This window comes from Nicotiana tomentosiformis, chromosome 1, assembly GCF_000390325.3.
Source record: "Nicotiana tomentosiformis chromosome 1, ASM39032v3, whole genome shotgun sequence".
Classification (NCBI taxonomy): domain Eukaryota; kingdom Viridiplantae; phylum Streptophyta; class Magnoliopsida; order Solanales; family Solanaceae; genus Nicotiana; species Nicotiana tomentosiformis.
Window position 1 is genome coordinate 37983364 of NC_090812.1, and position 71908 is coordinate 38055271.

General features: G+C 37.6%; 4 protein-coding genes, 2 long non-coding RNA genes and 1 other non-coding gene across 8 annotated transcripts; 3 read left to right on the forward strand and 4 right to left on the reverse strand.

Moving 5' to 3' along the window:
* The first annotated feature begins 16883 nt into the window (after nt 1-16883).
* LOC104106974 (putative calcium-transporting ATPase 13, plasma membrane-type) lies at nt 16884-20380 on the forward strand. Its single transcript, XM_009615649.4, has 3 exons — nt 16884-17709; nt 17863-18416; nt 18589-20380. Exons 1-3 carry the CDS (start codon nt 16884-16886, stop codon nt 20215-20217), a joined length of 3009 nt encoding a protein of 1002 aa, XP_009613944.1. The 3' UTR covers nt 20218-20380.
* On the reverse strand, nt 17585-22200 carry LOC117279383 (uncharacterized). The gene is made up of 4 exons (XR_011409625.1): nt 21886-22200; nt 19107-20200; nt 18056-18973; nt 17585-17725 (listed from the first exon to the last, which is right to left on the reverse strand). It is a non-coding gene; the product is annotated as an uncharacterized lncRNA (long non-coding RNA).
* A 14455-nt stretch (nt 22201-36655) lies between these two features.
* LOC104106983 (G-type lectin S-receptor-like serine/threonine-protein kinase At1g34300) lies at nt 36656-39355 on the forward strand. The gene has a single exon (XM_009615661.4). The coding sequence runs from the start codon at nt 36747-36749 to the stop codon at nt 39135-39137; it is 2391 nt and encodes a 796-aa protein (XP_009613956.1). The 5' UTR covers nt 36656-36746; the 3' UTR covers nt 39138-39355.
* Nucleotides 39356-39559: 204 nt separating this feature from the next.
* On the reverse strand, nt 39560-44009 carry LOC104106991 (perakine reductase-like). Its single transcript, XM_009615670.4, has 7 exons — nt 43823-44009; nt 42773-42943; nt 41843-42046; nt 41415-41587; nt 41066-41162; nt 40784-40937; nt 39560-39901 (listed from the first exon to the last, which is right to left on the reverse strand). Exons 1-7 carry the CDS (start codon nt 43874-43876, stop codon nt 39720-39722), a joined length of 1035 nt encoding a protein of 344 aa, XP_009613965.1. The 5' UTR covers nt 43877-44009; the 3' UTR covers nt 39560-39719.
* A 13798-nt stretch (nt 44010-57807) lies between these two features.
* On the reverse strand, nt 57808-60387 carry LOC108947694 (uncharacterized). 2 transcript variants are annotated; one of them, XR_011409631.1, is made up of 3 exons: nt 59715-60333; nt 59530-59583; nt 57808-59457 (listed from the first exon to the last, which is right to left on the reverse strand). It is a non-coding gene; the product is annotated as an uncharacterized lncRNA (long non-coding RNA). The 2 variants fall into 2 exon arrangements; XR_001972226.3 differs by having other exon boundaries at nt 59530-60387.
* A 4052-nt stretch (nt 60388-64439) lies between these two features.
* On the forward strand, nt 64440-67217 carry LOC104111120 (ammonium transporter 2 member 4-like). Its single transcript, XM_009620731.4, has 3 exons — nt 64440-65188; nt 65894-66179; nt 66364-67217. The coding sequence occupies exons 1-3, from the start codon at nt 64601-64603 to the stop codon at nt 66918-66920; spliced, it is 1431 nt and encodes a 476-aa protein (XP_009619026.1). The 5' UTR covers nt 64440-64600; the 3' UTR covers nt 66921-67217.
* Nucleotides 67218-67535: 318 nt separating this feature from the next.
* Nucleotides 67536-70344, reverse strand: LOC104111119 (uncharacterized). The gene is made up of 2 exons (XR_011409633.1): nt 70101-70344; nt 67536-67823 (listed from the first exon to the last, which is right to left on the reverse strand). It is a non-coding gene; the product is annotated as an uncharacterized protein (transcript).
* Nucleotides 70345-71908: the final 1564 nt, after the last annotated feature.

Sequence of the window (71908 nt, forward strand, 5' to 3'; positions counted from 1 at the left end):
TTTGACCACGAATTTGGGTAAGGAATTGAGAACAAATTATATATTTGAGTTCGTAATGCTTTGGGTAATGTTTATCTTCAAAACATTTTCGGAATACAGGCACGTGGGCCTGAGGGTGATTTTATCGACTTTCCGAGCGGAGTTGGGAATTGTTGTAAATTGAATTATTGTGAGTATTAGAGTATATTTTTATGGGTTTGCACATTTATTGACTAGTTTGGAGCGTTGGGCATCGGTTTGAATTGTTGGAAAGGCTTGGGAGCCAGCTATGGAACTTCAGAGCGAGGTAAGTCTCCTTTCTAACCTTGTAAGAGGGAATTAACTCCATAGGTGAATTAAATCAATACGTGCTTCTATTTTTGGGGGCTACGTACGCACGAGGTGATGAGAGTCCATGCGTAGCTACTATTATGCTTAAGTCCGGGTAGTCTAGGACCCAAAAGCATGCTATACTTGCGATATTTGTAACCTTATGGTCAATTTAAATTGCTTAAATCATATCGAACTTGGTAAATGAATTTCAAAAATGTTAAACATCATTTTCTTGACCGTTGAAAGAGGATTTGCCATTTCCTTCGACAATTGCTCCTTGATGAATTATTGACTAACTGTTTGAATGTGTTTATCTTTCGAGGAACAGGCCAAACGCCTCGGCAGATTAAATAGATGTATCTATGGTTCGCGTCGTTCGACCCTCCGATAGTGCACATTTTAATATTATGTTGGATCGGGTCGTACGACCTCGACATGATTTGCGCATGACTTAATTGATTGTTTTGGAATTATTGATAATTGATATGGCCTCATTGGCAGGAGATATAGATTGTTAAAAGATGAAAATAATTTTGGAAATCCCCTATTAATAAAAGAATTATTTATCTACTTCATGTTACCGAGTTTACAACTGCCTTATAAAATCCATAATTCATCATATTTTCGGTATATTATTGTTGGCCATAGTAAGCGCCTGAGTCGACCCCTCGTCACTACTTTTTCGAGGTTAGGCGGGATACTTACTGGGTACGCGTTGATTTACGTACTCATACTACACTTGCTGCACATTTTTGTGCATGTGCATATATGTCTAGCAGTCTTGCGGCGCAGAGGTATGGTAAATGCGGAGACTTAGGTGAGCTGCATTTCCATCTACGATTCGCAGCCAACAGAGTCCTCTTTTAGAGTTATTTATGTATTTTTCTGTCTAATTTATATTCTAGACAGGTGTTGTATTTTATTTTATCTTCCTAGTTGATGCTCATGCACTTGTGACACCGGGTTCTGGGATGATTATGGGATATTTAGTATTGAAATTGGAAAACATTATTATTATTCTTAAAGTTGTTTGTTACTAGTTAAATTGAAGCAAATTTATGTTTTCAGAAACACTAAAATGAGAATTTAATTAACTATTTACTGTTGGCTTGCCTGACAGTGGTGTCCGGCGCTATCACGGCCTTTAATAAATTTTGGGTCGTGACAACATGGTATCAGAGCACTAGCTTCACTTAGGTCTCAGAGTCATGAGCAAGTCTAGTAGAATCTTGCGGATCGGTACGGAGATGTATGTACTTATCTTAGAGAGGCTACAGGGTTGTTAGGAGTATTTCCCTTCTTGATTCCTCATCGTGCGATTTGATTCCTTGAGGCTTATGCCTTCGTTTTCTTCCTATTCAATCTTATGCGGCGTGAAGCGCTTGTTATAAATTGGGAATCGAGGAAGTTTAATGGTACTATAGATGTGGTGCATGATGTTACTCCCTGCGTATTTGATTGGGCTATTGTCGTCGCCTTGTGGGAGGCCGCTCTGTCATTTCAGCTCAGTATCAGTACTACCTAAGGCTTTGAGATTTGGCATTGGTTGTTATAACGATTCGTGCATTGCTATCGCACAGTGTTCGTGAAATGGTAGGATACTTGTCTATGCGTCGAGGCAGTGAATGACTTGAAAGTAGGTTTTACTCAATGCTTGATTCAGAGATTCAATATTTAATTACAGCAAAGGAAAGGCAATTGGACTATGAATGTTCGGATTTGGGTTGATGGAGTAACAAGACTTGGTATTTCCGAGTGCGATGGAGTTTTCATTGTGATGCGGTATCGTCGTCCTTATTTGAATGCATTACGATTCGCCGGTGTTATGATCTTCTTTGATTTGGCCTTCGGAGCAGGGTGTTGTGAAATGATGCCGGGAAAGTGGCTGTAAGAGACCGCGATGTGATGTGGTTTAGGACCGAAGTGATGTTCCTAGTATGGATGGCTCGAGAAAGATGATCCTCAGGAAGGTTTAAAGTCGGTAGCGATCGATTGGTTCAAGTGCTACAGAGACGGATTTTTGATTTAAGGCAACAACTGGGCAACGAAGGATGAGGAAGGACATATGGGAGGTGTCTTGTGGTGGTTAAAATTATAGAAGGTTAAGTGTGAGAAACAGAAGTCGAGTAGTTGCTTAAATGAGAGGGTTTGACCAAAGTGGGAGAGTTGCAAGGTAGCATATGGGTTACGTGGTAGGATAATTACACGTCTTGAGGAAAGTTTGGAGTGATTTGGGATTTATGATGGATAGTGACTAGGTCTACGGGCTTAATTTGGAATATTGGCTGCTACATTGAGGAAGATTGGGTGTGATAGGAGGGAGTTGCTTAATATGAAGCAAGATACAACATGACCTTGGATTGGAATGTATTGTCGCACCTTTAGTTGATGTCCACGAGGAGTGAACGGACTTGTACAGCTGGTGAATGAGCACGGGCTAAGGATGGTTTATTGGTTTCATAGTAATTGTACTCGGTGCAGCGTTGTTGGAGGATGTCGGCATGAAATTTCCACAGGAGGGATATCTCCTGTGAGCATATTAGCGGTTGCGTGGTGTTGATGAAGCTTCTAAGAAGAATTTTACTGGTTATCCAGTAAGAGGTCGAATATGTGAATATGGCTAGTGATTCAGAATGTTCATGAAATGTTTAACATAAGGATTTTGAGGAATTTGGCGGGTTGATTGTGCAAGATCATGTTAATAAGAGATAAGGAATCTTGGTGGGTTCCAGGGTTATGCAATGGTAGCTTCAGGCTAAGTGGGGGAGCCCCACCGTCTATGATTGGATTGTGTAATTGTCAACTAGTGTGGTTCTGGTTATCAGTGTATTGAGCAAATGATTTGAGGAATGTGTGCTATATTTGGCCTTATCGATTCATGGTCAGGTTTGGGGAAGACTCGGAGTCTAGGCTTCGTGTGGAAGTGGTGTATAAGGAATGATTCAGTCGGGTGCTTCTTTGAGAAAGCGTTCATGTTCTAGTGGAGCCTTGGAGTTTGATTATATTCGGGACAAGTTAGAGTGGGTGACTCTTAACAACGGTCCTAGTGAATTCAAAAGTTAAAAATATGGTGCCTAAGGATTTCAAGCCCGTAGTATGGTTAAGAACCGAGCTTTTGCAGCGGATTGTAAAAGGTGGCTTTGAGTATTCTGCATTATCTTCGGTCTGCGGTGTGGCATTGAGGAATGGGAAGAAGTAACTTCGGATTCGTGAAAGGAAATATCATAATGTGCATATCAGTTGAAGATGCAAATGTGAGCACAAGGAGGGTATGAGATGGTTTGTGGGTTTTAAGATAATGTGGTCTCGTGAAATGGGGTCACTCAGGACGAGTTCGGATTTGGTTCGTTACATTGGAATTGAGATATTGTTACTATTTCTAAGGAAAGTAGAGAATAAATTGGAAGAAGCGGGGTCGGATAGCAATGGTTGAATCAGCATGATTGTGGCAGTGATCATTTTCTTTAGCGTGAAGTTATACATGTAGTTTGTGGTTATACACTTGGGCTTGAGCGCCGCCACCACTTGGTTGATTTGGGAGGTATTTGATTCGAATGGCTTTATTGTGTAAATGGATCCTGGAAGAGTTATGGCGGCTTAGATTATGACTTAAGGTTTGTATTTTCTGCGGTTTGGGAATTCAGTTACGTGCTGCTATGGTTCTCCTGAAATAAGTTAAGTGAAAGGTTCCAATATGATGAAGTGTTTAATCTATTAGGAGTTCAGGAGTTATGATGAAATTCTTTTACTCTTGCGTATTGGCATGATTAGGTGCAGAGAGTAGCATGGGAATTGGAAGTTGAGGATCAAGGTTGTGGTTCAGTGTTGACAAGGATGTCACGAGCTCAGATGAGCAGGAAAGGAATTTAGATATTTAGAGTAGGCTGGCATTGTCTTCAGCGTCACCTAAGATCAGTGTCTTGTGTAAGAGGCTTTGTGTATTGATTTGCGGATCCTTGATTCGCTTTACAGCATTATTGAGGCCGATAGTATGAATGAATAGACTTGTTACCTGGTGCAGAAGGTCATGAGAGCGTATCCCACGGGAAGACTGTATAAGTGTGACGTGTAGTCACTTGATTGATTGAAGAATTGAAACAAAGTATGAAGATTGTGGTAATATCGCTAATTTGGGAATTTGTGCCTGGAGGGCGCTCGGTTCATTTGGTGGTGGACTGTGAAAGTTTGTTCCGGTTATGATGGTTGTTCTTGTGTGTTATGGGAAAAAGGAGTTATTATGGACCCTTGAAAGGTTATTAGCCTAGTACGGTGCGATCAGAATCGGCTTGAGGTCCATGAAAGGATTTAAATATGAATATGGGCTCTGTATCAGGCCGGATGTGTTCATTTCAGCATAGTGCTCCTTATGGAGGAGTATTCGGACGTTGGATGTCGTTTCGTCGTTGGCTATTTCATGTAATACTATACTGTGTCGTGTGAGTTGTGAAACGGCTTGATAAATTTCACATGCGCTGAGGTTCCGCGTAGCGATGATGTTATGTGAGCAGGATGACTCTCGAGATTCAGATCATATATCACACCTTAGTTGTGCTTGACTTTTGTAGTGTATAGCCCTATCTGTCTCCCCAAGGATGGTATTATGCACTTAGCGTGCTTGTGGACGATATTCGTGTATTTTATAATAATGAGAATTTTAGCTCGATAAGTATCTCCTTATATGGATTCTATGTACGGATCGGGTAGCACGCCGCCACATGTATGTGTTTAGATCGGGTTGCGCGCCGCAACAGTGTGATGTTGAGTACAGTCCCCTATATCTATTTTCGTGAGTTTTGTTTCCCATTTTCCGAGGAAGGTTCATAACACCTTTTCAGTTATCTAATTAGTTATGTGGGTTGAGTAGTCCTTTCTAGAGTTCGTTTTCCTTATGTATCACTTTCGAGTTTGTAGCTTGTTGGCACATTGTGGCATCATATGAGAATTTTGGCAGTATCGGAAGTGTCTCATTGCCTAAGCAGCTTGTACTGGGGGAAACGAGACTTTTGGACCTGGGATTAGTGCGTTCATATTTATATAAGGCATATTGAAGAGTGAATATTGTTATTCAGTCCAGAATGAGGTAATGGCTCTTGTCGGGAGGTTGGAGACTCCAGAAATTGTGATTCGGCAGGTGGTTATGAGTTTCTACACGTCCTTCCGTTGGTGGTAGTATTGTGAGAGTTGAAACGGGACTTATATGCTTCGTGAGACGCGTTGTGGGAATCAGATTCATGGGACTTCGACTATCATTGTCATAGAATGTTATTATGGTCATATGAGTTACCCGGTGCATGGTATGAATTCAGTAAAGGTATGTGATCATGTATTGGTGCATCATGTAGTGATCGAAACGGTGTTCGTATGTTGGAAGCAGACCTGGTAGAGAATTTCAGATGTTAGAATTTGGCTCTAAGGCTTATTTGATCAAACAGAAGGGAAAATCTTCAGATCGGCTCGAGCTAATGTGCTCAACTGAGTTGTGGTAGCACGGGTAGGTGCGCGAGGTGTTAAACAGTGAATTCGGACAACTCCAGAGTAGTTCTTAGCACTTTCGAGGATGAACGCATGTTTAAGTGGGAGAGAATGTAACGACCCGGCCGGTCGTTTTGAGCTCCAGCGCATCGTTTGGTGGTTTGAGGCCTTGTGTAGCTTCACTTCAGGTATTATGACTTATGCACGTGGTCAGAATTGAATTTTGGGAAGTTCGGAGTTGATTTGGAAAGAAAATTCTAATTTCGGAAGCCTTAAGTTGGAGGAATTGACTAAGGTTTGATTTTTGAGCAAACGACCTCGGAATCGGGATTGGAAGGTTTCAACAGGTTCGTATGATGATTTTGGACATGGGCGTATGTCCGGATCAGGTTTTGGATGACCCGGGAGCGTTTCGGCGCCTATTGTGGAAGTTGGCATTTTGGAAGGATTTCGTAAATTTGGGTTGGAGTGCATTTTAATGCTATCGATATCCGTTTGGAATTTTGAGTTTGGGAATAGCTCCGTATGGTGATTCTGGTATTGGGAGTGCGTCTGGAAGTGAATTTGGAGTTCTGTAGGTCATTTCAAGGTCATTTGGCGAAAGTTAGAAATTTGAAGGGTTTTGGAGAGTTTGACCGGGAGTGAACTTTTTGATATCGGGATCGGATTCCGATTCCGATTTTGGGGTCAATTAGTGTTGGCTTACCTGACAGTGGTGTCCGGTGCCATCACGACCTTTAATGGATTTTGGGTCGTGAAAAATACCGATTCATTAGCTCTGCTCAGGCACAAGGTGTTAGTTTTATTGACTTTGGAAGGGGAAACACCTTTGCCATTCCTGGGTATGCAATAGATACTAGTGAAGCTTTAAAGTTGCATTGATCGAGTAATCACTTTGTTTTATATGATAAAGCAGAAAGCTATGAGGGCATAGTGGTAGTTTGTTTTTATTTCAGTGACCCGGACATTGTGACCTGGCAGCAAGCCTTTGATCTAGGTGGAGTTCACCAAGAAATGAAGAGCTCACTCTTTCGGGACAGTGATGAACATAAAGCCACACATCTGCAATGTATTGCAATTAGCTGTGACCAGCAAGCTCTTCCTTTTGGATATTCCGCTGATGGTCAAGCTTCTATATGGCATTGTGATGAGTTCCCTACGTTGCTTTAATGTACAACTAAAGTGACGTGCCTAAGTTATGTGGCTGCTGGGATGACTTTTTCTCTATTGAATGTTTCGCTTTCTCATGGTTGGATAGTTGTGGATCATGATAGTGCCACTGCATTTGAATCAATATCTGATACTACACTGATGGCCACAAAAGATTACATATGGGAATCTTTTTCAATGGTGAAAGCCAACACAAATGCGCATGTTCTCTCATTAGAATTTCCTATCCTGAACCTTGCGAACAAGGTTCTTATTGAGGCCGGGGGTATTGTTATGAACGTAGTTAATATTTGGGAGGGCATGGATGGAAACTTTTAAACTTATTTGTGAGACTCAATTTAGGAACATGTGAGGTATGAGGAATTAATAAATAGCAGTACCTTAGGCCAAAAATAGGAGCCGATTATTGTTGAGTAAAATGTCTGAGTCCTCACATCTCCAATTCTAAGTCTAGCTTCTCATCTCCTTATTTGGATTTGTCCTATCTTACTTAGCTTCTTTATTTTGCATTTCCATTAATGTTTGTTCTATATCTTTAAGCTGTAATTGTTAGTTACTACCATTTAATATAATCTATATTTTGGAGTTATTACATTGGTGCTTTCATCCAGAGTTCTCCAACGGTGGACCAAAAAGTAAAACTCAAGGCTCTCGTTGAAGAATCTGCGAAGGGGTGAAGGATTCATTTTCCAAGGATATAACTGAGATGCGATGTATGTTACAGGAGTTGGTGGGGAAAATGGCTCGGACCGCTCCTCAATCTCTCCCCGGGTTGCATGCGTCCATGAAAGCTACATAGATAAAAATACCTAGATTCAACGGTGATGACCCTGCGACATGGGTATTTCAGGTAAAGCGATATTTCACTCACTATACTATTTTTCCAGATCATAAATTGTTATTGGCTTCCTTATATATGGATGGCGAAGCTTTGGATTAGTATTGTTGGTTAGTTCAAAACAAACAACTTGAGGATTGGGACCATTTCTTGAAAAAATTATTTATTCACTACCAAACTCGGAGTCGGGAAACACCTGACAAGCGTTTAGCCTTTCTTCGAAAGCCTACCATATTGGAGGCTTATCCACCATGGGCTACTGCTATTCCGTCATGGTGCAATATGGCAAACTTTCCCTTGCCTCAATACTGGAATGCGTACTCAGAGAACACCAACCTGAACATTACCCACAAGGTGTTTGCGAAAAAGCCAAATAGGGAAAATAAAATTGTTGTCGATACTAAAACAAAGCTATCAATACCTGAGGAAATCTGCAATTCAGTTTTGGATGAAGACAAAGAGAAAGTCGAACCCCTTTTTCCACAATACTTGGTTGAACCATATGAATGCAACAACAACAATGTGGTGTGCAAGGTGTCCGATGAATTGTCTTATTGGTCTAAAGATGTTATTCCCGAGCCAAATGTTATCCAGGAACCACACAAGGAGCTTACGCTGACAACAGAGACTACTGAGACCCATTTACCTAATGATTCGATGTATCATGTTGCTCCGATTAATGCGGCAAATGATAGTGCTAGTGTCGTTGAAAATAAAGACAAGGATAATAAAGAGATAGTGAATACTACAATCGTAGAGAAGGCTCCATTATGGGTTGTTTCTCCATTCTCTATTTCCAGTAACCTCGGCATGATTGATGATCGATATGGACTTAGGCTAGCTCAAAACTTGGAGGCGATGTTTTGTGTGCTTTTAGCTTGCACTTATGACCAACTTCTAAAAAGAGATATATTTAGTCACTTAAGTGACCTTGGTCATGCTGATCTTGTCTTGCCTTTGCATCCATTTTCACCTGATCATTTCGGATTAGACTTTCCCTTTGATCCTGGATCGAATTTTCTTACCACATACCTTAGAGCTACAAGAAATTGGATAGTGAGTCTTGGTCTTTCTCTTAGCAGAGTTCTGAAGTTGAAGAGTGAATCTTGTGGTAATACCACTCTTGTTCTCGGTAACTATGGGCTTCCTTTTATCTTTATTGAAGGAGAAGGTATAGTAATAACATACGGGGATACAGATAACTCCACAACTATTTTGCTTCAGGGATTTTCTAATTGTTCTCGAAGAGCAGGGCACATTTTGATTGAAAATGAAGCGAGTGAATTATTCTGGGATAGTAGTGACATCTTCATTTTGGCTGGAATCTGATTGCATAAGAATATTTTCCCTTCTTATGATCCAGGTGAGTTTATCTAAAGGAGAGAGAGAAATAATATAGAGGAAGGTTCTAGCAATATTTGTTGATATCCAATTTTGCCCTCATAATTTCTCAAATAATATATATACTTTCAAAACATCATTTTTGCATCATTATTTAGCTTACAAATCTATTCGAGCATTTTCTATAATTTTTCATAATTTGTAGAGCTTTTAAATTGATTTTTTTGTACTTAAATTACTTGAATAATTATTAACTACTCCTTCAAATTATTTTTGTGATGACATAGTTACCTAAAATTATTATTTTGCACCTATAATACATGTTTCAAATATTTTTACTTCATTATATATAATTACATTAGCATTTTTAAGCTATTTGCACAATTTTACAGTAATAGCCTATACCCATCCATATTTGCTTTTCTTTATGTTATTTGTGTCAAAATAGCATTTTTATATTTTTATAACGCTAAATTATTATTTATAATCATTTTAGTGAATAAATAATATTTTATTTATTTATTAATAATTTTTTATAAAGTATTTTTAAATAAATTTTGCATATTTAAATAGTAGCCCAGATTTAAACTAATTTTTCGGACCAAATGACCGAGCACCTTAGCCCAATAAACCACAAGCCCAAACCAGGCGACCCTTGTACCCAACCCGGTCGTGACTCGCTTAATAACCCGCCCCGCTTCCCCGTTTGATCTTGGTCGTTGATCTTAAATGATCAACGACCCATAATTAACCTACCCGTTCTTTTATATTACCCCTTACCCAAACCCTAGCCCATTTCTACCAACCCGCCGCCCCTAAATGCTCAATATCCCCTTCACTCTTCTGAAGAACCCTAGCCGCTTCCCCTTAATTCCCTCTCATAATCCCACTGATAATAGGATTCCCCCATTATTTACTTACCATATCAGTGTTCCTTCATTACTCGGTGTTTCTCCATGGTGTTACATAAGTACTTGCTCTATTTTGTCAAGTGTAAACCTCCGAATCAAGGGAGATTAGCTTCACCCTTAAAAATCTGGACGATATCTCGTCCATATGCATCATGGTGAGGCTATACAGGTTCGATTAGCCAAGATCTTCGGCCAATCTCCAATTTCTGTCAACTAGGGTTTACCTAATTTTTCCATAATCTGACTTTTACTGATTCTGCTTGATATTATTTCCTTATTTATGTGAATTTTTTAGTATTGCCTTGTTTGTTTGCCGGATTTCTACAACTATATAAACCCCTCCCCATTCCCCTTTAGGGGGACCTTAATCGCTAGATTTTCACTAAAAATTAGAGCTATCACTTTATTGTTCTCTCGTTCTCTTGTTCTATACCTTGATTCTTGGCCGGCTGAAAGCCAAGGCCATTGGGATTCGACTTTTCAACCTTTTCTTGGTGCGAGCACTGCCTGGAGTTCCTTTGAAGCCCTTGCGAACTTTAACGCATTGAGATTCTGGGTTCTTGTTCTTTATTGGTACTCAGAAACATTGTGGAATTTGTTCTTTCTTATTGTCCGTTTAACTGGTAAGTCGCTTGGGTTTGCAATTTTGTTCTTATGTGTTTATGATTCGCACATTCTTACCTTTGAAATTCATGGCTTAATGTGTTTTTGGGCTACTTTTGTGTGTAACTTTGATTAGTTTTGCATTTGTTTTGAACCTCTTTAGTATTTAATTTTACCTAATGCTGCCAGTTCTGAGACATGTTTATGCCTAATTTGAATAATTTGAACCCTCTTAAGTGCATTAGCCTACTATGTCAATACCTGAATGCCTACATTTGCTATTTGACATGAGCTTGCTTTCCCACTATGTTCTGAATCTCTGTAATGATAGACTTGCACATGTAATGTGTTCTAATCTATGTTAAGACCTTTTTTATCAACTATGACCTGCTCCCCTGTTGATTTGTCTCACAACATGTCTCTGTTTTGCTTAATCATATATCCTTAGTAACTGTTTGAAACCTTTAGAATGGTTATCTTAGTTTGTGTTTCCATACCATGTTTGATACTTTTCTGCTTCATGATATAAGTTAACATGGCTGTCTTATGATATTGCGATGAATCCTTAGCATAATTTGGACCTTTAAGCTTTAAACCTTTTAAGTTAGTGCCCCACTTAGACTTGTTTGATAATATGCACCTTAGTATGATAATCTGGTTGATCTTATAATCTCAGGGAACTTGATTCTCCTCCAACTCCCAATGTGCTTTTTGCCAATGTGTTATTTTTGCTAAGTGTTGCACCTGCTTCTAAATCTTCTTGACTTTTTTGATTAATTGTTCAGTGTTCTCGACTTTGCTATGTCTGCTTTCTAAACTATAAGTGTATTTCCTCAACTTTTTTCCCTTCACCACTATCCACTCCCTCTCATTTGTTACTTGTGCTATTCTGAACCTATCATTCTTGGCCGGCTAAAAGCCAAGGCCTCCAAGACTCTTACTACTTACCTCCCTAGTGTGAGCACTGCTCGGGGTCCATTTGAGACCCTTATGAACTTTAACACACTAGGATTTGGGGTCTTTTAGTCACTCTCTTTACTACTGAGACCTGAGCTATCTCTGACACTCAGCTCTTTCTTCATACTGTCTACTGAATGTGTAAACTGGTTGGTTTAAGTGATTCAATGTCTGGGTAATATTGGTCAATCTATGGTTGTTTGGTTTGGCTTGAGTTCTACTATGGCTTCTGGGTTGTGCTGATGAATATAGTTCCCTGTTGGGAATCTGGGTATGCTATGTGAGAGTTGTTGAAGGCCCAAGCAATGCTGGGTATTTCCTTTTGGGCCCGTTGTGGCCTACTGTTATTTCTTGTATAATATTTTGTAATTACGTTTATCATTGGGTCTGTAATAACTCTATAATGAACAATTGGGGTGATAGTGAAACTAGGGAACGGGTATACTCTGATATTTGCATGCAAGGGTAGAAAATATGCCCATATGATTCATGTGATTTACTTGTCTACCATCAAAGCACGGGTGTAAATCCTCTATTTATTCTACTGTTATGTGCTACTAGATAGCATACAGGAAATAAATTCCAGTGAACTTTCTTTCAATTTGTATGATTATAGCATATTCATTAGATACCCTGCCTATAGGATCTCACTAGCTTATGTTCTATTTTCACCTAGAAATCATGCCTATAGGACCTTGACTAATCAATTAGCTATTGTTATTGTTATTGCTCTACCTAGATAACCTGCTCATAGAGGTAAAGTGTTATAAAATCAACGTTCGATTGTCAATTGTTAGAGATCTTGCCTATAGGATACTGTCATTCGTTTAATATTGTTTATCCCCTTGTCAAGGCTAGGTTCCCAGAACTATTTTCATTTGCTTAACTATGCCACTATTAGATATCATGTCTGTAGGACAATGTCACCTTTCTAAAATTGGTATCTAAAACCAGCATTAACAGCAAATGGTTTACTGCTTCCTCGTCTAAGCCACTAGAAGCAGTAATGTCATATATGCGCGTTTGAATCCAAGGTCACATAGAAACCATGTATATAGGGCTTAATGATTTCTAATTGGCTTCAGCTCTGAAACTGTCCAATGCTCAATGTGAGAACCTATTTTACGTGCATTTGTTGTCTAAGTGTGGAGCCTAACTTGAGCCTTTAATTGCTCTCATTTGAAGTCCAATTTGTTTTGTATGCCGCCTAGTTTTATCATTTTGAGCAGCCTAAGTTAAGTCTAGAACCACCATAAATAGAGGTCCAATGCCTCCTGGACCATAGGTATGGGACGGGTAGTGCACGCATAGAGCACGACTTAGAATTAAATTAGAGCGTTTAGGTAAACAACTTTAACATAGTAATCGGGTAGCAGGAGGTGATAGTCTGTGCCCGCTGAATAATATGAGTAACTCCCTACCTTAAGGGAGTTGCGAAGTATTATTTATATTGCACGGGGTGATCCTTTAGGCTAAAAAACTTAGGACCCCCTTCTCTTCTTTATTCGTTTAACATCTAATATAGGTTTAATAGTTATATCCTTGTAATCCTTGTTTCTCATTGTGTTAATAAATTCATAAGACCCGTACTTTCTTTGTTTATCTTGCCTGATTATAATCCACATAGTCTTAAGTTCGGTCGGGACCCACAGTTATGGACCTCGAAGAGTGCCTAACACCTTCTCTTTGGGGTAACTCGAGCCCTTACCCGATCTTTGGTGGCGTTAACTAGTCAACCAGAGTTATCTACATAATTGGTTCCCTAACGCACCTCAAAAATCGTTAGGTGGCGACTCTTCTTCTTTTAACACTCTATCTCCCATCCAAAAGAGTTGTCATAACGTCAAGGCCCGCTTTTGCGAGAAAATGGGGCACAACAATATTCAGCCTTGGCCTCCACGACTCCAGAAACCACCTTTCTCCGCCTTCCTATTGGATTTCCTAAACAAAGTCGTGCACTATGTTGAACTGCGGACAAGTACGGAGTGTTGTGCTATGGATTTAGAGATTGACAAATTGAACAATGCTGTTACAGGCCAAATGTTTCCAACAACTGAAGATAATTTGAACGCGATAATTATCCAGCATGATCGTAGGGGAATCGTGAATGGACTAGCAACTGGTGGTGCTCTAATGTGTGACATTCTTGCCGCATTAGCAACTAGATTTAAGCATCACCCAACTGCTTTTGACTCGTATCATCGGATTCATGTTCATGAGGGGCATTCTCTAAATTGTGAACCTCATGCGGCATTGCAGAAACTCAATTCGCCACAAGAATACTGATTTATTATCTCTGCTCAGGCAAAAAGAGTTAGTTTTATTCACTTTGGCAGGGGAAGCACCTTTGCCATTCCTGGGTATGCATTAGATACTGGTGAAGCTTTAAAGTTGCATCGATCGAGTAATCGCTTTGTTTTATATGATAAAGCAAAAAGCTATTAGGGCATAGTGGTAGTTTGTTTTTATTTCAGTGACCCGGAAATTGGGACCTGGCAGCAAGCTTTAGATCCAGGTGGATTTCACCAAGAAACGAAATGCTCCCTCTTTCGGGACAGTGATGAACATACAGCCACACAACTGCAATGTAATGCAATTGGCAGTGCCCAGCAAGCTCTTCCTATTGGATATTCTGCGGATGGTCAAGCTTCTATATGGCATTGTGATGAGTTCCCTACTTTGCTTTCACGTACAACTAAAGTGACGTGCCTAAGTGGTATGGCTGCTGGGATGACTTTTTCTCTATTGAATGTTCCACTTTCTCATGGTTGGATAGTTGTGGATCATGATAGTGCCATTGCATTTGAATCAATATCTGATACTACACTGATGGCCATGAAAGATTACATATGAGAATCCTTTTCAATGGTGCAAGCCAACACAAATGTTCATGTTCTCTCATTAGAATTTCCTATCATGAACCTTGCATACAAGGTTCTTATTGAGGACGGGGGTATTGTTATGAACATAGTTAATATTTGGGAGGGCATGGATAGAAACTTAAAAACTTATTTGTGAGACCCGGGTTAGGAACATGTGAGGTATGAGGAATTAATAAATAGCAGTACCTTAGGCCAAAAATAAGAGCCGATTATTGTTGAGTAAAATGTCTGAGTCCTCTCATCCCCAATTCTAAGTCTAGCTTCTTATCCCCTTCTTTGGATCTCTCCTATCTTACTTAACTTCTGTATTTTGTATTTCCGTTAATGATGTTCTACATCTTTAAGTTGTAATCGTTAGTTACTATTATTTAATATAATCTATATTTTAGAATTGTTACCACTGACGTCTGCAGTTCACCAAACTTGGACTTCACATTAAATGTTTAAAAAAATAACAAAGGAATAAACAGCAAATTCTTCAGCTCATGTATGATTAAGAATATTCCATTGCAATACCTATTCTTTTCCCAATTTTACTCTACTTGTGTGTTCCCTACTAAGAAGAAATATAAGAGAAAGCTTGTAGAAGAAGAATTAAAAGGTAAAATAGATAACTGGTCAATATAAAAAATATAATGGAAAAAAGTTGAAAACAACAAATTTGTTAAAGAAAGACCTAATCGAAGTCTTTTTAGTTCGTTATACTGTATGGTCTACTTTTTATGCCATCGAGTCGTCCAATCTCACTCCCCCCCCCCCCCCCCCGGCCCCCCCCTTTATTTTTTCCTTACAATAATTCTGATTCACTTTTAATTTGACGCTTCTCCTCGCGTACGTAATCTAAAACAAATAGGAGGGAGTATTTATTTAGTTAATATGCTCTATAGCCATACATATATGTATATGTCGTACCTTGTCACATGCATCCTAAATTCATTACTATATACTCCCTCCGTTCCTGTGAACCTATTTTTTTTTTGGTCCGTTCCAAAAATAATGACTCATTTCTAAATTTGGAAATAATTTTGCTTAAACTTACAATTCTACCCTTAATGAGAAGCTTTTATAACCACACAAATACTCTGGGACCCTTTTTAACTTGTTTAGGACCACAAATTCCAAAAGACTTCATTTTTTCTTAAATTCCGTATCCGGTCAAATAGGTTCACATAAATTGGAACGGAGGGAGTATATATTAGGCTAAGTTATGATTGTTTAATTTCGCAAATGTTTTTCTTGACACCAAAATATAGGAGAACGATTTTCTTTTCTTTCCCCTTGTCATGTTCTAAATTTTCGATCCTCATAAATTGAAAGTTAAAAATGTTAGACAGAAAAATGAAGGCCCTTCTTCAATTGAGAAAACACAAAATAGTGGCTGTTCACCGATATTTAGACGTTCACTTCTTTTAAAAAAAAAAAAAAAGTTCCAGCTATATTTAGTAAAACAAAATAATACTTCAAAGAAGACTGACTTCGATCCATGCATGCAATGACGATAACGTCATGACATCATTTCAAGTGACGTTTTAGTACTACTAATGGAAGAAATGGACATACTTTTCTTGAGATAGCGTCTAACAGTATATGAAGTTTTTCCAAAGAACAAACAATAATGCAGATGCCCCATTTATAATCCACCAAGAATTTCACAATTTATAATCCACCAAGAATTTCACCGAAATTAGATAACCTTATGTACGAAGCATCTCGCATTCACGCGGGATCTTCACCACGTATAAAACGGGTGATAGTATAAGCTCACTGATAATCAACGAATAGTAGGATTCAACAATATATATTAGTACAGTACTACTTATTTTTTGAACCAACGAGCTTTGTTTCTAGTAGTTGAAAAGGTTGTTGAAAAACTCTCTTTTTAAAACGCGAGTATAACTAAAAAGCTACCTTGAAAGAAAGAAAAAAACAAAGGCTGAGCATATCTTTAACTAACATCCATTTTCAGATGCACTGCAGAATCCAATGTCTTTTGCTATAACTTGTTAGCATTGTAGAGGAAGATTTTCAGTAAAACAAAAATGCTTGCTTCTTCACGAAGTGAAGTAAATACGTTCTTTATTAAAGAAATTGACTCATCATCTGTTACACATTAACAAACTATTGCATGGAATATGTAACCGTAATTTCTTCACATTTTCCTTTCCTGATCTCTTGCATCGTTTTTAGGAATAACGCGTACGTATCACCTAATAAACTACTGGTAATTCAGTAAGATTACTTGAATGAGAATTCGGAAGTTGAAGGGAAATTACTTGCTTCCTTGGTTATATATGTACTACTAATGCATACAAGTTGCAAAAATTCAATATTTGCCTGCAGTTAAAAGAAAAGAAAAGAAAAGAAAAGCATAGCTATATTTTTGTGTGCTAATCCTCTATGGCTCTCCACTCACCCAAACACAGTGATGCCATAATATTTCTAAGCAATGACAGTTCCCTGGGGAAATTAAAACCCCAGAAGAGGTTGCAGTTGGTTTTTAGAGCCATATATTTTGTGGCTTTCTTGACCAAGAAAAAGATTGGTAGACACACATTAATCCTTTCTCAGTTGTTGCGCAATCCATCTATCGTTATCGAAATTGAAAGCATCAATGATCATAAGGAAGAAGAACTCTTTCATGGCATCAACAAGGAAGCACTTGCCAAGTTGGTCAGAGAGAAAGACTTCAATGGCCTCCTCCAATTTGGAGGGGTGCGGCAAATCGAAGAAATTCTTGGATCAGACCAGAAGTCAGGTTTAAGAATGAACGAGAATGACCTACAACAAAGAAAGAAAACTTTCGGCTCCAACATTTATGAGAAGCCACCAGCCAAGAGTTTCTTGAGTTTTGTACTTGAAGCTTTCAAAGACACAACCATTATCATCCTTCTGGTATGTGCTGTTTTCTCCCTCGGCTTTGGAATTAAACAGCACGGACCCAAGGAAGGATGGTATGATGGCGGAAGCATCATCGTTGCGGTTGTTCTTGTCCTTGCAGTTTCTTCCATCAGCAACTTCAAACAAAGCAGGCAATTTATGAAGCTCTCGGATGAAAGCAAAGATATAAAAGTGGAAGTAGTGAGAGACGGACGCAGACAGGAAGTATCAATCTTTGAAATAGTTGTTGGTGATGTTGTCTGTCTTAAAATTGGCGATCAAATTGCAGCAGATGGACTCTTCTTGGATGGCCACTCGCTGCAAGTAGACGAGTCCAGCATGACAGGTGAATAGAGACAGACCTACGTTGTTTCAGTATAAACCAATAAATATATATGTGAAAAACCCTAATAAGTAGTATAAATATTCAAGTTTTGAACCTATATTTTAAAGAGCTCGGAACTTTTAACTCATTAAATTTAAATTCTAAATCGAGCAGGTGAAAGTGACCACGTTCAAATAAACAAGACACAGAATCCCTTTCTGGTCTGCGGAACAAAGGTAATGGACGGATATGGACACATGCTTGTCACATCAGTGGGTACAAATAATGCATGGGGTCAGATGATGAGCAATATAACAGATGACAAGAATGAGGAAACCCCACTGCAACATCGGCTAAACAAGCTTACCAAGTATATTGGGAGCGTTGGTCTATTGGTGGCTTTTCTTGTTCTACTCACTCTATTGATCCGTTATTTCACAGGACATAGCGAAGATGACAATGGTCATCAGGAGTTCATAGGAAGCAAAACCAAAGCAGGTGATATCATGAATTCTTTGGTTCGCATAATTGCTGCAGCAGTAACCATCATAGTGGTTGCAATTCCAGAAGGTCTGCCATTGGCTGTCACGTTAACTTTGGCATATTCTATGAGAAGAATGATGCTGGATCATGCGATGGTCCGTAAGCTATCTGCATGTGAGACAATGGGATCAGCAACTACCATCTGCACAGACAAAACCGGCACTCTCACCTTAAACCAGATGCAGGTAACCAAAGGCGGATGCAGCCTTGTCAATTGAACCCACTAACTTAAATACGGAGCATAAATACTTGCAACAAATATTAAATTCTAAATCCATAATTTTAAAACTGCAATGCATTCGATAGTAAGAACTTAAAAGCTGAACTCATCAAAGCAAAATTCTGGTTTTGCCTCAGGTAACTGAATTTTGCTTAGGAACAGATATGATTATGACGACATCACAGATAGCACCTGAAGTTCTTGAATTGCTACAAGAGGCTGCTGGTTTGAATACTACAGGTGAAGTTTACACGACACCTTCTGGTCCTCCAGAAATCTCTGGTGGCCCAACTGAGAAAGCGATTCTATCATGGGCCATGACCAGTTTACTAGTGAACTTTAATGAATTAAATCGAGAGCATCGAATCGCCCATGTTGAAGTTTTCAATTCACAAAAGAAAAGAAGTGGGCTATTGGTAATAAAAAATAGTACAGGGAAAGTTTATACACATTGGAAGGGTGCTGCAGAGATGATTCTAGCTATGTGCTCCACTTATTATGTCAAAGGTGGAATAATTGCACCTATAGATCATGAAGAAAGAAAAGAACTTGAGTTGAAGATCAAATATATGGCAAGCAAGAGCTTGCGATGTATTGCATTTGCTTGCAAAGAAAGCAATCCACAAAGTCAAATTCTTGAAGAAACCGAACTAACCTTATTGGGTCTGGTGGGTCTAAAGGACCCATGTAGGCCTGGCGTAAAAGAGGCAGTAGAATCCTGCAGGGCTGCTGGTGTTAGCATTAAAATGATTACTGGGGACAATGTGTTCACAGCCAAATCAATAGCTTTTGAATGTGGAATTCTCCAACCAGGTGAAGACTTGAATATTGCAGTAATTGAAGGATCGACATTCAGGAATTACTCACAAGAAGAGAGAATGGAGATTGTTGAAAGAATACGCGTGATGGCAAGATCATCACCGTTTGACAAGCTTTTGATGGTTGAATGCTTGAAGCAGAAAGGCCATGTTGTAGCAGTAACAGGTGATGGAACAAATGATGCTCCTGCGTTAAAAGCAGCAGACGTTGGACTTTCCATGGGAATCCAAGGCACAGAAGTCGCAAAGGAGAGCTCCGATATAGTTATCTTGGACGACAATTTCGATACAGTGGTCACGGTCTTGAAGTGGGGTAGGTGCGTATATAATAACATTCAAAAGTTTATTCAGTTTCAGCTCACAGTAAATGTTGCTGCTCTTGTTATTAACTTTGTTGCTGCTGCATCATCTGGAGAAGTCCCTCTAACTGCAGTCCAACTTCTATGGGTTAATCTCATAATGGATACTCTTGGGGCCTTAGCTTTGGCAACTGAGCGACCCAGTAATGAACAAATGAACAAGAAACCAGTTGGGCGAACTGAACCTTTGATAACTGCTGTGATGTGGAGGAATATCATTGCTCAAGCCTTATACCAGGTAACAGTGCTATTGATCCTGCAGTTCAAAGGAAGAGCCATCTTTCATGTGAATAAGAAGGTAAAAGACACCTTGATCTTCAACACTTTCGTCTTCTGTCAAATCTTCAATGAGTTCAATGCCAGGAAGTTGGAGAAGAAAAACATATTCCATGGAATACTGAAGAACAGACTGTTTATTGGGATAGTGGGAATGACAATACTTCTCCAGGTAATTATGGTTGAATTCCTGAGGAGGTTTGCCAATACTGAAAGGCTGAACTGGAGGCAATGGGCCGTATGCATGGGTATTTCTTCACTTTCATGGCCTATTGGTTGGATTATGAAGTGCATTCCTGTATCCAACAAGTGAAAAGTTCAATCACTAAAGGTGCAGCTAAAGACACAAGAATAGCCAAATAGTACTTGGCTCTTCTCCTTTTTTCTTTCTCATCCATTTAGAACTTTGTTCTTTTATTGCCTCTCCTAAATATGTCTCACTGCTTTTTACAGTATATTGAAGTAAAGTTTACTCCTTCAAGGCCCCACATATGCATCATATGAGTGTTATACCAGTGCAGATGTTAAAATGGTATCGTCGTCATACAATTAAATTAGATTAAAAATCATCACATCTAACAAGAAGGCAAAAGTAACACATACATTTTTTACATGAAGACACAAGTAACACATACATAGAGGCGTAATTAGAATTTCAAGAGAATTGTGATCATAAAACAGTAACTTTTCATAACACTTTGCGTGTTTGACTGGGATCGGTCTAGTGAAATCTTGATTGTTCCATATTTATGTTCCTCCCAGTGGAAGATGCAGCTTTCCGGCAACGGGTTCATCCGAACCCAATATTGTTGACGCACGGTGTAAATAAATATGTTAAACCTCATTAAGAAATTCAATAAATATTAGATCTGAACACATAATTCTAAAAGTACTGTGAGTCTTAAAAACCTTAATTAAATACCGAACCAATAAAGTTTAAATCATGAATTCGTCTTTGGTTCCTTCAACAATGAGTTCATCAATGACTTGCATCCCAACTCTATAGAGTCTTGCCAAATTATTTCGGTGATTTGCTTATTGCTATCAGACATATCATGTTATCACCTAGGTAAACTCCAGCTAACTCCTTATGGTATAACCATTTCAGAATAGACCAAACACCTTCTTGTATGTCAATATGTATATTTCTTAACCGCTGTCAAGGAAAACAAAATAAAACAAGTATCAGCTTGCATGCCGGCCCCTCCCTTCTCATTTAAACAGTCGATAAGCAGACAGTTCTGGGCGACACCACATAGATGAAGGCTTCCATACTCATAGATAGATCTATAATTTTAAATTTGTGTGTGCGGAATGCGGATTACCAATACTTCAATTATTACTTTTTTTCTAATGGTAACAAGTGCAAACTTAGCCAGTTCAGCCATAAAAAAAAATTACTTTTTTCCAAAATCAATGGCTGGCCATAAAATTTCTAATTTTCATTTAATCATGAATTTTGAAATTTTTTCGAAAATTTGAAAAACTCCAAAAAACTATTTTTCAAAATTTTTACTCAGACCACTCATAAAATTCAAAAACAATTATATTCGTGTCCAAAGACAACTCTAATTTTCAAATATCATTTTTAATTTAAAAAAAATGCACTTTCTAAAGAATTTTACAATTCTTATGTCCAAACGCAGACTTATTACAACAAGATAATTTTAGATTATTGTTTACAATATCCAAACTGAAGCTAGTGAGAGCAGACTTGCAGCGAAGCTCTTCATTATTTATGCTTATGAAACTGGAATAAGGGGAAAATGCTCAAGTAAAAGGCCATGAAATTTTACTTTATTTATTTATTGAGGTTACTAGATGGATGAGCATAAGCAAGTCTATAAGCATTTCATGTTAAAAATGTCAGTGCACCACAACCCTAAAATCAGATAATTGAATTGCGACCTTCACTAACCCTAGACTGGCGAGAGAAAAAAAATAGTATCTGGAATGAGGGGTTGAGAAGATAAATATTCACCTTGGGTATCGATAGGCGACAATTATATATGACCCCATTTGAGCTGCTCGCTTCAAGATTGTGGGGACAAAGGAATAGAAAATTAGGAATGCTGCCCATGGCTTCTTTAACGGGGGAACATAATTTGTACGGAGCGTACTTGATTGAGATATAACAAGGGACCGCTGTCGGCAGAAATTTACAGAATCTCCATTTTCTCCGCAACTAAAATAGAGAAAACAGAATCAATCAAGCTACAAACTTATAACTTTGTGATGGGCTTAACTCGCACCAAGTAGATTAAGGTGCCATTTGGATTTTACGGGTAATTTTAGAGTTGTGTAATGACCCGCGTGTCATCATGTCACATAAGCGCCATTTGATATATATTAATGTCATGTGCAAGCTTACATACGAGAAATACTAGTATTTGTAAGAAGATTCTAAAAAAGTATAGATATTTCCGTATGAATACCCTAGATCCCTATGAATTTGCTAGAAAAGTCCTTGTAATCTTCTAAGTTTGTAGATAGTTCTACAGAAAGCCCTTATTTTGTAAATATTAAGGACTTATATAACAATTAATATTTACATACTAGCCCATAGGAGACTAGTACATAAAGGGGGTCATTCATTTGTAATTCACCAAGAAAACAATTCAAGTTCACTCTAATACAAAGCTTCATTTAGCAATTCTTTTGTGCTCTTTCTAATATTCCCATAGCGATCTTCAGTGTAGTAAGACTGACTTGGCATAGCAAGAACATGAGCAAGTTGTGCAAGATCGTGAGCGAGTTGTCAAGTGCCACACGTGTAGTGAGTTAAAGACTAAGGACGTGACAACGTTGTATCAGAGCAAATGTTACAACTAAGGGAATGGTGAATAACGGAGAAATTAATGCTGCCAACACTTAAGCCAACATCATCCAGGATACTGCTCACATGAAGGGTCATAACAAGAAGAAGAATGCCACCAACAAGAGCTAGGAGGTGCCACCCGAGGTTGTGTCAAACGAAGGGCTTACATTCCAAGAACCATCTGCCACTGAGGCGAGCGAGGATGATGTGGAGGTCCTGCCTAAGGACGTCTCGCTCGGTAAAGAGTAGGTGATGAAGATGAACGCGGGGTTGGACGGCGTGGAGATCTTTGGCCAACACTTGGGGAAGGTGGAAGGCACCCTTAACGTTCTTGAGGGGCACACTCTTGAAGAGATTGAGAGTATCCGAAATGACTTGGAGGGACGTACACAGACCGATATGAAACTAAGGCAAACCATCACTGCCTTAGAGTTCAGACTCATTATCACGTCCCGACCTCAGGGAGCGCGACCGGCGCTCAACCGAGATAACCCGACCGAGCAAGCATGTACAATACCTTCTACCCGAACTCACTCATGCATAAAGAGGAGATCTATTTCATTAATTAGACAACAGGGAGGATCATGTGAACAACACCAATTCCTTATCATTAGTTACATCGTTTATAAGTTTCAAAATAAATACATTTTCATAGTTTGAAGTGGAACAAGCGGTACAAATATAACATTACTAGTTTGACCTTCCCGGTCACCAACATACAACCTACACTATATCTACGGAGCCTCTAATGAATACAAAAGAGTATTATGATAGTGTTGGCAACAAGGCTCCGACTATACCTCAAAATATAATACACATGGGACAAAAGATACATGCCCCCGAAATAAAGTGGGGCTCACCAAGTCAGCTGGAAAGAGGGTGTACCGCTATCACTGACCAACGCTGCCTGATGTGGAACTACTTGCATCCATTAAAGATGCAGCACCACCGAAAAAAAGTGACGTTAATACACATGGAATAGTACTAGTATGTATGGGTAAACACCCTCTCATTAGAACAGGTAACAATACAAGTAAGAACAGTCATAAAATCAATGAAAGCCTCAAAAAATACTAAAACATCAAGTTAAGAGCAAGAGTAGTTTTCAAGTAAATTTCCATTATTTTAGGTTGGGAGATCTTAGCACCGATATACCACTGTGATATTAGCACGGAGTCCGATCATGGCCCAATCAGCTAGGCCGACTCACCCCAAGACATCAACCACAATCACAATCACTATCACGATTTCAATCAGTATCTCAATCACAAATTCAAGCACAATCACCACCATTATGCGGCATGGCGTCCGATCACGACCCGACCGGCTAGGCCGTCGCACCACAATGCCGTGTGGATCGATATCACCCCTTTCTAGCAATCATCTCATCCCAATAAAGAGGAATATTCTCATCATATCAATCTCATCCTAAATGAAGAGAATAATCACAATTCACTCCTACACTAGCATGTGTAGTTTCGGGGTTAGATTATTTCAACCTACCCTTTCTCGGTGACTAACGATAATCCTAAAGTGTTTATTATTTAAAGGATTTACAAAATATTTCAACATCTTTTACACGTTTCTCAGTTTCATTGGCACTAGTGGCCCAAATGTAATATCACCCTTGGCACGTTGGTCGTATTTCATAATTCATGCTCACCTCTTTCACTTTCAAATATCATTACAGATCATCAACAACAAAGCATTTCTATTCAAGACTTTGAGTACATATGTGAGCAAATAAGAGTTTTAAGCACATTGAGATCTCTACACAAATTGGCATAATATTTTTCATTTGAAACACGACTTGAAGCCATAACATCTAGATACACAACCCATATGTTGAACACATTCTCAAATAGTAACATAACATGACAAGAGTATTTGGAATACATATTGAACATATATCTTTTGACACAAAGCTTTCTCGAAATAGTCAAGTTATAATGAACAACTCGGGACATACAAGAACATCGTGGGATTCAATTCTAAGATAGAAGTTTAGCCAACATACCTTTTTTGAGCTTCCTTAAATTACTAAAATGTTTCGAAAATCTTAGAAACTTCGATCTATTTAGAAATATAACAAAATTGAACACAAATTAGGAAGGATTTCATAGTTTCAGCTCATTTGAGCATTTTATTAAACACTAGGTAGACATTATGATTTCAAGGTCCTCCTATGGTGGATTCCTTCATCCCACTACCCAAAGTTTAACCCAAATTGAGCTCAACAATCTTCTCACAAACCATGATAGTACATGCATGCATAATGATCACAACTCCTACACCCAAGAATTGCTTTTATCATTACCTATTTTCAGTTAAATCCCGAAATTGAAGGCTAGAGAGTAGCATCTTACCTCTAGGATGAAGACCTAGTGAGTTTTCCTTGTGAATTCTCTAACTTTTGAGCAAGAATTGATGAACAATAAGCTTAGAAACTTCCCCTCTCACTCTATGGTACTTCCTCTCTCCAGAAATATCAGACTTTCTCTTTACAAATGGTCCCTAACGACTATATATCAAAATAGGATCGGGTTATAAAATTAGAAAAAGATGAAGCCCCGATGCAGATCTACAGTCGCATAAAGAACCGCATAACACTTATGCGGTCCCCAAAATAGATTGCATAATGGCCCTCTGGAATTGGGCATTTCTGTACAGGTCGTATAAAGAACCGTAGAACCTCCTTCCGAAATTTCTCATGCTATCTTCTGCGATGGATGTGTGGCCCGAGAAACGGTTATGCGGTCGCATAATGGTTCTCAAAATTTGCTCAAGTTCTGATTCACTTTGCGGCCGATCCCCAGCCCACAAAGTGGTTATGCGGTCGCATAGTGGACCGTAGAAATGCCATGGTCTGCAAAAATGATTCCTTCAACTCCCCAACATACTGTTCAATCCAAAAAGTCCGTACCGCGGCGAGCTTGATCGCCGCGATGAATTTCTATAACCCTCGATCACACTACTCTACCTTAGCGCGATGAAACCCTAGGGTTTAGGTAAATTTTTTACGGGGCCTTACACTCATGGAGGCTTTGAGTACTATCGATACTATGAAGGCAAAGATAGAGTCACTCGAAGAGCATGTCGATGTTGGCATGACCGAGGAAGCTAGCAACGTTATTGTGATGAGGGAAGCCAAGATCGAGGCTCCCAAAACCCCGGTGTTCAAAAATGTTTGTGTTGCACAAGAAGTGGAAAACTTTCTTTAGCACTTGGAGAACTACTTCAGGCACGGTAAAGTGAGGGACGACAAGGCCAAGATCAACACTATGCTGTTGTACCTCTCAGAGATTGCCATGCTATGGTAGAGAAGGAAGATGGCCGGCGTGGATAAAGGTCTATTTACTATTAGCGCGTGGGGTCAGTTCAAAGCCGAGTTCAAGCAACAGTTCTTTCCGAACAATGTCTTGTATGAGGCAAGGCGCAACCTTAGGGAGTTGAAGCAAACATGGAGCATACGTGACTATCTCAAGGAGTCCACTACCCTTATGCTTCAAATCCCCAACCTCACCAATGATGACTTGTTGTTCCACTTCATGGACGAGTTGCAAAATTAGGCTAAATGGGAGTTGTAACTCCGACAAGTCACAAATATAGACCAAGCCATAGCGGAGGTCGGATCATTGATGGATTTAGGCATGAAAAGCATGACAAAGGCAAAGGCAAAGAGTTAAAGGTTAACAATGTCAAAGGTGGGGGAGACCGTGGAAAAGGCAAGGAGATACAAAGACAATACTACAAGATTCTAAATTCCAAAAAGTCGAGTGGCCGTCAGGGCTATGCCGAGAAGAAGGCGCAGGCTGAGAAGAAGAGATGCAACATATGCGGAGGGCCACATGGCTTCAAGAATTGTCCCGACCTAAAGAGCCTCGACGCCATGGTCCGTGAATGGAAGGAGCAGCCGCAAGGAAAGAGTTCGGGAACCGCACAGTTGGGTATGATCAGATTATGTGGTGCTGTCACGAAGCAAGCTATCCAACCAACCAAGAATGGCAATCAGTACGTGGATCTCACCATCAATAACAAGCCCACTCGTGCAATGGTAGATACTGGAGCAACTCATAATTTCGTGACTGAGGCTGCCGTAAAGAGATTAGAATTGAAGCTTTCCCCAACCAACTCTCACGTCAAGACCGTAAATGCCAAGGTACAGAATGCTCGTGGGGTAGCTAATGGAGTTGGTGTCAAATTGGGAACTTAGAAAGGCATGGCAAACTTTACCGTAGCCGCTATGGATATATTTGACATCATACTGAGGCAAGAGTTCTTTAGACATTGTCATACTTTAATCGACCCCTACCTCCAGCGTCTCTTGGTTATGGATAGAGAAGTATCTTGCATGGTACCTACAGTGACGATGCCACATAGAAAAAGCCAGCACAACTCCCAGCTATACAAATTGTCAAGGGGATCAAAAAGGGGAAACCGGCATTCGTGGCAACTATTGCAAATCTAGAGGAAGACAAGGGTTTTCAGAGTCATTGCCTCCTTGCATAGAGAAGTTACTTGAGGAAAACAAAGATGTCATGCCCGAGGAGTTGACTAATCACTTGCCGCTTAGGCGAGAGGTGGATCACAAGATTGAGTTGGATCCAGGGCTAAGTCACCCGCATTTGCCCTATATCATATGGCACCGCCGGAGCTAGAGGAGCTCGGGAAAAAATTGAAAGAGCTGCTAGATGCTGGTCACATTCACCTATCAAAGGCACCTTTCGGCATGCCAGTATTGTTCTAAAAGAAGAAGGATGGATCATTGCGCTTATGCATAGACTACTGAGCACTTAATAAAGTCACAGTGAAGAATAAGTACCCTATCCCGCTCATTGATTACTTGTTCGATAGACTTGGGCAAGCCAAGTACTTTACCAAGGTGGATCTTCGCAAGGGCTACTACCAGGTTCGCATTGCAGAAGGGGATGAGCCGAAGACGGCATGTGTGACGAGATATGGAGCCTTTGAGTGGTTGGCGATGCCCTTAGGCTTAACCAATGCACCAGCCACATTTTGCACCCTTATGAACAAGATTTTACATCCCTACCTTAATCATTTCGTGGTAGTCTACCTAGACGACATAGTCATCTACAACAACACCTTGGAGGAGCACATGGAGAACTTAAAAAAGGTTTTCCAAGTCTTGTGGGAGAACGAGATATACATCAAGAGGGAGAAATTCTAGTTTGCACAATTAAAGGTGCACTTCTTAGGCCATGTCATTAGTAATGGCGAACTACGCATGGACGAGGCCAAGGTACGTGTTATCCAGGAGTGGGAGGCACCTATTATGGTAATTGAGTTGAGATCCTTCCTTGGCCTTGTTAACTACTATCGTCAGTTCATCAGTGGCTATTCGGCAAAGGCCGCACCATTGATTGAGTTGCTAAAAAAGAACAAGCCATGGGTTCGGACGGAGCATTGTAAAAAGGCGTTTGAAAGCCTTAAGGCAGCTATAACAGGGGAGCCAGTATTGGCATTACCTGGCCTTGATAAGACATTTGAGGTGCACACAGATGCCTCAGACTTTGCCATTGGGGGTGTCCTAATGAAGGATAAGTATCCCATATCGTTTGAGAGCCGCAAGTTAAATGAGACGGAGCGACATTACATGGTGCAAGAGAAGTAAATGACTGCCATTGTGCATTACCTTTGTACATGGCGACATTATTTTCTTGGGTCGAGGTTCGTGGTCAAGACCGACAATATGGCTACTAGCTACTTTCATACGCAGAAGAAGCTCACATCAAAACAGCCTAGGTGGCAGGATTTCTCGGCCGAGTTTGATTATGTGCTGGAGTATAAGCCGGGAAAAGGTAATGTTATAGTCGATGCCTTAAGCCGGAAAGCCGAGCTTGCTGCCATCACTTCACCAAGTTAGGACATTCATGAGGCTATAAAAGAAGGCATGCAGCATGATCCAGCAGCCAAACAACTTATCGAGTTAGCTAACCAGGGCAAGAGGAGACGTTTTTTGGGTAGAAGATGGCATATTGCTTACTACAGGTCAGCAGGTTTACGTGCCTAAGTTTGGAGACATTAGACGGCGGATCATAAGGGAGAGTCATCACACAATGTGGGTTGGTCATCCAGGCCAATGTCGCACTAGGGCCTTGGTTGAGTCAGTCTACTATTGGCCACGCATGCGAGATGACATAGAGTATTATGTGCAGACCTATCTTGTCTGTCAGCAGGACAAGGTTGAGCTACAACAACCCGGAGGAATTTTGGAACCTCTACAAGTCGCAGAGTGTCCATGGGAGAGCGTGACTATGGACTTTATCACATGTCTACCGAAGTCCGACGGTTATGGTACTATTATGGTGGTCGTGGATAAATTTTCTAAATATGCCACTTTCATGCCCACCTCACCAGGTTGAACAACCAAGGAAGTCACCAAGCTATTCTTTAAGAATGTAGTGAAGTATTGGGCTTACCAAGGTATATCATCAGTGATCAAGACACCTATTTCACTGGAAATTTTTGGAGGGAGCTGTTCGACATACTTGGAACAGAACTGCACTTTTCCACTAGTTTCTACCCTACAGACGAGTGGATAGATGGAACGAGTCAATGCCTTACTGGAATGCTACTTGAGGCATTATATAAGTGCGCATCATAAAGATTGGGCAAGGCTCCTGGACATTACCCAATTCTCTTATAACTTGCAACGGAGTGAGTCCACGGGGCGAACACCATTTGAGTTAGCCACAAGCCAACAGCCATAAACTCCACATTCATTACCAGTCGCGTTCGAGGGAAAAGAGTTTGGGGTTTATCATATGGCTAAGGGATGGGAGGAGCAGCTTGACACTACTAAGTCGTACTTGGTTAAGGCAGCTAAGAAGATGAATAAGTTTGCGGACCGTAAGCGGCGTCCCATAGATTATAGAGTTGGGGACATGTTCATGGTGAAGTTTAACCCGAGACAGTTCAAGGCACTACGGGGCATGCATCAGAATCTGATTCGTAAGTATGAGGGGTCATCTAAGATCGTCGCCAAGGTAGGCAAGATCTCATGCAAGCTTGACATGAGAGTCAAGGTCAAGGTTGATTGATGAGTTCAATGGACAGAACGATCAATGTGAGGCCTAGGTCAAGACAGGAAGTTAAAGTGTGACTTCTCCCGTAGTTGGGGGCGGGGGTTAAGATTCCGATTCGACAATGAACACTAAATGAAAGAGGCAAATTATTTTTTTCAAAGATCTATCCTATCTTCCATGCCAGCATGCTTAAGCCATATCACGAAGACAAGGATGATCCGAGTAGGGGCCAATCAAGTCGAGTGCCTATTACTATCACTGCCTCGCATGATCGGGAGATTGAGGCTATCATTGATTACCAGGCAGGCGAAAACAAGGGCAGAAAGCCACTGCAATGTTCCTCGCCCATTGGAAGGGGCAATCACTAGAGGAGGCCACGTGGGAACGTTATGAAGACTTATGGCAATTCAAAGATAAAATCCCAGAGTTTATGAAATAGCATTGCGTCGCGGTCGTCGCAACATTAGGTGGGGGAGGGGGGTGATGACCCGCCATGTCATCATACCACATAGGTGCCATTTGGCATATATTAATGCCATGTGGAAGCTTACATAGGAGGAAGTCTAGCATTTGTGAGAAGATTCTAGAGAAGTATGGACATTTTCTTAGGAAGACCCTAGATCCCTATGGATTTGCTAGAAAAGTCCTTGGAATCTTCTAGGTTTGTAGAGAGTTCTAGAGAAAGCCCTTATTTTGTAAATATTAAAGACTTGTATAACAATTAATATTTACATACTAGCCCCTAGGAGACTAGTATATAAAGGGGCCATTCATTTGTAATTCACCAAGAAAACAATTCAAGTTTCCTCTAATACAAAGCTTCCTTTAGCAATTCTCTTGTGTTCTTTCTAATATTCCCTTAGCGATCTTCAGTGCAATAAGGCTGACTTGGCATCACAAGAACGTGAGCAAGTTGTGCAAGATCGTGAGCGAGTTGTCAAGTGCCGCACATGTACTTAGTTAAAGACTAAGGACATGACATTTGAACCTAAAACTCCCCTTAAGGACATATTTAACCAAGTTTACAAAATCTATTGTTTTGACATTATATTAAGAAACTATAAATAAATAAGAGTTGTTTGTTGTCATTTTAAAAAAAAAATTATTTTAGCGCCAAATTACGAAAAAAAGATATATAAAAATTAAAATGGTTATTTTGGTAAATAGAGTATAAAATTTTTACAAGGGTATATTGTCTTAGAAAAATTAATTTCTGCTTCATCTTCTGCTTCCAAGAAAAGTTACAAGTTTCTGCTTCCTTAGAGTGTTTCGTTGAAGTAAAGGATTATAGGTGTTATTGTTACTGCACTAAGAAGAACAAAATGGAGCACTTCCCAAACTTAAAATGACCATTTGGTTTAAGAATTCAATAATTTTACACGTAATTTGAAAATAAAATTTATGTTCTAGTTTTGAGTGCTCGAGCATATTTTTTGTCACTTGAGTTAGAATGCACTACGTTATTATATCAAACCTTATTTATTTGAAACTCTTTTTTGAATATTTATTTATTTGAACTCTATTTATTTATAAATTAACATATGGAATATATAAGGTTCTGTATAATTAATAAGGGATAATACTATAATAGTAATTTGAGTCCCTTAGTTATTGATAAATTTTATCTTGGTCCTTATGATAAATGGCGAAACTGTTGAATCTGTGAATTGCAGAAGTTGTAATAAGAAGAAGAGAAGAAGAGAAAAGCGATTGGGGAAATTTTCACTGTTTCATTAAGCTTCTAGCTAGACTATTACACGTATATGTAGTATTGCTCTACTAACCGCTACAACTAATTGACAGCTGTACATATAACTAACTAACTAACTTTAATTGACAAACTATAGTTAACTTAACTAACTATGGTTAAGTAATACTATCCTTTATACCCCTCCTCAAGCTAGGAGGTATGCAGATGTTCTTCATTCCTATCTTGGACACAAGGTAGTCATGTTGAGCCCGGCCAAGTCCTTTGGTAAGTAAATCTGCTTGCTGATCAGTTGAAGCCAGATAAAAAGTAGAGATGAGACTTGTTGAATCTTCTCGCGGATAAAGTGACAATCAATGTCAATATATTTGGTGCGCTCGTGGAACACAGAGTTTGCAGCAATCTGAAGAGCAGATTTGCTATGGAAATAGACAGGTACAGAGGAATATTGAGGAACACCCAACTCTTTGAATAGGCCAAGGAGCCACACCACTTCAGCAATAGTAGAGGCTAGGCTGTGATACTCAGCCTCAGTAGAGCTTCGAGAAATAGTAGATTGCTTTTTGGATTTTCAAGAGATGATGGAATCACCAAATTTAATAATATAGCATGTGACAGACTTCCTAGAATTGGGGCATGCAGCCCAATCCGCATCACATAAGGCTGACAAAGACTCACAACAATGAGACTTAAGCAAAATACAAAATCCATGACAGTGTTTAATGTACCGAACTACACGTAAAGCAACTTCCATGTGGGACACTTTAGGTTTGTGAATAAATTGGCTAAGGCATTGAACAACAAACAAAATGTCTGGCCTAGTGACAGCAAGATAAAGCAGCCTGCCCAGAAGCCTTTGATAAGATCCACGATCATCAAGATGTGTATCATCAGTGATACCTATAGAAGCATAAAATTCACAGCTTGTCAACTTTATATTAGGTTCCATAGGAGAAGCTACAGGTTTAGCACCAGACAAACCCAAGTCAATAATAAGCTCAAGTGAGTACTTCCTCTGATGCATCAAAATCCTTTCAGCACTCCTAGCAAACTAGATCCCCAAGAAATACTTGAGCTCCCCCAAGTCTTTGATTTTGAAATTCTACTGCAAATCGTCCTTAATAATCTAAATCAAGGACATGTCATCACTAGTAATGAGCAGGTCATCGACATACACTAGAACTACCACTATGTGACCATGCAGTCGTTTGGTGAATAAGGAATAGTCCACGTGGCTTTGGTGAAAGCCTGAGGCAATGAGAGCAGAGGTCAATTTAAGATTCCATTGTCTGGAAGCTTGTTTAAGACCATAGAGTAAAACCAATGATGTATCTCCAGGCTTACTGAAAACCCTGTGGCAGACTCATATAGACCTCCTCAATGAGATCATCTTGTAAGAAATCATTGTACATATCCATTTGGTGAATGATCCAATGCCTAGAAGCAGCTAAGGAAAGAACACTTCTAACATTCACCATTTTGATTACAAGAGAGAATGTCTCCCTGTAATCCAGTCCTTCCTTCTGATTGAAACCCTTAGCTACAAGCCTTGCCTTGAATCTATCCACTTCTTCATAAGCTTTATACTTGATCTTATAAACCCATTTGCATCTTATAGGTTTCTTACCTAGTGGCAATGGAACCAACTACCAGGTATTGTTGTCTTCTAAGGCCTTGATTTCAGCCTACATAGCCTCAACCCAACGTTTTTCTTTTGCTGCTTCATGAAAAGTGGTTGGTTCTACCTTATTGGAAAATTGGTAAAGATAATTGTGGTACTTGGTGTACATATGATCATAGCCAATAACATCAGACAAAGGATACATATAATTGTTGGAATGTCCTTGCTTGTATGGTCTCACGTAATCACTAAGACAAAGGAGAAGTGTTCACCATAGGTGCAGGTACATCTGTAGGAACAGAAGAAGGTAAGAAAATATCTCCTGCCCTGGCTGGACTGTCAGTATTGAAGGACAGGCTTTAAGTAGTAATCTCAGGATTATGGAAAAGAAAAGCATCTTCATAAAAATCACATCCCTGCTGACAAACAAAGTATTGTGCTCAAGGTTCAGTAGTCTATATCCCTTTGATTTACAGCATACCCAAGTAGAACACACTTCACTGCTCGAGGCTGAAACTTATCACACTTAGGCAGAGTTGAGTCAAAGCAAAGACAACCAATGACTCTCATGTGAGAAAGAGAGGGATGCCTCTTGTACAGTAACTCAAATAATGATTTGTTACCAAGAACAGTAGAAGGGATCCTGCTGATTATGTAGACAGCTGACTCAATACACTCCCCCAGAATTTAGTAGGTAGATGGCCTTGAAATTTGATTGCTCTGGCTGTCTCCAAGATGTGTCTAGGTCTCCTTTCAACCATCCCATTTTGTTGTGGGGTGTAGGGACAAGAGCTTTGGTGCAAAATGCCATACTGTTGAAATAAGTCTCTACAAGTTGTGTTAAAGAACTCATTACCATTGTCAGATCTGAACATTTTAATTACTTTGCCAAATTGGGTCTGAATCATAGTAATGAAATTCTTAAGCAAAAAAATCACATCAGATTTAAGCCTCATAAGAAATACCCAAGTCCACCTTGTATAGTCATCAACTAAGGTAAGAAAAAACTTCATTCCATTATGAGTAGTTGTCTTATAGGGTTCCCATACATCCACAAGGATCAATTGAAAACTACTTAGGCTTCTACTATGGCTAACTGGAAAAGGAACTCTAGTTTGCCTTGCTTAAGGAAAAATCTCACACTTATGTAAAACTTCACATCTACTGAAAGTAGACATTATTCTAATGACTTGCATAGGCACATGCCACAGCCTTTTATGCCAAATGTCCTCAGCTTTCTTTGTTACTACTGTGAATGCTTGATAAGTCCCCAATTTCTCTTGTTTAGTTGCAGAAAGCATTGTGTATAAACCATCCTCTTCTCTACCAATATCCCTCACCTTCCCAGAGAAGAGATCCTGAAAGACAAAGAATGTGGGAAAGAAAGATGCAAAGCAGTTCAGCTCTTTTGTCACCTTTGACACAAACAAAAGATTGAACTTGAATGAAGGTACACAAAGAATATTCTTGATAGTGTCACCTCCTGTTAACTGACAATCCCCAACATGTGTGACCTTAGCCGAGTCTCTTGTAGGCATTTGTACTTGACCTCCATTACCTACTAACATCCAATTATCTAATAAGTTTTTATCCCCTATCATATGATTTGTAGCACCTGTGTCCACAATCCATTTAGGAAGGTTAACATTGCAACAGAAAAGAGTACCTGTCATTGCTGCTACATTCTGAGTAGTCTTCTCCCCAAGGGAGGAGTTGTTCAACATTTGCAAAATTTTAGCATACTGCTCCTGAGTGAACACCTGTGGTGGTACAGCTCTATGCTCAACATCCTATGTGTTACTGCCCTGTAGTTGTACTGTATTCACTTTCCTCTTATACTTAAAGTCTGTAGGATAACCAATTATCATATAACAATTCTCCTTCAAATGTCATGTTTGGTTGCAGTAGTCACACTTCATGAGTTTATAGCAGCCATCTCTAGTGAGCCCCTTCATCTTACAGAAATCACACTCCAATTCATAATTCCTCTTCTGTTTGGGTCTAGCTTGAGTTGTGAACATAGCAGTAGGTTTATTATGATTAGGCATTCCAAAATTATTCCATGTCATCATCCTACGACTTTCATCTTGAATTACCATTGCATAAGCCAGGTTAATGGTTGAGACAGTGGGCATCTGGAGTATTTGGCTTCTAGCTTGCTCAAAACTATTATTTAGTCCCATTAAAAATTGTAATAGGTATTGGAATTGCAACCGTTCAACATAATCTTTAGCAGGTGGTGGTGGAAAAATTGAGTCGTATTCATCCCATAGATCAGTCAATTTAGTAAAATAAACTGATACTGATGAAACTCCTTGAGTAGAAGTAAAAATTTATTTTTGCAGATTGTAAAGTCTAGATACGTTCACCTTGTCAAAACGTACCTTAAGTTGTGTCTAAATTGTTTATGCATTTTCATAGAAGAGAACTCCCGTTAACAAATGTTGACTTACATTGCTCATCAACCACGAGGTCACAATGGCATTACAGTGGTCCCATTGATGTGCTAATGCTGGTCCAAAATCTGCTTTGGAAGTGGATCCATCAACTAAACACAATTTGTTCTTCCCTAGCAATGCTACTTTCATTGTTCGATTCTAAATTATGTAATTGTCAATTCCAGTTAACAGTAGACCCACTGTCATCGATCCTGATCCATCAGACGGATGGGGATATAATGAATGATTATGATCGAGAATTACCGCCCCGCCGCCGGTTACACCAGTTCTGACAGTCGTGCTGCTCGATTCATCGTCAATTGCCATGGAATTTGCACAAACAAAATCAATTAGGGTTAAAAGAAAAGCGCATAAACAGAGTCGATTCTCTCGATTTCCTCTTTAATTGCACGAAGAAATCTCTAGAATCACTCGATTGATAGCTTTGAAACCATGTTGAATCTGCGAATTGCAGAAATTGTAATGAGAAGAAGTGAACAGCGATTGGCGAAATTTTTACCGTTTTATTAAGCTTCTAGCTAGACTATTACACGTATATGTAGTATTGCTCCACTAATCGCTACAACTAATTGACAGTTGTACATATAATTAACTAACTCTAATTGACAAACTATAGTTAACTTAACTAACTATCGCTAAGTAATACTATCCTTTATAGAAACACATTAACTTTTTTATCCCTTCATAAAGGAATATGCTATATTTGGACTATTTTTAAATTATATTATACTCAAAAATGAAGTAAAAATGCAAACTTATCCTAACGCATGGATAGTCAAATCATGTAACGATATATAACTCGTTAAATTTGTGAAAAATTCAAAAGCAGAAGGGATAAAAACTGCACATTCAATTAGTCAGAAGTTAAATGTGCTTAACCAGATATAATAAGAACCAAAAATATAATTTACCAATATTCGAGGGACTAAAAGTGAAAATTGTCCAATTAAAAAAATTGGCGTATTCCATGGGTTCTAAAAAGAAAGCTGCCAACAGAGTCAAGGGTCATGAGTCAACCCAAATTACAAGTCTTCAAAAAAGTTTCAAAAGATTTTATAGTCCCACAAATTTAACCCAAAGAGAGAGCCGCCAGCAAAGTCAACGGTCCAGAGTCAACACAAATAACAACTCACAAGTCCTCAAAAAACCGCCATATATGATTGATTAGTCCAAAACTCCGTCTTCCTTCTATGCCAAAACCAACCAACCAACCAACCATGTCTTGTCCATCTCCTCCCTTTCCCCGTCTGTTCCTCCTCTTTTTCCTGTTGAATCATCCACTCTTCTCGTCTGCCCAAAAATCAACCAAAATCCTAACAATATTCAATTCCACACTTTCTCCTTGGACTCCAACCCAAAACCAAATCCTCCTTTCTCCCAACTCCACTTTTGCTGCTGGTTTTCTACCATCAAATTCCACCAACTCCTATGTTTTCTCCATTTGGTATTATGAAATACCCAACAAAACTATAGTTTGGTCTGCTAACCCAAATTCCCCTGTTAATTCTTCTGCTTCCCTTTCCATTTCCACCTCTGGTGAGCTCAAGTTAAGCCCCCAAACTAGAGTCTCCTCAGCTCCTAATCTTTGGCCTAAGAGTATTTTGCTTGTCAGAAATACTTCAGCGCTGCTTTTTTTACAAGAAAGTGGAAATTTGGTTTATGGTAACTGGGGTAGTTTCTTGAATCCAACTGACACATATCTGCCAAACCAGAACATCAATGGCACAAATGCAACTTCCAGTAATGGAAAATTCCAGTTTCTCGGATCCAGAACGCTTTTTTACAATGGAAATGACAGCTACTTCGCTTTTCAAAATTCTCTTCAGCGCTTAGAGGATACGGGATTAGTGACTCAATCTAGTGGAAATCCCTTCTACTCATCGGATTTCGGTGACCTGAAACTGAGAAGGTTGAAGCTTGAAGATGATGGGAATCTCCAAGTCTACAGCTTTGATCCTGTTTTAAAACAATGGACTGTTGTTTGGCAAGCAATTTATCAGCTATGTACAATCCATGGTACGTGTGGTACAAACTCTATATGCATGTATGATGCTTCTACTACTAAGACTTCTTGTGTCTGTCCTCCGGGGTTTAAGAAGATCTCTGGAGAATCTTGTGAAAGGAAAGTCCCACTTTTGAGCAAGACCAAGTTTTTGCCTTTAGATTATGTCAATTTTACTGGTGGGGTTGACCTTAAGGTTTTGAACTTCTCTAGTTGCCAAAAACAGTGTCTTGATACGGAAAATTGCTTAGGTTTTATGTTCAAGTATGATGGGACTGGCTATTGTGTGCTTCAATTGGATAAGCTGTTGTATGGATTTTGGTCGCCAGGGAATGAAGTTGTTACGTATTTGAGGGTTGATAATGAAGAAAAAGATGTTTCAAATTTCACTGGTATGACTAGTTTGATGGAGACTTCATGTCCAGTGAGCATTAGCCTTCCATTTCCACCAGAGGAGTCTAAGGCAACCACTAGGAATATTGTGATCATCTCAACTATCTTTGCAGCTGAGTTGATTAGTGGGGTATTCTTCTTTTGGGCATTCCTCAAGAAGTATATTAAGTACAGGGATATGGCTAGGACTTTTGGTCTTGAAGTCATGCCTGCAATTGGACCAAAAAGGTTTAGTTTTTCTGAGATCAAGACTGCAACCAACAATTTCATTGATAAGATTGGGAAAGGTGGGTTTGGAGATGTTTATAAAGGGAAGTTGAACGATGGCCGGGTTGTGGCAGTGAAGTGCTTGAAGAATGTCACGGGCGGTGATGCTGAGTTCTGGGCTGAGGTCACGATCATTGCCCGAATGCACCATTTGAATTTGGTAAGGTTATGGGGTTTCTGTGCTGAAAAGGGTAAAAGGATACTTGTGTATGAGTATGTACCTAATGGTTCATTGGATGAATTCCTGTTCCAAAAGGCTGCTCGGATTGGATCGCCAGATAGACCTCAGAAACCGATACTTGATTGGAATATCAGGTATAGGATAGCACTTGGCGTGGCACGAGCAATTGCCTATCTACATGAAGAGTGTTTGGAATGGGTATTACATTGTGATATCAAACCTGAAAATATTCTCTTAGGTGACGATTTCTGCCCTAAGGTGTCTGATTTTGGGCTAGCGAAGCTAAAGAAGAAAGAGGAGGTGATGACCATGTCAAGATTTCGAGGCACACCAGGATATGTGGCACCAGAATGGACCAAGGCTGATCCAATCACTCCGAAAGCAGATGTGTACAGCTTTGGATTGGTGCTGTTGGAAATAGTTTCGGGTTCACGGAATTTTGAGCATTATGACTCAAAGGTGGATAGCGATCAGTATTATTTCCCTGCTTGGGCATTTGATAAGGTGTTTAAGGAAATGAACATTGATGATATTTTGGACCCTCGAATCAAACAATCATATGATTCAAGGGCACACTTTGACATGGTAAATCGGATGGTGAAGACAGCACTGTGGTGCATCCAAGATCGGCCAGATGCCCGGCCATCAATGGGGAAAGTGGCCAAGATGTTGGAAGGAACAGTGGAGATCATTGAGCCAAAGAAACCTACCATTTTCTTCTTAGGCGAGGAACAATAGTTTAATCAGTCCTATATGAATCCCTTAAAATGCAGTTTCAAGAAGTTGCAGTGAGCATGTATTGCAGCATCAGCAATAAGAAGTAGACAGGATCATATTTTCCAAATAAACCACAATCAAGATAAATGCCCTTTAAAGGTGTTAAAGAAATGTAAAATATATTGTTAATTCTGTTACTGTGTGAATGCTTTAAATGTATGTTGTTGTTAATCCTTTAATTTGTGTGAACACGAGAATGTGGTTATAAAGAGCATGTGGATTAAGACCCAATGTCACACAATAGTGATACAGTTGGCACAAATGATACTTCATGGAAAAAGTCAAGGCTTAGGCCTAACAATAGTAGCCAGTGTTTGATTACTCCACAAGTAACTCTAATAGAAAAAAAAATAGCTAACATCATTTCCACTTTGCCCGAGACAAAACACAAGCAGACAGATCTTTATTCTAACTGTAGCAATACAAGAAGACTGATCTTTAATTATTCAACTGTCGAGTACAAAAAGAGGAATCAGATGGCAATGGATTTAAGAAGTAAAAAAGGAAACAACATGCTCAATCCACTTGCAACAGGTGCATCAATCATTTTCTTGGGGGTGGCGTAATTCCATACTTATATGAAGTGTTATAAAGAGCCTCACCAATTCTCTCCCCTGCCACTTCACCAATGGGCACTGCATCAGAAAGTTCTCTTATGTCTTCCTCTGTGAGCTTCACCCTCACAGAGCCTACGTTATCATGAAGATTTTTAATCTTCGATGTACCTATAGTAAGAGAGAGGAAGCTAACTCAGTATTCACAACACCATGTCTTTAAGAAATCAAAGCACAATTTGTATCGGCATCTGATTTCTTGATGCTTTCCGTTTCTTTGAGGCAGGAAATTTTATACAGGAAATATTGCACCGCTTTCTTTTCATTTTTTTCCTTTTTATTATGGATACAGCCTCCAAATCTTCTGGTTAACCAAGTGTCAAGTGAGTGCATATGCACAAAGCTTTCATGTGATAAAGCTTGTTTTGCATTACCAAACTTAATAGCAGCTAATTAACAATCATGTCCGCATCAATGAAAAACATCTCCCCCCCTCCCCCCCCACCCACCCACCCTCTCCAATGTCATACAAAGTCTAATTTCATTATTTGTGCCTAAAGTCATCATTACCAGATGGTTCTGGTGTCATGTCTATCTCCCTTGATTTTACTATGGTTAATATGGCTGGTGTTTACAATGCATCTTCGTGAAAGCTCTAAAATGTAAAATCCAAATCGTTTGCATTATGAGAAAGAGGTGCTTCCCTTTTTCTTCCAAACAGCCTATAGTGCACTCGTGTAATAGTTAAAAACACTGCATGAAGTCCATGTTGAGTAATGTTTTTAACTAAGCTGAAGGAAAAAATACATTGGTATTAATATTAGAGACGTAAGAATGGAAATTTTCTACTTTGAAGTAAATCACACCATCCCTTGCTTCTTAGTATGTTCAGCTCTTTCAACTAGCCAAAATCCTGAAAACAATGCTCACTAACTCAGCGTTTGACGACAAATTCAGTTCGTAGAGAACATTGCTTTTCTTATACTTATTTCTTTCTTTGCAAGTACTCTGAGATCATCTTGCATTAGTGCAGCTATGAGAAGAATTGCTTACCAGGAATAGGTGCAATATCATCCCCTTGATGAAGGACCCATGCAATAGCAAGTTGAGCCGGAGAGCAACGATGCTTCTTCGCTATTCCTTCCAGACGAAAATATATAGATTTGTTCTTTTCAAAGTTCTCTCCAGTAAACCTAGGATGTGTAACCTGATAGAGGGTAAATGTATTCCAAATTCACAAGCGTACGTCAAAAATGGATTCATGCAACAATATTATAATAATAGTGAAAAACAGAAATAATGTAGAAGTAAAATAAAATTTGTCTGTTTTCTTACCAAAAAGCTGTTAGCGGGCAAGCTTTCAATAACCGCTTTTCCAGCAAAAAGCCCACGTCCAACAGGGCCATATGGAACAATCCCAATTCCAAGCTCCCTAGTAGATTCAAGATAGAAAGAAAAGTAACTTTAATATTTCTCAGCATCGCTATCCATTAGCTTTTTCTATTTAGTCCTTCATAATTCTGATTGGGAAGGAGGAAATAATATATTTTCGTACAAAAGAAAACAACAATAAAAATGACTAATAAATATCTCCCCCGGACATGCCCCTATTTCAGTTAAATAGTACTCCTTTGATTTCAAGGTACTTTTCTTTTTGAAAATGTATAATGTAGTATAGAGAAACCTGCAAACTGGAACTATATAATCCTCAATGTCACGCGTCCATAAGGAATACTCCTGTTGTACAGCAGTGATAGGATGAACTGCATGTGCTCTCCTTATTGTCTCCGGGTGAGCTTCAGAGAGGCCTATATACTTTATTTTACCTTCTTCAACTAACTGCTTAAGTTCTTCCATCTGTAACAAATCTCACCACAATAAGGAAAAATAAAGATAAGTGAAAAGCAGAATCAGAAAATTAGCTTATCAGCAAACTGTGACGTGGTTAATGGAAAAAAGACAAAATAAGACATAAAAATGCTTCATGGAAAAAATAAAAGCAAGATTCTTCATTAGGAATGCCAGCATTGTTGGCGACCCCCTACTCATAGCAGATGAATTTTGTGTGGGCTAAGTAACTAAAGTTGAACCATAAATTGGCAAAGCACTTACTGTTTCTTCAATGGGCACTGTTACGTCTATACGGTGCACATAGTAGAGATCAATGCAATCCACTTGTAGGCGCTTCAAGCTAGCTTCACAGCAGGCACGAACATATTCTGGAGTTCCTTTCACTGTAATCTTAGTTGGTTCAATCTTATAAATACCAAACTTTGTGGCAAGCTGTATTTTTTCTCGAGGCAATTGCTTTAATGCCTGAAACAGTGAAGTTATTAGACGGATTACAGAGTACTTAAGGAAAACCAAACAGCTATTTAACTGAATAACAATGGGTCTTCCTAATTCTATTACCTCGTGTAGAAGACGATCTGAACATGAAGAACAGAATTCAATTTTCTTCAGTCCAACATTGTCGGTTATATATTCATAAATTCTGCATTAACATTTATCTTCCATTTTTCTTTTTCGTCAACTTAAGATATGCTAGAAGGGAAAATTGAACTCTTCAAATCTATATATTCTACTGTGAAAAGTATGACTTAGTTAACGATTCTAGAAAGAAGTTTGTAGCAACTTCTCTTTTTTCATACTGAAAAACAAAATTAGTCTGACAGGACAGTTATCTGAGCAAAGCATGAGAAAAATGGTAATCCTCTCATCTTTGAGAGTCATATAGTTGGACCAGCCCTTTTCAGGTTATACTAAAGAGAGCATTATATGTATCTCGTAGAGACTGTAATACTGGAGGAGACCTGTTCACCAGAATCACCACTTAGACAAACCATATGGAATTGTTCAAGAAAAAAAAAATCTCTGTAATATTGTACTACATCTTTAATGTGTTCATCAGATAGTGTAATACTAGTAGCCTCAACAAGTGATTGCTTCTATGGACAAAAAATTTAGTTGAAATTGAACTGCTAAAGAAAAATGCATCTTGTGATGATCATGATTCATGAGTAGCCAATTGTCTGTATTTACCTTCCCGACCAAGAATTCATTCGCATGATCCATGCCATAAATGTCGGACGTGTCAAAAAATGTGACTCCTTTACTAAAAGCCTCCTTAATTATTGCAATCCCTTCCTCCTCGGGAAGAGGAGCATTATAGACTCCAGTAAGCCCCATACAACCGAAACCTAATTTGGAGACCTAGAAACAAAGGTTTGCATGCCGTCAATGACCATGACTATCATATAAATAATAACTGAAAAAAGAAACATCTTTATGAATGGGAAATAACAGCTATATGGGATTATACTGGGTTTGTTGTTGTTGTTGGGAAATAACAGCTAGAAAGCAAATTACTGCATCCATTTTGGAAAGGGAACAGTGTCCTGCTTCATTCAAAGTATAATAAACTTGTCTATCAAATTCAGATGAGAAAGTTCATGAAATTTGGCTTCTGATCCAAACTGTAAGTTGATCATGGTTATGTTTAAACAACAAATGTAGCAACAAATCACTGATCCAGAGGGGTTCTGTAGGTTCAGAATCCATGGCATTCACCTCGAACCATAAATAGTTTTACATATACATATAAATATACACATTAATATATAAAACAAGTAAAGCTAGAGTCAGATACATATATGAACCCCATACTCCCAACTCAGATCCCACGGCGTTCAAATCTTGGATCCTTCACTGGGACCAATTAAGATGGCAAATGTTGATGCTTAAAAGCTCTTTGAGTAGAGATGTTATAGGTAAAAGAGCGTCATTCTTCCTTAAAATAAATTCATACTATGGTTCAATACAATGACAAAACAATAATGTTCACATTACAGAAATAAAGTACTATGTCGTCTCCTTCTGAATTCCACGATAGACAAGTTAAATCTCACCACTAATGTGTAAAAACCAACCGAAATCAAAGTAATCTAATATCCAAAATAAAAATATCCAAAGACTTGATTTGACAAAAAAAAAAAGGGTCAGCCCGGTGCATTAAGCACAAGGGTTTATTGCAAGACAGCTGCAAATGTAGTAAATTGTCCAAAGAAAGAACCACATGGCCTGAAGTTTTACCTCAAGTCCTTGGCTTCCCAATTTTACTCTTGGCATCTCAACTGCGTCCGCCATTGCTCAATTGAAGAAGAAGAAGAAGAAGAAGAAAGAAAACTCTCTCAACTCTTTTTGCTGTTTTCTTCTTTTTTGGGCTTTTCTCAACTAGTATGACTAAAATTGAGTAAATTTGCACTCATTCAATGCAGATATATACACTTTCACCATCTGTGTCCCCCCCTCCCCCCAAAACCTAATCCACCTACCTACCCCTACAGGAGCGACCTGCATGAGGAGAGCGATTAGGTAAGCAGGGGTGGCTTGCGTCAACGATTACGTTAAGCCTTCTATCATTATATTTTTATTTTTTATTTTTGTTTCTGCTCATTTGAACTTTGGATAAGAAATATAGTTACTTCGATCACCCAAAAGAGGTTTAAAAAAAGCTACATCTAATCCCAATTATCTCCCTCTAATTCAAACTATATGTTATAATAGTTGGTAAATATTTTGTTTTTCATATTTAATTTGAAAGTCAAATTCTTGTTGTCGTTGACTTCCAACATCTTCAAAATATACTTATAATTAGCTATAGCAAATTGTGACACAAAATACATTTTATATAACTCCCAAATATTCTCATTAAATGGTGGCGTTCGGATAACGAATGTCAATGTCTCTATTTATATATCGTTATGAGATTTGACATCAATTTTTTAATTCTTTTCGAATGCAATTGTATTGAGAAATCAATGTGTTAGCTTCACAAAATAATCTGCTGCGTTTTAGAGTTGAAAATGGCCGATATATAAGGAGTAATTTCGATATTAATTTTCTAAACACCTTTTATCATTATCTTTGTCCTTTATAACATGTCCGAGACTAATCAATGGGGTGAAATTAAAAGGAATTGACGAACTAAAAGTAACATTTAACTGCATCAAATTTCTCAAATCTTATTTTGACTCTTATTTTTCTCAGTATCACAAACAGGACCATAATTTGCAAAGAAAACAATGCCACAAGTCTTTTTCTTGATCAGTTCTAATTCCAACTATATATTTTAAGTTTCATAAAAATGTTGTCATATACTTTAAAATTACTATAGCTCTATTTTAGAACTGATTTTTTCTTTTATTCGGTTGTATGAAATGTTGATATATTGTTGTTGTATGTGGCATTAAATTTCTAAATTCAGGAAATAATTTATGAATAAGATTTTTTAAATTTATTTAGCACCATTTATCTTCAAATGAAGTACCATAGCTGCTGTTGTTAAATTGACTAAATAAGGAGTTTCAATATTCTTGAGACTTCAAATGTTTAACATATAGATACCTTGTGATGATTTCTCAGAATATTTGAAAATAATAAAAATACACAAATATTATGAAAGTACATAAAAAAACTAAAATTGTTAAGAATTTTTCAGTGTTTTAAAATTAATATTTTCTATTATTTTCTCCACAAAACACAACTTTTGCTTGTCTATTTATATGTTTTTCTCAATTACTTTTGTATTTTATGATAGTTACTAATTCCAAGGATACTAAACAAAAATACCAAACACAAGTTTTTGACTGCCAACTAGCAGGCCAAGATGTTTACATTTCTCTAATACAAAGGAAGTAGAGAACGAAGAAGTATCATAAAAAAATTTAAAAAAATCTATAACTTGAATTGGATTTTCAATATTTGGTATTCTTGAAACTATTATTATATCATTGAATTACAAATGTATTACTAAAATACATAGAGAACTAAAAGTTGTGAATATTTGTGTTCAATATTTTGAAAGTAATACTTTCCTTGGTGAAAAGGAGTGTCACCAAGGATTATGATCAAAGTGGACATGCAAAAAGTCGACTCATTGGAATGGATTTTTCTGGAGCAGATCTTGTCAAGTATGAATTTCCCAGAGAGGTTCATCACATAGATTAGAAGTTGCATCAGAATTGTCTCCTATTCAATAGTTATAAATGGAAATCCAACACTACCATTTAAGGCAAAAAAAGGGCTCAGGCAGGGTGATCTTTTATCCCCTTACTTGTTTGTACTTGCCATAGAGTATCTTACTAGATTGCTCAGAACACTAAAGGGGAATCCAAACTGCAATTATCATCCTAGATACAAAAAACTGGGCATAATACAATTAGGTTTTGCTGATAACCTCCTCATGTTTTGCAGAGGTGATGTGGTATCAGCTAAGCTACTATTTGATAACTTTCAACAGTTTTCCAAGGCCTCGGGACTGATAGCTAACATAAACAAAAGTAGTATATACTTTGGAGGAGTACCTAACCATGTGCAGCATGAGATAGTACAACAACTTCGATTCTTTATTGGTACTTTGCCTTTTAAGTACCTTAGAGTACCATTAAGCTCCAAAAAGTTGGTTGTAGCACAGTACCAACCTTTGATTGATAAAATGCTTGGAATAATAATCAATTGGACTGTAAAGTTTCTATCATATGCAGGGAGGTTGCAACTGATTAAAAGTGTGCTAATAGCCATTCAGTTTTACTGGTCTCAGATATTCTTGTTGCCTAAGAAGGTCATCAACAAGTTGAATGTAATGACCCAACCGGTCATTTTTACTTTTAGAATTCCGTTCCCCTAAATAAAACTCCCCGTATGTACTTTTATAAATTTATGACTTGCGGGGATGGCTGGTTCGGGATTTGGAAGTGTTCGGGTTGAAATCGGAACACTTGGTTCCTTAATTTGGCCTTAAAATGCTAAGTTTGACTTCGGTCAACATTTTAAGAAAATAACCCCGGAATAGAATTTTGATGATTCCAATTGCTCCGTATGGTATTATTGGACTTAGAAGTGTGTTCGAAATTTTATTTGGACGTTCGTAGTTAAATTAGGCTTAAAATAAATAAAATAGGAATTTAAGTTTAGAAGTTTGACCAGGGAGTTGACTTTTTAATATCGGGGTCGGAATCCAGTTTCAAAAATTTTTATAGCTCCGGTATGTTATTTATGACTTGCATGCAAAATTTGAGGTCAATCGGACTTGATTTGATATGTTCCGGCGTCGATTGTAGAAATTGAAAGTTTCAAAGTTCATTAGGCTTGAATCTATGTGTGATTCGTGTTTTTATTGTTGTTGGATGTGATTTGAAGACTCGACTAAGTTCATATGATGTATTAGAACTTTTTGGTATATTTGGTTGAGGTCCCAAGGGGCTCGGGTAAGTTTCGGATGCCTAACGGATCATTTTTGGACTTGGCTTGATAGCTGAAGTTCTGGTTTCTGCAAGTTTTGGTTTCCTTCTACGCGATTACGTGAGAAGGTATGCGATCGCGTAGGGTTAATTGAGGGTTGTTGAGTTTTGTGCTTCGCGATCGCGTGAAGCGGGATACGATCGCGTAGCTTTGATATTTTGTGACTCGCGAACGCGTGAAGAAGGTCGCGTTCGCGTAGAGTAACAGAGCAGAAGTGGAGGTCACGCGTTTGCTCTATGTGATCGCGTGAAGAGGGCGGCGATCGCGTAGAGCTGGGAACTCTGTGCTTTGCGATCGCATGGGGATATCCGCGATCGCGTAGAGTTAATTCTGGGCAACCTTATTTTGTTCTTCGCGATCGCGTGCCTTTGGCCGCGATCGCATAGAAGAAAAAGCCCAGGCAGAATGTTTAAGTTCTGCATTTTTAACGATTTGGAGCTCGGATTGAGGCGAGTTTTGAGAGATTTTCAGAGAAAAAATCGGGGTAAGTGTTCTTAACTCAATCTTGGTTAGATTACCTGAATCCATCACTGTTTTTAACAATTAATTGGTGATTTAAGTTGAAAAATTTTGAAAACCCTCTTGGATAGATTTGAGGGTCGAATTATTATTGGAATTTAGTCATTTTAGTATGGTTAGACTCGTGGTTGAACGGGCGTTCATATTTCGTAACTTTCGTCGGATTCCGAGACGTGGGCCCCACGGGCAATTTTTGAGTTAATTTCGAATTTTATTTAAAATATAGTATTTTCTTATGGAATTGATTTTACCATTTTTGTTGACTGTATCGAATTAATTATGACTAGATACGAGTCGATCGGAGTCGAAAAATCGAGAAAAAGGCATACTACTTGGTTAAATTGGAGCAAGTCGAGGTAAGTGACTTGTCTAACCTTGTGTGGGGAAAATTTTCTCTAGGATTAGTATTGAAGTAATAAATTAAAATGTGTTGAAAGTCATGTACACAAGGTGACGAGTGTGTACACGGGCTAAATGTGAAAGATCATGTCTTTAAATTGTGTAGATCGTTGTTGCATATTAATTAAATAATTTTACCTTGTTATATTCTTCATCATTGATTTAAATGTTTAAACTTTAAATTTGCTTGAACATTTCCTGGTAATTGTTTTACGTGTTTAGTTGAAACTTGGCTTCTTTTATTCTGTGCATTATTTGAAGGGTGATTTTCTTTAAATTAAATATTATTAATATGAATTATTTGACATTTTAAATTTGGTATTTAAGCAACGTACTAAAATTTTGAAATATTATTTTGTTGAATTATTTTGGCATGAGCCATGAGCTCTTTATTGTGGAAAAATATCATTGTTGGATTATTTTGGCATGAGCCGTGAGCTCTTTATTATGGAAAAATACTGTTGTTGAATTATTTTGGCAAATTAAAATATTTGGGCACTTGAGGTGTAAATTGTGATATATTGTGATATTGATACGCATGGGGTGGTATAAGGTCTGGGTATTGAAACGCATGCGGTGAGATAAGGGTGGCTTGATACGTGTGGCTAGTAGGGGAGACTACTAGAAGTCATGCGGTGTGATAAGGATGGCTAAAACGCGGGATGCTATTTCGGAAAAAATCTTTTCTTTAAAATAAGCTGTGAAGGCTCCCGCGGTGATATAAGAAAATTGAGATATTGTGAATTTATTTATGATTTGGGACTACGAGGCGGTACCTCGGGAGTACCCTTGTTGATATTGATTTATGGCTGCAGTTGCCTTTGATTATTGTTGTGATTTTTCTTAAAGTTGAAAATAAATTCTGTTTTGTTTCCGCGAGGTATTAATTGCCATTATTTGGTGTAATTAAATGGTGACATACTACTTGACTCATTTCCATTGTCATTTTATCTTATTATATTGTTAAACATTTTTACCAGCCATTATTTATTTTTTTAGTAGGGCCTGACCTGACCTCGTCACTACTCTACCGAGGTTAGGCTTGGTACTTACTGGGTACCGCTGTGGTATACTTATACTATGCTTCTGCACATCTTTTTATGCAGATCCAGGTACATCTTACCAGCTCAGACATCAGTGAGTTACCGGTGTACGGAGACTTCGAGGTATATCTGCCAGCGTCCGCAGACTCCGGAGTCCCCTTCTATCATTATCATGTTTTTTCCTTATTTCTTTAGACCTTGATATACAGAGACATTGAGGATAAATTCTTAGAAGCTTGTGACTTATTTCTATCAGGTTTTGGGAGTTATAAATTATTTGATTTGTATTTTATTTATTTCAGATATTTATTATTATTCCGCATTGATAGGCTTACCTAGTCTTAGAGACTAGGTGCTATCACGACCTGCTACGGAGGAAATTTGGGGTCATGATATTGAAGTTGTATGCAGGACCTTCCTCTGGACAGGAAATACAGAAGTAAAAAAGAAGGCTTTGGTGGCATGGAACCAATTGTGTTTACCTAAGACAGCTTGGGGTCTAAATATCACTTATGTACAAGTATGGAATAAAGTTGCAATCTTGAAACATTACTGGAACTTGTCTAAAAAAAAAGGACGGGTACATATTTATTATGTGAAAGGCGGGGATATAAGTGATGTGGATGCCAAAAATGCCTCGTGGACAATTCGAAAGATTATTAATGTGAAGAAATATCTAGAGAAGGCAACCTTGAGGATAAAAGATGTTGTGGTAGATGGGGAATACTATATAAGGAGAATGTATAACATGCTTAGGGGGGACTTCCCTAAAGTGAGTTGGAAGAAGCTGATTTGTAACACCCAAGCAAGCCCAAAATGGATATTCATATTGTTCCTAGTGATACAAGAGAGGTTATATACCAAGGATAGGCTAATAAAGTGGGGTATGGGGACTAACTCTATTTGTGCAATGTGTGAAGATGAACAGGAGAGTCACCAACACTTGTTCTTCAAGTGCTGCACATCCGCAAAGGTGTGGATGCATATTCTGAAGTGGCTCGGCATAAGAAGATGTTCTATGGGATGGAGGGAGGAGATTAGTTGGGCTAGAGTGTAAGCTAATGTAAAGAACTCGCTGGTAGAAATCTGTAGAATGAGCTTGGCTTGTACAGCTTATCACATATGGCAAGCAAGGAACTACAGAATATTCCAACAGAAGAAGAGGACACCAGAAGACATAGCAATATCAATTGTGCAAGAAGTCCATTGTCGAGGTAGCATGAAGTCAAAGTTGGGAAAGCACATACAGAAGTTAAATTTCTATCTGAGTCTGAGGAGTAGATTGAAGACGAAATAGTTATAGTTAGTTTATGACTTGCATGCAAAATTTGAGGTCAATCGGACTTGATTTGATATGTTCCGGCGTCGATTGTAGAAATTGAAAGTTTCAAAGTTCATTAGGCTTGAATCTATGTGTGATTCGTATTTTTATTGTTGTTGGATGTGATTTGAAGACTAGACTAAGTTCATATGATGTATTAGGACTTTTTGGTATATTTGGTTGAGGTCCCAAGGGGCTCGGGTAAGTTTCGGATGCCTAACGGATCATTTTTGGACTTGGCTTGATAGCTGAAGTTCTGGTTTCTGCAAGTTTTGGTTTCCTTCTACGCGATTACGTGAGAAGGTATGTGATCGCGTAGGGTTAATTGAGGGTTGTTGAGTTTTGTGCTTCGCGATCGCGTGAAGCGGGATACGATCGCGTAGCTTTGATATTTTGTGACTCGCGAACGCATGAAGAAGGTCGCGTTCGCGTAGAGTAACAGAGCAGAAGTGGAGGTCACGCGTTTGCTCTATGTGATCGCGTGAAGAGGGTGGCGATCACGTAGAGCTGGGAACTCTGTGCTTTGCGATCGCATGGGGATATCCGCGATCGCGTAGAGTTAATTCTGGGCAACCTTATTTTGTTCTTCGCGATCGCGTGCCTTTGGCCGCGATCGCATAGAAGAAAAAGCCCAGGCAGAATGTTTAAGTTCTGCATTTTTAACGATTTGGAGCTCGGATTGAGGCGAGTTTTGGGAGATTTTCAGAGAAAAAATCGGGGTAAGTGTTCTTAACTCAATCTTGGTTAGATTACCCGAATCCATCACTGTTTTTAATAATTAATTGGTGATTTAAGTTGGAAAAATTTGAAAACCCTCTTGGATAGATTTGAGGATTTGAGGGTCGAATTATTATTGAAATTTAGTCATTTTAGTATGGTTAGACTCGTGGTTGAACGGGCGTTCATATTTCGTAACTTTCGTCGGATTCCGAGACGTGGGCCCCACGGACAATTTTTGAGTTAATTTCGGATTTTATTTAAAATGTAGTATTTTCTTATGGAATTGATTTTATAATTTTTGTTGACTGTATCGAATTAATTATGACTAGATACGAGTCGATCGGAGTCGAAAAATCGAGGAAAAGGCATACTACTTGGTTAAATTGGAGCAAGTCGAAATAAGTGACTTGTCTAACCTTGTGTGGGGGAAATTTCCTCTAGGATTGGTATTGAAGTGATAAAATAAAATGTGTTGAAAGTCGTGTACACGAGGTGACGAGTGTGTACACGGGCTAAATGTGAAAGATTATGTCTTTAAATTGTGTAGATCGTTATTGCATATTAATTAAATAATTTTACCTTGTTATATTATTCATCATTGATTTAAATGTTTAAACTTTAAATTTGCTTGAACATTTCCTGCTAATTGTTTTACGTGTTTAGTTGAAACTTGGCTTCTTTTATTCTGTGCATTATTTGAAGGGTGATTTTCTTTAAATTAAATATTATTAATATGAATTATTTGACATTTTAAATTTGGTATTTAAGCAACGTACTAAAATTTTGAAATAATATTTTGTTGAATTATTTTGGCATGAGCCGTGAGCTCTTTATTGTGAAAAAATATCATTGTTGGATTATTTTGGCATGAGCCGTGAGCTCTTTATTATGGAAAAATATTGTTGTTGAATTATTTTGGCAAATTGAAATATTTGGGCACTTGAGGTGTAAATTGTGATATATTGTGATATTGATACGCATGCGGCGTTATAAGGTCTGGGTATTGAAATGCATGCGGTGAGATAAGGGTGGCTTGATACGCGTGGCTAGTAGGGGAGACTACTAGAGTCATGCGGTGTGATAAGGATGGCTAAAACGCGGGATGCTATTTCGGAAAAAATCTTTTCTTTAAAATAAGTTGTGAAGGCTCCCGCGGTGATATAAGAAAATTGAGATATTGTGAATTTATTTATGATTTGGGACTACGAGGCGGTATCTCGGGAGTGCCCTTGTTGATATTGATTTATGGCTGCAGTTGCCTTTGATTATTGTTGTGATTTTTCTTAAAGTTGAAAATAAATTCTGTTTTGTTTCCGCGAGGTATTAATTGCCATTATTTGGTGTAATTAAATGGTAACATACTACTTGACTCATTTCCATTGTCATTTTATCTTATTATATTGTTAAACATTTTTACCAGCCATTATTTTTTTTTTTTAGTAGGGCCTGACCTGACCTCGTCACTACTCTACCGAGGTTAGGCTTGGTACTTACTGGGTACCGCTGTGGTATACTTATACTATGCTTCTGCACATCTTTTTGTGCAGATCCAGGTACATCTTACCAGCTCAGACATCAGTGAGTTACCGGTGTATGGAGATTTCGAGGTATATCTGCTAGCATCCGCAGACTCCGGAGTCCCCTTCTATCATTATCATGTTGTTTTCTTATTTCTTTAGACCTTGATATACAGAGACATTGAGGATAAATTCTTAGAAGCTTGTGACTTATTTCTACCGGGTTTTGGGAGTTGTAAATTATTTGATTTGTAATTTATTTATTTCAGATATCTATTATTATTCCGCATTGATAGACTTACCTAGTCTTAGAGACTAGGTCCTATCACGACCTGCTACGGAGAAAATTTGGGGTCGTGATATTGAAGTTGTATGCAGGACCTTCCTCTGGACAGGAAATACAGAAGTAAAAAAGAAGGCTTTGGTGGCATGGAACCAATTGTGTTTACCTAAGACAGCTTGGGGTCTAAATATCACTTATGTACAAGTATGGAATAAAGTTGCAATCTTGAAACATTACTGGAACTTGTCTAAAAAAAAAAAAAAGGACGGGTACATATTTATTATGTGAAAGGCGGGGATATAAGTGATGTGGATGCCAAAAATGCCTCGTGGACAATTCGAAAGATTATTAATGTGAAGAAATATCTAGAGAGAGGCAACCTTGAGGATTGAAGATGTTGTGGTAGATGAGGAATACTATATAAGGAGAATGTATAACATGCTTAGGGGGGACTTCCCTAAAGTGAGTTGGAAGAAGCTGATTTGTAACACCCAAGCAAGCCCAAAATGGATATTCATATTGTTCCTAGTGATACAAAAGAGGTTATATACCAAGGATAGGCTAATAAAGTGGGGTATGGGGACTGACTCTATTTGTGTAATGTGTGAAGATGAACAGGAGAGTCACCAACACTTGTTCTTCAAGTGCTGCACATCCGCAAAGGTGTGGATGCATATTCTGAAGTGGCTCGGCATAAGAAGATGTCCTATGGGATGGAGGGAGGAGATTAGTTGGGCTAGAGTGTAAGCTAATGTAAAGAACTCGCTGGCAGAAATCTATAGAATGAGCTTGGCTTGTACAGCTTATCACATATGGCAAGAAAGGAACTACAGAATATTCCAACAGAAGAAGAGGACACCGGAAGACATAGCAATATCAATTGTGCAAGAAGTCCATTGTCGAGGTAGCATGAAGTCAAAGTTGGGAAAGCACATGCAGAAGTTAAATTTCTATCTGAGTCTGAGGAGTAGATTGGAGACGAAATAGTTATAGTTAGTTGAAGTTTGATTATACTAGAGTTGGGAATTATGTCAACTCTAGGGGTTTTCTGCTTTACTTGTAAATATTTTTTCCTGATAATAAAATTTGATAATTACCAAGAAAAAAAAAGTAATACTTTCCTAATTTTCATTTGGTACTCTATATCCATATCTATATATTATATAAAGTTAGGTCATAGCTAAAGTGACTTGATACTCTCTAATGCCAAGAGTCACATTTCTCTTTTTTCTCCGTTCTTCATTTTTTTTTCTTGACTTTTATCTTTTCTATTTTTCTAAAATTTTGAGTTCTTTTGACTATCCCCTTCACAGTTTACACGAATTTTTTTTTAATGTTAACTGTGAGAGATACTTTTTAATTTTTTTGTCATTTTTCTTTTTTTCTTTTTTCAAACTAATGTTTTTGATAGTCTATCGATGTTTTAAAATTGGAAACTTTTTCAAGTTATAATATTATATGATTTGCATATTTTATGTGCTCAAAATTATTTCTATCAATTTGAAGATGGTGATCTAGAACTATACGTGATCATCAATACTGTAGTTTTTGACATATTATCTATTATATGAGAGGTTAAGCCAGTTGAAGATATTAGCTCAAAATATTTAGTTATAATTTTCAGAGTCATTGCTTGCTTCAATTTGAATATTCTCATACTATTAGGCTTAGAAACTTCACTTACAATTTTCAGAGTCATTGCTTGCTTCAATTTTGTCAAATGATGACAAGTTAGAGAATTTTTTTTTTTTTTTTGCTTTTTGTGTAGAAAAATATATGTTAGGATCGAGAACACGGATAGTGCAAAATTTAGTCAAACAACGTTATAACGATAATAACAAAGACAATATAAGTTGATAACAGCGGTAATTAAAGCAGATAAAGAAAGGCACAAATTTAACATGGTTCGGTCAAAGTGACATACGTCCACAAGCGGAGAGGAGTAATTTTATTATACCAACAAGAGTACAAAAGAGAGTACAAAATTAGAGTAAATACTCTAATTAATCTCAAATACCCCAAGAGAATAACCTCACAAGATCATTCCAAAGAAAGGGTTCACACTAGTATTTTCCAACACTCACTCTCTTACAAGCACTAATAAAAGGAAAAGAAAATTGATCAAATAATCTCTACCATGCAATGCATACTTTGGCTCCAAGGAAAAAATATTGCAGTCATCTCTTCTTGCAAATAGACGCAAATAGGCTTATGCCTATATGAGATGGACCCTACTAGCCAAAATATATTATAAATCTTCACCTTAGCCTAATTTTGGCTAATATAGTAAATTTGCTCCACCCTCTCCACAAAAGTCCATATAGGCTAAATCATTCTTCATAAATAGCAATCAAGTTCAAGCAACTTGCCAACTGGAAGAGGCTTTATAAACATGTCAGTAGTATTGTCTCTAGTGTTGATCTTTTGAACAGAGACCTTTTTCATCAGCAATGCTTTTCCGGATAAAATGGTACTTGATATAAATATGCTTCGTCATTTGATGATACATCTGGTCTTTAGTCAAGTGAATGATACTTTGACTATCACAGAAAATGATAATATCATCTTGGTGTAAATTGAATTCAGCAAATAGACCCTTCAACCATAGATAAAGCTACTATGTGTTGTAATGTAGCTTTCCAAATCATACATGGAAACTAAGGCAAGCAAGATACGAATAGAGCTATGTTTAACAACATGTGAGAAAATATCATTAAAATCAACTCCGTGTACCTGACTATAGCCCTTTGCAACTAATCGTTCCTTGTACCTGGCACCATCAACCCCTGGAATGCCATTATTTTTCTTGAAGATCCATTTGCAACCAACAATTCTCTTTCTTGATGGCGGCTTCACAAGAGACCAAGTACCATTCTTGTGGAGAGACTCAATTTTTTCATTCATTGCAATCAACTACTTGGTTGAATCAGCACCAGAAATTGCTTCCCAAACCCACAATGTTTACATAACTCCATATTTTCGGTACTTTGGCCACACAAGAGACCTATTTTGCTGAGGATGAAAAGACTTTTTTACTCATATGCCCCAATCGCATATGTCAAAATTTGGTAATGTTAGAATCTGATTTATCTGATATTGAAACTGCAGCAGAACCTGTAACAGTAGATCCCAATAGAATATACAATGTACCATATCTGCGTACTTTCATGACTACAAGAGCACCACAGGAAACTTTCAAAACACCACATTCACCTGTATAATTACACCCAAGAGATTCTAGAGTGCCCAAAGAGATGAGATTTTTCTTCAAGTCAGGAACATGTCTAACATTGGTGAGAGTTCTCACCGCACCATCGTGCATTCTGATTCGGACTGAACCTTTACCAATAACGTTGCAGGCAACATTATTACCCATCAAGACAGCTCCACATTCAACAGATTCATATGTGGTAAACAAATCCCGATTGGGATACATATGATAAGAACAACCCGAATCCAAAATTCACTCATTGTTAGATTTGAAACTATTATTAGTTGCTAAAAATATATTTCGTTCAGTCTCATCAGCAGCTACACTTGCTTCGCCAGCGTCAATATTTTTGTGCTCAATTTTCTTCTCTGTATGCTTTTCTTTATATTTTAACTTAAAGCATTCATAAATAATGTGGTATTTTTGTGATAATATTTGCACATGAAATTTCTGTATCTGGATCTTGACCTTGATTTAGGCCCCCAGCTACTTGAATCTTTCCTATTGAATCTACCTCTTATAAACAAGCATTCCCCTTGGTTCCCGCTAGTTTCCAGTAATATCTCTATCTATTTGTTCTTTTGATTTCAAAATAGATTTGATATCTTTATAAGAGATATCATCCTTTTCATAAAGTATAGTGTCTCTTATATGTTTAAATAATTGAGGTAAGGAAACAAGCAATAACACGGCTTGATCCTCATCTTTGATTCAACATCTATGTTACTCAAATCCATAATAAAAGAATCGAAAATATCGAGATGTATAAATATAGAGGTACCTTTTGTCATACGAAAAGTCTAGAGTTTTTTCTTTAGGTAAAGTGATGTTTTATACTTCAATAGCACACAAGAGGGGGTGATTTGTGTGGTGCCCAATTTTCGCGTGCACTAAATTATCGAAGGACCTGGTTCTTCTATGTATTTCTTATACTATAATTGTGAAATAAATAATGCAGAAAGTAAAGAACACAAGGATTTTATGTGGAAAACACCATGCTCAAAAGGTAAAAAAACCACGACCTACTACCCAGTAAGATTTTTTCCAAACACTTCACTATAACTCTGAGCCAACAATAAAGTTTACAAACTCTTGTAAACTTAAGGATTACCTCTAACCCTAGTAGTAACCAGCCACAGGCTGTTGCGACTGCTTCAAGTTAACTCTAACTTGAATAATACAACTAGAGTTTATAACCTCTTACATACTTAAGGATTAACTCTAACCCTTATAGCAACACGTCACAGGCTGTTATGACTACTTCAAGTTAACTCTAACTTGAAAGATACAACTCAGGTACCTAGTATAATTTGCTTCTAAGAAAGTTGAAAGGTACAACTCAAAACGCCTACTACACTTTGAACTAGAAATAAAGAAAGACACATAAAACTCTTTATGGAGTTGGTTCTTCAATCTGATTCATGTAGCTTCAGGATCGCACTCTTAAATCTCGCAGGAATTGCTCACAAAATGTCTTGCTATTTTGCTCTCAATTCGTGTTTAACTTCAGTATGTGTGCATCATCTGTAAAAGAGAACACAACTGATATATATAGAGTTAGTAAATAAAGATTAACTAGAGTTCTAATGCTTTACTCTTTCTTGGTGGAATAGTTCTAGTCGACTTCAACTTCTAACTATTCCCTTATCTTGGATAGAGTTCTCTTCAAGTAAGGAGTCCTGCTCCTTATGAAATATGCGACCTTTTCGTTCAGGGATTATCAGAAATAACCACTTATACTTACCTATTTCACGTGCATGTCTTTTACTTGACTCTGTCTGTCACCTGTGTACACTATCCATGGACCTGGTTCATGCATGTGTTCCTTTGTCAATCATCAAAACCAAAACTGCTCAAGTCAACATAAAGCATGTTTTTTACTGTTCTTTTCAAATACAGGGTTTTCAGCTTTTCCCATATGTCTTTGGCTGAGCTTTTTGCGGCAACTCCACGCAAAACCTCAGTTGAAAGATTTAAAATGATACCTTCTTTTGCCTTTTTGTCTATGACGACAAACTCCTCGTCCGTCATTTTATCTGGCTTGTTCTCCTTTCCTTGCAGTGCCAAATCTAAGCTGTCTTGAATTAGGATATCTTTCATCTTTAATTGCCACATTCCGAAATTTACACTTCGATCAAATTTCTCAACATAAGTCTTTGTTAGAGTCATATTGACTACTCAAACAAAACCCGATAAAGCCAAATAATTTGTTAGGATCGAGAACACGGGTAGTGCGGAATTTAGCCAAACAACGTTATAATGATAATAAAAAAGAAGATATAAGTTTATAATAGCAGTAATTAAAGCAGATAAAGAAAGACACAAATTTAACGTGGGTCGGTCAAAGTGATCTACGTTCACAAGCGGAGAGGAGCAATTTTACAATACAAACAATAGTACAAAAGTGAGTACAAAATTAGAGTAAATACTCTAATTAATCCCAAATACCTCAAGAGAATAACCTCACAAGATCACTCCAAAGAAAGCGTTCACACAAGTATTTCCCAACACTCACTCTTTTACAAGTGTTTTCCAACACTCACTTTTTAGTGCTTAGTTATGTAATTAATATTAGTACTCATTAGCTATACTTATTTTAGCATAACCTATATAGTATTTTTAGATTATGTTAATTTTTATTATGGCTTATTAATTAGCAATATTTGTTTTATGTAATTTTATTATTTTATCTTTGTTATTGAATATTTTAGTATAATGTTATGACTTATCTCATATTATTGTGTTAGTTTCTTGAAAAATACATTATATAGTTGTATTTTACTAGGACTTAAGAAATATTTGGAGTACAAGTTATATATTTTATGCTATGAAGACTTTACCGGAAAAAAATCCGAATACCCGAAAAAATCCGAAAAACCCGAGAAAAATCGAGATTGAAAAACTTAACTTTGTTGGTTTGGTTTGGTTTATAAATTTAAAAACCTGACACCATTAATTTGGTTTGATAATTGAAAAATCTGAACCGACTCGACCTATGTACACCCCTAAGTACGATTATTGCATCAAATAATTACATCACCAGAAAGCAAGTTGTCAAGGTAAGGCAACCCTCCCCCTTCTTTATAAAAAGCTTGTGAATACTTCTGGTTGAAATGCTAATGAAATAAAATAAATAAAGCCAAATATATATATGGCTTGTTCCTATTGAACACTCAAATACTAACAACAGTGTACCTGTGAACACCATACGCTGACATGGCAAAAGAAGTGTTTCTTACCTTCCTTAAGCGCGTGAATTGAATCAAATGATAATATTTTCGTCTTTTTTCCTTAAGAACCTTTTTTTAATCTCCCGTCAGTACCCTTCTGCCATTGCCCACACCAACCTTCTTCTTCTTCATCCTTCTGCCACCAACACTCTTCCGGGAAACACCATTTTTGTAACAGGAAGCTAATACAAACGTAAAGTGTTTATAACAATAGCAATCGCTAAAGCAACAAGAGACAAAATATAAGCACTCACCGAAAGCTAGCAACGGGAAGCAGCAACATTCTTGCAAGTAAAAGACCCAAAATACTGAAAAACATTAAGGAAACAAAGGAGGAAAATAGGCATAGCAGAGTACATACCAAGCGAGTCTTCTTGGATTGAAAAGGTTAAGAAGAAGAGGTAAAAACACAGGAAGACAGAGAATCAGTTTTAATTACCATCCTTTATTTTTCACGAGCAAAAGTGAAACTTAAATCTACCTCAAATAAATGAAAGATTTGCCTGGTTAATGAGAACCCCGTTGATTTCAATAAAATTCACAAACACCCAATTGAGTAATGGAGATTGAAAAAACGAAAGGTTGAGATTTCGGAAATACTGATGCGGCCTTTTTCAGACCCAGGCGGCGACCACCATAATCACCAACTTCTTCTTCTTCAGATTCTGCCGCTTAGATTCCAACACCTTCTCCTTCGGATCCGGCCACGCCTTCTTTTTTTCAAATCTGACCTTTTCTTCTTCATCTTTGATAAAAATCTAAAAGAATGATGCAAAAAAATGTAGCAGACACAGCTCCTTTCTGCAGGTGATGGTTTCCCGGCGACCACCTCCTTTCTCTTTCTTATTTTTTGTCAGATTTTTTTCTCTAAATTTTGTCTCTTTTTTTCTTTTTGGTTGCTGGCATGTAATTTTTCTATTAGTCTAGTCTGCCACTTTAAAGGAGAGTGAGATTCACGCGTGTTGGTTTGGAATTGTTACATTTGTGTTTAATAAACACATTTTTGTTGGGTTGAAATGTCCGATGGGAAAAAGTCTTAGTTAGAAGTGTTTAACTTTAAGGGTTGTCTATCTATTTGGCCAATAAATAAAATAGGTAGGTTGGACCAAATAATGAAAAATAAAATAAAGTTTTCAACGAACTAATCGGATAACTTTAGTGGAGAGTTAAAGATGAATAGAAGCAATTTAAGGATCAATGGATCGTTAGGAATATTGGGCTTTTAAGATATCAAATTAGGAGGGTCTTGTTTATCCCTTTGAACTTTACCAACGATAGAATGAAGGTTTTTTTTAATTCATATACACTATTTAAAATATTATTACAAAAAATATTTATATTTTGGTATTTATCCGATCTAAACACGTTTTAGTTACAAAATATATACAATTTACCTTAAAAGGCCCCCAATCCATTATTTGTGCCTTTAATCAAGTGATTTAGTTACACTCTTTTCCTTTTTTCTCCCCTCTTCTCTTTCCTTATTTTTCTTCCCCCTTAATATACGATAATCTTCCTATACGTAAATCAATAATAACCAGCTTCTCAATATCAACATCTTTGTCTTTTTGGAAAAAAATATCTAAAATGTCACTAATTCCAGAATATTCATGGAACATAAATCGGAAACTTTTAGTCACAAGTCTTCGTTCTTGAAAACAAAAATACATTGCAAACATAAAAGCTAGTGAATTAACTAACTGGGTTCTTTGATATCAACCAAGGATACAGGTTTCATTTCTTCTTCTCACCACCTCCAGTGGCCCTCATCTTACGGAGAACACTAATAAGGATAAAATATCGAATCAGATTATAATACCAATCACCAAATATCCAGCGCCTCAATTTCACACTTAAAATTAGTCTGTTCACATCTTCATATTTTTTCTATAAATAAACAAGTCAAAAATCCGTACCAATACACACTTTTAAAGTTCACAAAAGAAGTTTCAATTTTATAAGAAAATAGATGAAAATGGCTTCAGATTCAGCCACTTCTCTATTCTTGACACTATTTCTTATTACACAAATATAATTTTTATACAAATTTTATACAATATGTCTTTTGTATATTTTATATCTGATTTATACATAGTGAAAATAAATTTCATACAACTAATTATATATTATACAACTTATCTACAAGTTATCTACACTTTCATACATTATTTCTACCCAGTTATATACAACTACAACATCATACAACTTAAATATAATTTTTATACAAATTTTATACAATATGTCTTTTGTATATTTTGTATCTGATTTATACATAGTAAAAATAAATTTCATACAACTAATTATATATTATACAACTTATCTACAACTTTCATATATTATTTCTACCCAGTTATATACAACTACAATATCATACAATTTAAATAAAAAATTTATACAATATTGTTCAACTTTCATACAATATTTAAATAAAAAATATATATAAATAACAGAATACAATTTTTATACAATTTTACTACAATTTCGTAAGTATAATGTATGTCATGTCTTCTTCTTCTTCGAGTTTCAATCTGAAATTCAGCCAAAATCAAGTCTAATCTTCACCAAAACACCCTCAAAATTAAGATATAAACTCCAAACAATATTCCCAGTTGTTTGCAACAACACCCAATCCAAACAAATAATGATTTTTGAAAACTCAAATTCGAATTCAAAGCTTCAAAACTTTTTAATGGCTGTCAATGGTGGAACTGCTGCTCTCTTACTGGAATTAGGGCTGATTTTCGAAAGTATTTTCTTCTTCATTGAAAGTTAAGCAAGCAACAGGCGTTAATGGAGGTGTGTGGTAGAGTATTTAGAGCTTGAATCTATAAAAATGGAGAGGGATTTTTGAAGAAGAGTGAAAAAATGTAGAGAGATTTTTGAAGAAGAGTGAAAATAGGCATTAATGGAGGGAATTATTGAAGATACGTGGGGGGTGGAGAGAGAAACGGGGGGGGGGGGGGGGGGGGGAGGGGTGGAGGGATATAGATATGATGGTAAAAATTCCTAGAATGAAAGTGGCACTAGTATTTTTGACTTTGAACTTCGTCATAACATATGGGAGTGCGAAAAAAAATATATGCGAGACAATCCACACAGAGATATGTGAAAGTTGAATGTAACATTTTTCATCAATTCTACTTTATTTATTTTATAAATTTTGGATAAATCGCATATTATTTAGTGGAATTGCATGACGTAATTGCTCACAGTAATATGCCTAATTGCCTATGGTAGTATTTCAGTAAGAGATGGTACAATATGCCTTAGTAATTTTGTGTCTTCGATAATTTCAATTCGTACTCAAATTAATGAATACAATTTATAGTTTTTTGTTATATTTTGATGCACTTGCATGCCTTTTTCTTATACGTGAGCAGTAGTCCGTTCGAGAACTTGAGTTGATCTTAATTGGTGAACCAATTCTACTCGAACATAGGATAAAACATCAATTACTTTATTTGATATAGACTATGAATCATTCTTGAGTTTATGTGACTAGATGATCAGAATTATTGAGTTCGTAAGTAAATCTTTTAGGTCAAATGTCTAAGCGATCGAGTGTCTGTCTCCACGACATCTAAACACTAACAAATTATTTGTATTATTTTAAAGATAAAAAAATTATTTTAGTATGTTTTTTCTTTGTATTAAAAAACAATGGTTTTATATTTTTCTTTAGGATAATAATTGTATTAAGCTTGAATGTAAATTTTGAATAATTATGAAATATTGACCAATTCTTACCAAACGATACCAACTGACTTCGGCCGGAATATATAATACTACATCATAAATAATGCTAATAAGTTAATATATTGACCAGAGTCGGTCGAAAAACTGGAGAAATAAAATAAATATAAACTTAAAACAAGATTCTAACCGATGTCGGTCAAAAATTCTAATTATTTTTATAATTTAAATATGATTTATATATTTATTCATGTTTGACCAAAGTTTGACTTCAATACCTGAAATTAATCGCTAAACTGAAAAATATTTTTCAGGTTTAATTATCCGGCCGATTTCGGTTGGAAATTGTCAAGATTATTTAATTTATCTTTTATTATCTACACAAAATTAAAGTTTGACTATATACCGACCGATTTCAGTCGGAATAAATTGTAGTTCCCGGGTTTTGGCGATAATCGACCAACTTTGGACGGTTTAATTATTTTTTTTTTTTTAAAAAGGAAACATTATTTTGGCCCTTTCCAACCGAATATGGACGGTTTCTTGGACGGTTTACTCTTCGACAGATTTCGATCCGAACTTTTTTTGGGGAATTTTCTAGTAATGAATTAAAAAGGACAAAAAGAGAAGGAACATGGTCTCGTTTAATAATTAAATTTGACTTCGTCAAAATTGCATATTTATTTAGAAGAAAGCGCAGAGTTTTGCCGCTTTTACTATTAGCCAGCAGGGTGCTTCCATCTCCGTCCTCACAAGGATCAAAATAATATAACAGAAAGAATCATAAGTAGTAGAGAGGTAGCTGCTTTAGAAAATTAAAGATAAATAAATATGAAAAATGTAAGAATGAGACAAAAACTTAAGGGAAAAAACGCAAAAGAAGAAAAAAGATGATGGAGATTTGGAGATAGTCATGAGCCGATGCACACTATTTTTAAAAAAAAAAAATTAAAAGGAGTTCAACCAATATTTAGCAGCTTTTTTGTTTCTGAGCAATGGAAATTTTAAGAAAAATGATTTGGGAATTGCTTCACTAATACTTTCTACATTGAGTAATATACACGATAATAAAACGTTTCTATTTCAGAAAAACCATCAAAAAGGAAGATGATTATCGAATTTAATTTTCAGAATTTCATATTCTTTAATTTCTTGAATTTTTTTGTGGCCTTCTGTTTGTTGATTTTCCTTTTGACGTACACTTACAATAATACGTACTGAAACAATGCCGAGAGCAGGCCAACTAGCTACCAAAGCCGGCAATGACATATCACTTACATTCTTGGAGAAAAGACACAGACACAATATTCCTATGAAACTCTGACAACCGAAAGCCATTTGCCCATTTTTTGGACAGTCACTATCTCTATCATATTCTAAATCGTAATAGTTGTCAATTAAAAAGAACGACTAAAGAAAACTTTTTAAACCCTAGCTGAACATAACATTAGCTTCAAAGTTCAATCTCATTGTTATATTTCTCGCTTATTGTTGCTTCATTACAACAATAACAACTATACCCCAATCTCAATCAAGATGCATGCAATCTGTTATATGAACTCTTATCGATCACATTGCTTCATTTAAGCTCATAGCAGTTGAATCGAGCTCTTGCAAGGGACACTATCACTTATGGGACTTCCCTCAAATCTAGCACCAGATGAGGCAAGTCCAGAATGGATGAATAAAGGTGACAACGGGTGGCAGCTCACGGCTGCCACCTTAGTCGGGCTCCAGTGTGTGCCCGGCTTGGTCATCCTCTATGGTGGCATGGTAAAGAAAAAATGGGCAATCAATTCAGCATTCATGGCACTCTATGCCTTTGCTTCTGTTCTCATATGTTGGGTAGGATGGGGCTACGGGATGTCATTTGGTGACAAGCTTGTAGCCTTTTGGGGAAAACCGTATGTTGCCTTGGACGAGAAGTACCTTCTCGGACAAGCATTCTTGGGGTACTTACCCACAGCAAGTATGGTGTTTTTTCAATTCGTTTTCGCGGCGATTACGCCAATCTTGATCGCTGGGGCGCTTCTTGGGAGGATGAATTTTATAGCTTGGATGTTGTTCGTGCCTTTGTGGCATACTTTTTCGTATACTATTGGGGCATTTAGCATTTGGTGTCCAGAAGGGTGGCTGTCCAAGCTAGGAGTGATTGATTTTGCGGGAGGCTATGTTATTCATCTTTCTTCTGGTGTAGCTGGTTTCACTGCGGCTTATTGGGTAAGTAATTAATTTAACGCAAGACCATGGACTTAACTCCCCCTTTCTATCCGTTTTTCAAAAGTTGATGTTCTCATAACTTTCTAGTTTGGTTAATATATGATAAAGTTTTTCATGTTAAAAGCAAATAATCCCAGATGTATTCCGGTAAATATTATAGCTTGGTGCTTGACAAATGGACATAAAATAAGCATAAGACTTAAATTACCAGATAGACACTTGATTTCACTTAAGTTATGGCTGATGTGTTTTGTGTAAAATAACGCTATGATATTGAAACTACCCAAATAAAAAAAAAAGCACAAATACCATCCACTTTGTATCTGAAAAAATTGAAAAAATAATTAAAGAATAATGACATAGACTTTATAAATAGCACTAGATTTGAAGGGAAAAAAAGTGAGTTTCAGACAGGTTTAATCTATAATCAATTCATACACCTTTCATAATAACAAACAAACAACAAACCCAATGTAATCCGACAAGTAGGGTCTGAAGAGGGTAGTGTGTACGCAGAACTTACTTCTACCTTACGAAGATAGAGAGGCGCACCTTATATAATCATATTATAAAATAGTTCTTTAAACTGGAGTATTAATCTTGAAAGTTTCAACTCTCCCTAGATTATTCAGAATCTTACTTTGAGGTGATCTTTTTATCCTGATCAAGACTTGGAACATTCCATGGCAATACTAATCTTAACAGGTAGGGCCGAGACTGGACAAAGACAGAGAGAGGTTTCCACCAAACAACATTCTGATGATGCTGGCCGGCGCTGGCCTTTTATGGATGGGTTGGACTGGGTTCAATGGTGGAGCACCTTATACAGCTAGCACCGACGCCTCGCTAGCCGTATTGAATACACATGTCTGCACTGCCACCAGCCTCCTTACCTGGCTGGTCCTAGACATGTCTGTCTTTGGCAAACCCTCTGTAATCGGAGCTGTTAACGGCATGATCACTGGCCTTGTTTGCATCACCCCTGGTGCAGGTGTGTTCTCCGTTGCCTTAGATAAGTTTAAATTTTGTACACTGACAGTATATAATGAATATGCGAACCTAGAATATAGAGTAATAACCTGCTATCCGTACACATAACTTAAATCCAAGATAGACTCGAGAGATTTTTTTCTCCATTCCAGATCCAGACTAACTGGTACATTCACCTAATACAGGAGTTGTTCAATGTTGGGCGGCCATCCTGATGGGCTTAACTTCAGGAAGTGTACCGTGGTACACAATGACAGTCCTTCACAAGAAGATCAAGTTCTTAAGGCATGTCGACGATACTTTTGCCGTCTTTCATACCCATGCCCTAGCTGGAATTTTAGGAGGTATTCTCACTGGTTTTTTCGCTGTGCCAAAGCTCTGTCGGCTATTTTACCTTGTACCTGGATGGGAAAGGTATATCGGCCTAGCCTACGGTCTGCAGACAGGCCGGACCTCAGCTGGGCTACGTCAAATGGGAGCTCAACTAGCTGGAATCGGATTCATCGTATGTCTAAATATTGTCATGACAAGCTTGGTCTGCTTGTTCATCAAGTTGATTGTGCCTCTTAGGTTGGAGGAAGAGGTGTTGCAAATTGGAGATTATGCTATCCATGGAGAGGAAGCATATGCAGTCTGGGATGATGAAGAGAAGTATGAGAATACCCAGGTGAATTCTGCATATGATGCTGATGAGTATCCATCAGTTGTTTCAAAGACTATGAGTGAATTCCAAATGGTATGAAAGTGCTCTCTATGGCTAGGTTGCAGTATAGTTTGCTGCTAGCCTGAGCAGAACTTCTGTGTTCTTTCGTCCTAAGATATGTTTGTAAAGAAAGTTTTGCTTTCTGAAAGGTGAAACTCAACAGTAGTTATTATACGGTAGAACTGAAATTGGTGTCTACCCATTATAAATGTTTTTACCCAAGAAACACATTGCACGGACCAATTTGGTCTTCGTACATTTGGTAGCAGGGGAGAAACAGATGAAATAGAGTCAGAAATGAGGAAATTGTCCACAACCATAACATCGTAATCACTTTTGATCAATCATTTAAAAAGACAGATATGACGTACGAATACAATCTTCAAAACATTACAAGTTCTAACAAACAGAAGGGCCTATGTTACACTCCATTCGAATGAAATATTGTCAAATTAAAGAGAAAGCGGAACTTTCACCAAGCATTCACATCTCACTCTCATAAACTACTCAAACAGTTCCCCTGATCTCAAATTATAGTAACTGGAAATTAATTCAACATCTTTTTCAACTACAATTTCACCATGTAAGAGTGTTAATAGCCATCATAAAAATAGGAAAACCTACAATGACATAAGCATAAAAGGAGAAAATAGATTTACTTGCGCTTCTTGGATTTTACAGAGGGCTCCTCAGAAATTTCACCATCATCTTCTGAAGAAAATTCTTCTGGTTCATCAGGGACCTCATTTGGAACATTATGCTTGGTAATGTAGTCCTTCAGTATAGTCATGCTTTGCTCTTTCATAGAGATCAATTGCTCAGAAAGAATCCCTTTACAAACCTCGACAGAGTGTGTTTCTGTTCCAAGGCGGAGTGTGGCTTTCACTTGAGGAGGGGATAATGCTTCTTGCGTTTGAGCATCCATCATCATATCCTATGTTCCTGCATCATTTCAGTCCTCACCTCAATCCAGATTATTTAGTATCACCAATCAAAAGAAGAAAAAATAAGATTATTGTGTGTGCTGTGAAAGTTAATATTCGAGCATACATCCCATATAAACACTCAACAAAGATATATATTCAAGCATGTGCGCATATTGCAAGTGCATGGCTACCTTAGATGAAACACTTAAGCACTGAGTCCATCTAAATGGGGCATTCTTCTTCATTCAAACAAGTTGCATAATATAAATGCAAAATGGCAAACATACCATAAAAAGTTGTTAAAAGGAGTAGAAGGTGTTTCACATTCTGTGTCACTGATGCCAAATCCCTTCTTGTGGTCCAGCCTTCACACACTGGCCCAAACCCGTGGGAGGTGGTTAGGGGTGGCAAAACTAACCGAAACCCATTTGACCCGCCCAAACCCGCCCAAATTTTAATGGATTTAGGCTGGCACAGTTTTGAAGATGGAAGATGGGCTATTTTGGGCTAGCCCAAGTTAGCTCATCACAAATCATCAGCCCAAATGGACCCATGATGATGCCCAACCTTGACATATGGAAATGCTCAATCTTAGGGTTCGTTTGGTTCGCAGACAAAGTTATCCTGATAATCCCTTGGATTATTCAATCTTATTACCTTGTTTGGTTCATTGGATTAAAAATAGAATATCCTGTATACAACCCAAAATATGTATTTGGTTTAAAGGTGGACAGTCTCTACCCCAGGGTAGGGGTAAGGTCTGCGTACACACTACCCTCTCCAGACCCCACATGTGGGATTATATTGGGTTGTTGTTGGTTTAAAGGTGGACAGACTTGAATAAAATTGTATTTCCTGTTTTAACCTTGGATGTTTCATTGCTTATACAAACAACATTTTCTTAATAATTCATAATTAAGTTAAGGGGTAAAGAACATGATCAGATTCATAATGGCAAACAATTTACGCGTTCCTAATAATAACTGGGAAAGGATGGAATATTATATCATGTACGTATCATAAGAATCCAGTTAGTAATATTCCTTCTTCAACTTTGAGTTGGATAAAATAATTTCTTTGGAGCTAATGCTTTTTGGCTGCCCTGGATATTCTGAAACATTTACTCATATTACCTGTAAATCATTTTAATATTTTCAGCTGTAATTTTATTTATTGTTTATTAATTACCGAGACATCTTTTCAATAATTAAACCAACAGGTATTTGATAATGACATAAAAGTGAGAGGAATAACTCTTACAACCTAAGAAAAAGTATATTGAAACTTGAACTAAAAGAACTCGTCGAATAATGTATTTAACTAATTGTTGTTGGCAAAAAAGGACGGACACTGGGCTACTTTTGAGGTACCGCAATATAATTCACAACATATTGCCCTCTATAGCATGGAGTAGCGTGAGTATGGACTTGATCCAAATGAACTTTGGGCAGGGTTGGGTATTAGCCCATTCATTTATTCAGCCTACCTTGACTCGCCCAACTTCAGCCCAACTAGCCCATTTGCCACCCCTAGAGGTGGTCTTATATTACAAATGAAGGAAAAGGAAAAAGTAGAATATATTCCCCCACTATGAAGGATAATTGTTTCTGAAGAGGCCTGAAGGAGCAGGGCTTGGGAAGGTTGAAGGTCCCAGAGGATAATTGTGATACTTAAGTTTACCTTAATGATCTTTTCCCTTCAGTATTAACCATTTCTTCTCATTAGACCACAAATACAAACCAGAAACTCGCCAAACGCGAACCAAAACTTCCCCCTTTCCCTATACAGATAACATTTTCCCTCGACGCTAGCCTAGACTCGTCACATTTCATTGCCAAGAAGGTTAAGAATAAATATCTGACAACTTCAAACAATAATAGTGCACTGGAGTTAATTGTAAACTATGTTATATGAACTGGCGGGCAACTATGTATCCAGCATCAGTATGGATAAGTACACCACCCAATTTTCTCAATTATTAGCCATTTTGCCGTGTATTTTGAAGGGTTAAAACGAAGTATCCATACCCATGTCATATACATGGAAAATCTATTATCGTCATGACTGAGCCTAAAATCAAATTCCACTAAATATTTACTATTTCACAGACATCTACTAATCATTATCCACGTTGCAGAAAACGTATCTCAAAAAATTCCCAGTTCCTAAATTACATCTTAAAAAAAGGAAAGAAGGATAATATCAGTCAAATAAGTTAAAGAAATATGAATTGAGCGATTATAGGTTTCTTGCGTTGAAGCAATTTGTGCTTACAGATTAGACGAAGATTTACCTGATTGAAAGTGGCGTTTGGGAGCTACAGAGGCGGCAGAGGAGAGTGATATGCGGTTAGCCGAGTAGCGGGTTGGGGATTTGGGGGGAATCTACTAAAACAAAAAGTTATTTTTTGTTATGAAATATTATATTATGCATCCGAACTCCTAAAAAAAAAAGTAACTCCTACTGCTTTTCTCTTTCAACCTAGCACTACTTCTTACTATTATTATTGTAACTCTTAAACCTCCATAATCCACTACATGATATTCCCCAATGATCTCAATAGTTAATATTATGTTCATGGCATCCCCTAGTATTACCTCAATATCATTCAATAAATAGAGAGTTCGGGCATCACATTATACACACTTGAATACATGAAAAAAATAAAAATCTCTCTATGTATCTTATTTTTTCTTGTTTTATATTGTTACTTTGAGCTAAGTTTTTTAATACGTTATCAGCACGATTTGCTATTTTATCTACACTTCCTACAAAAGATAACAGAATTGTAGAATTAGCTTCGTTGAGGTCTTGACTTTTGTTAGTGTGTTATATAGAGTTCATCCTTCAATAGTTTTCATGTTTTGTGACTATTCTTATACCACACTTATATGGCCATCAAACAGTAAGAATTACCCTCTACTGATCATTCTAACGGTACGAACAAGGTATGCGCATTTCTAATAAATAAGTGAGATGAGGTATATATGTTTGACCAAAAAATATAGACTTTTAATTAAACTAATTTATTTTATATAAAAAAGATTAAACCTAATTAATAGTAATATCCCCAGATTTATAACTAGTCAACTCAAAAAAAATCGAATTGTGTTGGCGGAGGATTAAATGCAAGGCACATTCAATGTTTCCAATTCATTAATGATAGACGAATCTCAAATAGAAGAAATAATATTAAATGGCATTAACGTAAATAAGAAAAATAATTCACCCAATATAGAATGAGGTGGATGATTCCTCTCTCTGACATTGACGAATGATAGGCATATACTATAATATTGGAACTATTCTCGAATATGATGGAAAAGTGTGGAATAATATGTAAGCGAATCTTCTCAGAAAGATAGTGTTTGTATCTTTTTTAGAGAGAAAGTCTTCTTCTCAAATAGTATTATTATCAGTAAATGTTACATATTTTTCCCCTATCTCTCTTTCTATTTATATGGGTCATTCCCCAGTCAACCCTAAAAGTACATACACCAAGAATATTCGATAGAATATTCTCCTGAATATTTTATTACTAAAAACTGGCCGTTAGCACTGCCCTTGATACTCGACCTTGGTCGTTATTGATTACTCGGCTCCTAGCCCCGCTATCTACTAATCGACCTCAGCCATATCGCTTTTCATGATACCGCTCCATGCTAAATTCTACTGAGGTAGATTTTGACCCATACAGTTAGTCCCTCCGCTTATTGAGGTCGACCCTGGGCGACCTTGATGAGCGGACTCTGTTAGTTAGGGTTGAGAAGTTTTATGCGAGCAGGTCGAGTAGTAGCGCTTCGGACGGGAAGGAAACGTGGCCTTCTGTGAGCCACAACCTAGGGTCACATCGTTTCGGAGTGACGTCATATCATCATGCATCATTATTATGCGTTTTTCCGATACCCTATATCGTTTCCCGCGCTTCTACCATTTCGATTCTTGAGTTGGGCAACGATGGTTTGCTTCCTCGATATTGATGCCCTAATTCTTATAAACGGGGATACTCAATCCTTCGATTCACTCTTTGCATTCTAAAAATCGGATTCTCATATCTTCTTCTTCCTCAATCAGAATCTATGCTTTCTTTGACCTTACTTC

What these genes read in the sequence shown, in the direction of transcription:
- LOC104106991 (XM_009615670.4), bottom strand. Translation starts at nt 43,876, where the DNA reads ATGGCGGACGCAGTTGAGATGCCAAGAGTAAAATTGGGAAGCCAAGGA. An exon ending in TGGGAAGCCAAGGACTTGAG is followed by an intron (nt 42,944 to 43,822) that starts GTAAAACTTCAG and finishes CTTTGTTTCTAG; the next exon opens with GTCTCCAAATTAGGTTTCGG. An exon ending in TGCCCGCTAACAGCTTTTTG is followed by an intron (nt 40,938 to 41,065) that starts GTAAGAAAACAG and finishes ACCCTCTATCAG; the next exon opens with GTTACACATCCTAGGTTTAC.
- LOC104106983 (XM_009615661.4), top strand. Translation starts at nt 36,747, where the DNA reads ATGCCAAAACCAACCAACCAACCAACCATGTCTTGTCCATCTCCTCCC.
- LOC104106974 (XM_009615649.4), top strand. Translation starts at nt 16,884, where the DNA reads ATGGCTCTCCACTCACCCAAACACAGTGATGCCATAATATTTCTAAGC. An exon ending in AGACGAGTCCAGCATGACAG is followed by an intron (nt 17,710 to 17,862) that starts GTGAATAGAGAC and finishes TAAATCGAGCAG; the next exon opens with GTGAAAGTGACCACGTTCAA. An exon ending in TCACCTTAAACCAGATGCAG is followed by an intron (nt 18,417 to 18,588) that starts GTAACCAAAGGC and finishes GTTTTGCCTCAG; the next exon opens with GTAACTGAATTTTGCTTAGG.
- LOC104111120 (XM_009620731.4), top strand. Translation starts at nt 64,601, where the DNA reads ATGGGACTTCCCTCAAATCTAGCACCAGATGAGGCAAGTCCAGAATGG. An exon ending in GTTTCACTGCGGCTTATTGG is followed by an intron (nt 65,189 to 65,893) that starts GTAAGTAATTAA and finishes TAATCTTAACAG; the next exon opens with GTAGGGCCGAGACTGGACAA. An exon ending in TTGCATCACCCCTGGTGCAG is followed by an intron (nt 66,180 to 66,363) that starts GTGTGTTCTCCG and finishes CACCTAATACAG; the next exon opens with GAGTTGTTCAATGTTGGGCG.